At 32.6% G+C, this 69,907-nt stretch overlaps 5 protein-coding genes across 7 annotated transcripts; 4 read left to right on the top strand and 1 right to left on the bottom strand.

The window, feature by feature from the left end:
* The first annotated feature begins 14,004 nt into the window (after positions 1-14,004).
* LOC107861247 (calcium-binding protein PBP1) lies at positions 14,005-14,519 on the top strand. Its single transcript, XM_016706597.2, has one exon. The coding sequence runs from the start codon at positions 14,097-14,099 to the stop codon at positions 14,439-14,441; it is 345 nt and encodes a 114-aa protein (XP_016562083.1). The 5' UTR covers positions 14,005-14,096; the 3' UTR covers positions 14,442-14,519.
* Positions 14,520-17,726: 3,207 nt separating this feature from the next.
* Positions 17,727-20,611, top strand: LOC107859511 (thioredoxin-like fold domain-containing protein MRL7 homolog, chloroplastic). 3 transcript variants are annotated; one of them, XM_047407027.1, is made up of 6 exons: positions 17,727-17,883; positions 18,624-19,439; positions 19,547-19,631; positions 19,715-19,826; positions 19,942-20,054; positions 20,141-20,611. In XM_047407027.1, exons 2-5 carry the CDS (start codon positions 18,694-18,696, stop codon positions 20,043-20,045), a joined length of 1,047 nt encoding a protein of 348 aa, XP_047262983.1. In that variant the 5' UTR covers positions 17,727-17,883; positions 18,624-18,693; the 3' UTR covers positions 20,046-20,054; positions 20,141-20,611. The 3 variants fall into 3 exon arrangements, with proteins under 3 accessions (XP_047262983.1, XP_016560036.1, XP_047262982.1); XM_016704550.2 differs by having other exon boundaries at positions 17,882-17,925; XM_047407026.1 differs by lacking the exon at positions 17,727-17,883 and adding an exon at positions 18,125-18,437.
* Positions 20,612-25,860: 5,249 nt separating this feature from the next.
* LOC107859510 (U-box domain-containing protein 8) lies at positions 25,861-27,345 on the top strand. The gene has a single exon (XM_016704549.2). The coding sequence runs from the start codon at positions 26,012-26,014 to the stop codon at positions 27,122-27,124; it is 1,113 nt and encodes a 370-aa protein (XP_016560035.1). The 5' UTR covers positions 25,861-26,011; the 3' UTR covers positions 27,125-27,345.
* Positions 27,346-52,286: 24,941 nt separating this feature from the next.
* On the top strand, positions 52,287-55,233 carry LOC107859509 (probable NAD(P)H dehydrogenase (quinone) FQR1-like 1). The gene is made up of 4 exons (XM_016704548.2): positions 52,287-52,424; positions 53,847-53,940; positions 54,421-54,683; positions 54,782-55,233. Exons 1-4 carry the CDS (start codon positions 52,402-52,404, stop codon positions 55,011-55,013), a joined length of 612 nt encoding a protein of 203 aa, XP_016560034.1. The 5' UTR covers positions 52,287-52,401; the 3' UTR covers positions 55,014-55,233.
* Positions 55,234-63,915: 8,682 nt separating this feature from the next.
* Positions 63,916-67,597, bottom strand: LOC107859508 (transcription factor bHLH112). The gene is made up of 7 exons (XM_016704547.2): positions 66,966-67,597; positions 65,690-66,314; positions 65,286-65,402; positions 65,092-65,157; positions 64,912-64,977; positions 64,753-64,803; positions 63,916-64,484 (listed from the first exon to the last, which is right to left on the bottom strand). The coding sequence occupies exons 1-7, from the start codon at positions 67,256-67,258 to the stop codon at positions 64,347-64,349; spliced, it is 1,356 nt and encodes a 451-aa protein (XP_016560033.1). The 5' UTR covers positions 67,259-67,597; the 3' UTR covers positions 63,916-64,346.
* Between the last annotated feature and the right edge of the window lie 2,310 nt (positions 67,598-69,907).

The raw sequence follows: 69,907 nt of genomic DNA, 5'->3' as shown, positions 1-69,907 counted from the left end.
TCACCAAATCTGGCTATCACAAATAGTCCATTTTTTACTTCTATGACACCAGCTGTTGCGGGTACTCAACCGACAGTACCAAAGAATATGGGGGAACCAAGTCATGATCTGTTATATCCTCTTAAAATAACTTTTAAATCCCAAAATCCTCATTATCATGCTTATCAACACGATTCTCCAATAATGATTAAGAAGATTATTAAAAATGAGGAACAAGAGGAAATGGCTAGGAAAGTAAGAAGCTTGGACCAGAGTATGAGAAATATGCAAAGATTAGGTGGACCAAAAAGTGTTTCATACAAAGATTTATGTATGTTTTCTGACGTCCATTTGCCGCTAGGGTTCAAAATGCCAAAGTTTGACAAATACGAAGGTCATGGCAATCCTGTTGCTCACTTGAAAAAGTTCTGCAACCAATTAAGGGGAGCAGGAGGAAAAGAAGAATTATTGATGGCTTACTTTGGAGAAAACATGACAGGAATAACTTCTGAATGGTTTATTAACCAAGACATTTCCCGTTGGCACGTGTGGGATGACATGGCTCGAGATTTCATTCAGCAATTTCAATATAACATTGAAATAGTGCCACATCACACTACTCTTGCTAACATGAGAAAAAATATGACTGAAAGTTTTCGAGAATATGCTATCAGATGGAGAGAGCAGGTTTCAAGAGTCAGACTATCGATAAAGGAATCTGAAATGATTGATATCTTTTTGAAAGCTCAAGAACCCAATTATTTCCATCACTTACTTTCTACTATTGGAAACACATTTGCTGAAGTTATTAAAGTTGGAGAGATGGTAGAGAATGGAATAAAGTCAGAAAATATTATCAGCCAGGCCGCTTTGAAAGCAACAACACAGGCAATTCAAAATAGTACAGGAAGTTTCGGGGGGGGAAAAAAAAAAGAGGACATAGCAACTGTCGTGCCAGGTCCACAACAACATTGGAGAGGTGCGCGTCAACCATATGCACAAAATCCATTATATTTCATTCCATCTCCCCAATATCCTATTTACAATGCACAATCATATGCTCGAGATCATTCATACCCGTAATGTCATGCTCCAGCCATCCAAAATCATCCATTGGTCCCGCAAATTCAAAGAGGCCCTCCTAGGTCTAATTTTCGACCTAGAGCAGACTACAAAAAGGATAACATGGGCAAAGATAATTTCACTCCTATTGGAATATCTTACACTAGTTTATTTCTTAGGCTGAGGAAACTGAATGTTTTAAACCCAATTGAGAGAAAAATCCCGAATCCTCCTCCAAAGAACTTGGACTATTCTAGAAGATGTGAATTCTGTTCTTAAGCCTCTGGACACGACACATAGAAATGTTGGTATCTAAAAAGAGCTATTCAAAGGCTGATTGACACCCAACAGATCATGGTACAAAGTCCAGACACTCTAAATGTCAATCAAAATCCGCTGCCAGATCATAATAAAGCAAACATTCTCGAAGTGATACCCAGTGGTAAAGATGCTGTAATATCCTTCAAGCCGATCATTAAGATTAAAACTGATTCAAACAAATCAACAAATATTATAGATTTGACAAACGAAAAACCTGTAGAAGCAGAGGTGGTGATAACAAAACTCAAATCATCGAATGTTCCCTTGGTGATGGAGAAAGAGATTTCAAAAAATGATGGGTCAAGTCAAGTAAAGCCAAAATTCATTGTTGCAGGAAGATCCCCTAAACCTCTCTTAATCATAAAAGGAGCTCCTATAGCTCCCATTGTTATTAAACCAGTGTCACAGTTGCCTATGGTTAATACTAAGACAGTTCCTTGGAACTATAATCGCGTTGTGGTGATTCACAAGGGGAAAAAAGTGATTGAAGATGTGGACGAAGTAGGGAGATTAACTCAATCTGGAAGATGTTATGCCCCAGTAGAGTTAAGAAAGAATAAACAAGGCGATGAAGAATGAATGATTGTCAAGAAGCCTGTTACTGACGAAGAAGCTGAAGAATTCTTAAAGAAAATGACATTGCCAGAATATTTTGTTGTAGAACAGTTGAAGAAGACACTAGCACAGATTTCTTTGTTGTCTTTATTAATACATTCATAAGAACACCACAAGGCTATAAAGAAGATTCTTAATGAAGCATGTGTTCCCAGTGAGATTAAAATGAATCAGATGGAAAAAGTTGTTGGAAGGATCCTTGAAGCAAATAATATTACTTTCTCAGACTATGAATTATCTGTGGAAGGTACTGGACATAATAAGGGTCTCTACATTACTGAGAAATGTGAGCATTTCATCATTACTCTAGTGTTAATTGATGGACGATCAGGTGCTAACATTTTTCTTATGTCAACTTTGCAAAAGTTGAATGTTAATGTATAGGAATCCGACCTAACAATGTATGCGTCAAAGGTTTTGACGGATCAAAAACTGATGCCATTGGTGAAATAGAACTCATATTGACAATCGATCCTGTGGATTTTTCTATGGATTTCCAAGTGCTGAATATTGACGCTTCATATAATATGTTATTGGGAAGGCCATGGATTCATAGGGCTAAAGCAGTCGCATCAACATTGCACCAAATGGTCAATTTCCAACACGACAAGAAAGAAATAGTTGTTCATGATGAAGGAGACTTATCCATGTATAAAGACTACTCCATTTCCTCTATCGAAGAAGATACTGCGGATAGAGTGTTAATTCATCAAGCTTCTGAGGTAGTGGTTGTTGAGCATATCCTCGAGGGGAATCTCATCGCAAGACCACAATTGTCCTCTGCATTTGTTATGGTAGTGAATGAAATGTTGAAGCATGGTTTCAAACTAGGAAAAGGTTTAGGGATGTTTTTGCAAGGCATAGTTCATCAAGTAAACCTCTATGAGAACCTTGGTACTTTTGGTTTGGGATACGAACACACTGCTGAAGATATAAAAAAGGCTAAAAAGCGTAAGAAAGAGTCATGGTCACTTACCAAGTCGATACTGCCGCTTCACAAGTCTTTCATCAAAGTCAATAATGTTGGGTCCTCCAAGTTACCTGTTTCTGAATGATGATGATACAGAGTTGATTGGCCTTTTTAAGAATATGTTCATTGAAGCTGATATGGTTGAAATCGAAAAAGGTACCGGTAATACAGATATGCAGTTTGTCGGCCCTGATGTACAGCTTAACAATTGGGAGGCCACTCCTCTCCCTATTATGAAGGAGTCTTGGTAGTTTGTTTATTTTTCTTACAGTCTTAATAGTTTGTTTGTTTCTTTTTCTGTAATTTGAATCATTCTAGGATTGTAATTCAAATCTTTAAACTTAGTATTTTAGGTTAAAACTCTTTCTATATTTGTTTTTAATAAAGTGTAGTCTCCCTTCATTTTATTTTGAGTCTGATGTTTATTTATTTATTTTTCTATCATACAGTTCTTTCTGTGCCGATTCTAATAATATGACATGCATGAAGAATTGTCAACCAGATTTAAAAAACCAATTTAATTATGAAATAATGAATAAATAAGTTGAATACGATGAAGGAGAAATATTTGAGGATATAAACAAAGATTTCAAACAGTTTGAGAATAAGACAAATCCCAATTTGGAGGAAACTGAGGCGATCATGAAAATATTAGGGAGACTAAGACAAGTCTACATGCCTAACCACAACAAAAGAAAACTATAATTGAAGCTTTGCTTGAGTATAAAGACATCTTTCCGTGGTCTTACGATGATATGCCCGGTTTGAGCACCGATTTGGTAGTTCACAAGTTGCCAATTGATCCTGCAAAAGCTAAAAAAGCTCAAAACTGACATGAGTGTAAAAATCAAAGAGGAAATCATGAAGCAACTTGAGGCTAAAGTCATTCGAGTAGCCCAGTATCCTACTTGGTTGGCAAATATTGTCCCTGTTCCAAAGAAGGACGGTAAAGTTCAGATGTGTGTTAATTATCGTGATCTAAATAAAGCAAGTCCGAAAGATAATTTTCCACTTCCCAATATTCATATTTTGTTGGACAATTATGCCAAACATGATCTTGGTTCTTTTGTGGATTGTTATGCGGGGTAACACCAGATCATTATGTATCCAGAAGATGCAGAAAAGACATTATTTATCACGTCTTGGGGATATATTGTTATCGATTCATGCCGTTCGGACTAAAGAATGCTGGAGAAACTTATATGAGGGTAATGACTATAATATTTCACGACATGATGCACAAGGAGATTGAAGTTTATGTTGATGATGTGATCATTAAATCAAGAGAGCAATCTGACCATGTAAAAGATCTTAGAAAATTCTTTGAAAGGCTTCGAAGGTATGATCTCAAACTTAACCCAGCGAAATGTGTATTTGGAGTCCCGTCAGGAAAGCTTTTGGGGTTTATAGTCAGTCGGCGCGGCATTGAGTTAGATCCTTCAAAAATAAAAGCTATTCAAGATTTACCTCCACCAAAGAATAAAACAGAGGTTATAAGCTTACTTGGAAGGTTGAATTATATCACTAGATTCATTGCTCAGCTTACGAAAACCTGCGAGCTAATATTTAAGTTGTTGAAGAAGAATACTAAAGTTGAATGGACCGAAGAATGTCAAGAGGCATTTGACAGAATTAAGAGATACTTGTCGAATCCATCTATCTTGGTTCCTCCAGAGCCAGGCAGACCCTTGATATTATACATTTTTATGTTAGATAATTTTTTCGGCTGTGTATTGGGTCAACATGATGTTACAGGTAGAAAGAACAGGCCATATACTACCTTAGCAAAAGGTTTACCACTTATAAGGCTAAGTATACTCTTCTTGAGAAGACGTGTTGCGCCTTTACTTGGGTAGCCCAAAAGCTGAAACATTACTTATCATCTTATACTACTTACCTCATCTCTCTATGGATCCTTTAAAGTATATTTTTCAGAAGTCTATCCCCACAGGCAGACTCGCAAAATGGCAGATGATGCTCACAGAGTTTGATATTGTCTATGTGACACGAACTGCAATGAAAGCTCAAGATTTAGCGGATTATTTGGCTGAAAATCCTATTGATGAAAAGTATGAGCCATTGAAGGCTTATTTTCCAAATGAATAGGTATTGTATGTTGATGAGTTTATTTTTGATGATTGCCATTCAGGCTGAAAGTTGTTCTTTGATGGAGCTGCTAATGTAAAAGGAGTGGGGATAAGAGCAGTTCTTATTTTTGAATTAGGACAATATTATCCTATAACAGCCCAACTTCGATTCTACTGTACCAATAATATGGCATAATACGTAGTTTGCATTCTGGGTTTGAGATTAGCTATTGACATGGGGATCCAAGAATTGTTAGTGTTAGGAGAATCAGATTTAATAGTCCATCAAATCCAAGGAGATTGGGAGACTCGTGATTCAAAGCTTCTACCATATCGAGGTTGTTTGCAAGATCTATGTCAACAATTTGTATCAGTAAAGTTCAAACACATTCCTAGAGCTCATAATGAGATTGCTGATGCTTTGGCGACCTTATCTTCGATGCTTCAACATCCCGATAAAACTTATATTAACCCTTTATATATACAGATTCATGATCAACATGCATATTTTAATGTGGTTGAGGAAGAACTGGACGGGGAGCCGTGGTTCTATGATATCAAAGAATATATTCAGACTGAAAAATATCCTATACATGCCGATGGTAACCAAAAGAGAACCATTCGAAGTTTGTCTAGTGGATTTTTCCCAAGTGGAAGAATCTTGTATAAGAGGACTCCTAATTTGGGACTTTTGAGGTGTGTAGATGCTAAAGAAACTTCAAAAATCATGACTGAAATACATTCTAAAATTTGTGGACCACACATGAGTGGGTATGTTTTGGCAAAGAAAATACTCCGAGCAGGTTATTATTGGCTTACCATAGAGCGAGATTCCATCAGTTTCGTTCGTAAATGTCATGAATGTCAAGTGCACGGGTACTTGATACATTCTCCTCCATCGGAGTTACATACAATGACTGCTCCATGGCCTTTTGTGGCTTGGAGAATGGACATAATTGGACCAATTCAACCGAAGGCCTCGAATGGACATAGGTTCATCTTGGTAGCCATTGATTATTTTAGAAAGTGGGTGAAAGCACCGACTTTCAAGTCAGTGACCAAGAAAGCGGTGGTTGATTTTATTTATTCCAACATTATTTGTCGGTTTGGCATTCCAAAGATAATTATCACGGATAATGTTGTAAATATCAACAGTCATTTGATTCAAGAAGTGTGTCAACAATTTAAGATTATGCATCTAAATTCAACTCTTTATCGCCCAAAGGCAAATGGGGATGTAGAAGCTGCCAAGAAGAATTTAAAGAAAATATTCTGCAAGATGGTACAGGGTTCTCGACAATGGCATGAAAAGTTACCTTTTGCTTTGTTAGGTTATTGTACTATAGTTCGGACTTCAATTGGTGCAACTCCTTACTTGTTAGTGTACAGAACTAAAGCAGTTATACCTGTAGAGATTGAGATTCCATCTCTTCGAGTAGTTCTGGAAGCTGAAATTGATGATGACCAATGGGTCAAAACTCGTTTAGAGCAATTAAGCTTGATTAATGAAAAAAGATTGGCTTCAGTATGTCATGGACAACTATATCAGAAGAGAATGAAACGAACATATAATAAAAAGGTGCGTCACAGATATTTTGAAGTTGGTCAATTAGTACTAAGACACATCCTACCCCATCAAATTGAGGCCAAAGAAAAATTTTCTCCTAATTGGCATGGACCATTCATGGTGAAGAAAGTGTTACCTAATAGCGTGTTATATCTGACTGATGTAGAAGGCAACATGGAAGGAATGCCGGTCAATGCTGATGTAGTTAAAATATATTATATATGATATTCATGTACAATTACATTATGTATGTTTTGTACTTGCATTTTAAAAGATTGAAATGATGAAGGCATTTTGTTCTACTATCCGAATAATATATCAACCTTTGCTTACCTCTTTTGAGCTTTTATCTTTCTTCGTACCCCTCTTTGGAATCAAATTAAAGTGAAAAAAAAAATTAATCAAAAATTTAAAATCAAGCAAAAGAATGATTTTTCATGAACTACGTTTGACCTGATTCTTGCTGTGACAAGATACGTAGGCAGCCCTACTCCGGGGTTTGGTCCAATCAAAAGAAAATTCAAATTACCCAGAACGAAAGAAAACTGGAGCAAAAGTTTATTTTCTTAAAAGAATTGATTCCAAAAGTTGAATGTTTTACCCAATGTTGTATAAACTTTGAGCCTCATGCCGACCTTTCTTTCTAACCCTATCTAAGAGCCAAGTTACAACCAAAGAAAGACCTTCAGATCAATCTTTGAGAATGTCAAAGCTAAACATGTTATGAGTGCATGATATTTCATATTTTGGGTGTTTATTTAAAAAAAATAAAAAAAAAAGTCTCATTGGTGAAAATCTTGTGGGGCACCATAAAACGACTATAAGCTGAAAAAGAAGTGAAAATGGGTTAGGCTTGTTGGAAAAAACCCATTGAGGTGCCATTAGGTGAAGGAGAGTTGTTATCCAGAAAGGACAAGTTCAAGATTGACTAAATTTCAAACTCAATAAATGGACAAAAATTGTAATGATTGGTGTGGATAGATCTGGTTGCTTGATTCAAAATGCATGTCATAATCACCATAATCGGTTTCCACGTCCAGATAAGATTTTCTTTTTATTTTAAAAAGAGATGATTATTGTCTTTTTTTTTAATTTTATTTTGATTTTTGATTTTTCGTGTTCTTGTCATCAAACGAAAATTTCTGTTGTCTTTTGTGTGTTTTTGAGTCAAATTCACGTCAGTTGAAGTGAGAAAGGACTCCAAACTTGCTATCAATTTCTTCAATGGTACAGAGCAAGACAAAGGGTCAATGCACAAGGACAACACATCAAAGTATAATAAAGTATTCAAAATGATCGTGATTTGAAAAATTTTAACTTGTTGAAAGATAAAAGGTGTATGGAAAGTTAAATCCTGAGATATTATACAAGAGAAATATATTTTGAGTCGAGAGTATCAGTAGTCAAAATTTTAGGTCAGAAGTATAACAAGTCAATGGATATCAATCAAGGAATGAAAAGGAGTTGAGTATGGAAAGTGCAAGAACAGTCAGTTCAATAGCCAAAAACCACAAACCAACCACCACACATTTTTTAAAACTCACAATTTGTCTTTGTTTTATTTGAAATAGAGATAGAATATTTTCAAATTAAGGATGCAATTTCATACTTCTGTCAATGCAAAAGTCATGATTACAGCATACGATGCTGGATCTCAATTATGGTAAATTTTATTCTTTGAGAGATTAATTTATTAAAGCTATTCCAGGCTTTGATTTATTCTTTTACTATATTTCTCAAAACATTAAGATCTGATGATGCACAAATTTTTTCAGTACAAACTGGGGCAAAAAATTTCATGTGTGTCGTATGAGAATTTATTTTATGCTCGACCCTCCTGAAGAATGGGAATTTACTTTTGAATAGGACCCTCCTGAAGAATAGGAATTTACTTTTGAACAGCCTGAAGAATGGGAATTTACTTTTTGCTCAGGATCCTCCTGAAAAATGAATTTTTTTTTTTGCACAGGACCCTCCTGAAGAATGGAAATTTACTTTTTGCTCAGGACCCTCTTGAAGAATGGAATTGTACTTTGTGTCCAAGACCCTCCTGAAGAATGGGATGTTATTTTTTTGTGTCACCTTTTATTTTGAGTTCGGGAACATATTTGAAAAATCAGAAAAAAAAAAGTCCAGGAACCCGCCTGAAGAACAGGGTGAAGAAATTTGTAAGTCCAGGAGCCCGCCTGAAGAACAGGGTGAAGAAATTGCAAGTCCAGAAGCCCGCCTGAAGAATAGGGTCAAGAAATTTTTAAGTCCAGTAGCCCGCCTGAAGAACATGGTGAAGAAATTTTAAGTCCAGGAGCCTTCCTGAAGAACAGGGTGAAGAAAAAGAAAGTCCAGGAGCTCGCCTGAAGAACAGGGTGAAGAAATTTTAAGTCCAAGAGCCCGCCTGAAGAACAGGGTGAAGAAAATGAAAGTTCAGGAGCCCGCCTAAAGAATAGGGTGAAGAAAAAGAAAGTCCAAGAGCCCGCCTGAAGAATAGGGTGAAGAAAAAAGAAGTCCAGGAGCCCACCTAAAGAACAGGGTAAATAAAAAAGAATTTCAGAAGCCCACCTGAAGAACAGGGTGAAGAAAAAGAAAGTCCAGGAGCCCGCCTGAAGAACAGAGTTAAAAAAAAGGAAGTGCAGGAGCCCTCCTAAAGAACAGGGTGAAGAAAAAGAAAGTCCAGGAGCCCGCCTGTAAAATAGGATGAAGAAATTACAAGCCCAGGAGCCCGCCTGAAGAACTGGGTGAAAAAAAAAAAGAAGTCTAGGAGCCCGCCTAAAGAACAAGGTGAAGAAAAAAAGAAGTCCAGGAGCCCGCTTGAAGAACAGGGTGAAGAAGAAGAAGTTCAGGAGCCCGCCTAAAGAATAGGGTGAATTTTTAAATTCAAGTCGCGAAGATTAGAATCAAGATTCTAAGATTACAATTTTCATTTGTACTTTTTCATTTTTTATTAGTCATTTGAATGTAAAAGGCAGAAGTTGTTAACCGGAAACTTGGCGGAATCTCACTCTACTTTGAATTTTTCTCTCACCAAATTACCTTTGAACTACTCGTGACCTGATTCCCTTATAACCCGGGATAGGTAGGATGTTCAACAAACAGGACTCGATCACATTTTTCCTTTTATTTTTATTTTTATTTTTATTTTTATTCTTATTTTTATTCTTATTCTTACCTTTCAAATAATTGAAGGTTCAAAAATCATATCTCGTCTACTTCTTTGTATGAAAACTCTTCGAGATTTCACACAAAGAGGGGCAAAAATGTAGACACGTGATTTTTGATCCTCCCTAAATTTTAACTTGTCTATCAATATTAAATATTTATTTTTATATTTAATCATATATTATTTTTATTTTTATTCTAATTTTAAAAAAATAATATAAAAATTAAAAATATATGTTTTCTTTTATAAATTTTAATAAATAAATTAATAATTTTAATATTATTTTATTATATTTATATATATATTTGTCTATTTATAAATTATTATTACATTTTGTTAAATATAAAATTAATTAATTATTATTATATTTATTATTGTTATTATTTCATTTATTATTATTATTTTTATTATTTTTTATATAAAATAAAAATAAAAAATAATTTAAAAAATTAAATTTTAAATAACCCTCCCTTATCTGTTATTTAAGGATATTTACACTGTTCAAGCAGAAAAATGATTCTACGTACTTGAAAATCTATATCATCACACTATCAGATAACCAGAGAAAAAAACACAGAAAGAAAAACTTTGAAGAAGAAAACATTAGCCAAAAGAAGGAGAGGAAAAGTGTGAAGTTGAATTCGAGTTTGAGTTTTTCGGTGACGATTATTTCTTGCTTCATTACTTCGTTTGAATCAATAACAGGTTTTTCTTTAAATCTGAACCATTTTATGTTATAAACTTTAGTATGCAAAGCATGAAAGAAATGTTCAAGTAGTCTCAAGCAATACATATAATTAATTGATTATATAAATTTTATATTGTTGCATGTTACATAATTAAGTTACAGAATGCTTAGTGTATTTGTATGTAGATATGCTGGATGATAAAATGTTATGTGTTTAAATTATCAAATTAAGAAGAGAAATTAAAAAAAAGTAGAAAAAATAAAAAATTGAATACACATACATATACCCATACTAATTTTCCAGTGATCATACACTCTTACATTTTCATTTCAGTCACAAAACATAATGCATCCATATAAATTGTCATTCACGCACATAGACTATACACACAGAATATTCATCACAATCACAGTGAATATGTACACACAGAGTAAAAAATAAATGGAGTGTGACAGAAAAATAGGAAAAGAGAGAAATTGAGAGCGAGAGATCTCGAGAGTTGAATGGGATAAGAAAAGGGTATTTTTCAAAATTTTTGGAGAGAAACTCGCCGGAAACTCCCTTTAAAACCGACCAAACCTGCCGGAAACCATCATTAATAACTCCGACCAACCCCGACCCTCATTGTTCCCCAAAAAATGAGGTAAATCCGTCGAAAAAGTCCAGATCCGACAACAACCAACCACAAACGGTGGTGTCCAGCCGACACCGATCTCCCCTTCCCTACGCTGATCTTCTCTTTCCCTCTTTCCCCACGCGCCGGCGCTATCCCCTTCTCCCCTTTCCCCGTTACTGCTCGCCGGAGAAACGACGACGTTGCCGTCCTACTTCTCCTTCTCCCGACGCCGATCGACGAATTGACGAACTCCTCTCGTTCAGTTTCGTCAAAAGCATCCAGTAACAACCCAAAAACTTTTACTTTTTTTATGATATTTTTTCTCTAGTAGGTATATATATTTATATATTGTTTATTTAATTTTTGTTTAAATTATTGAATGCAAATCATTATATTGTTTTCTCCTTCACGGCGAATTAAATTGTAATACATTTGAGTCATGTTATTTGATGTATTATTCTATTACAATTTTATTGAAATAATTAAATATAAAAAAGTTAGATGAAATAAGAATGAAAATTGAATAGGCAGAATTTTCAAGTTTATAAGTGACAAAATCATTGTTTTAACGCTAGAAAAATTTAGTCGCGCTTAAAATGTTCGTCTCATTTAAGAATGCGGCATATGCATCTTTCTGAAATATTTAAAATTCAAGGATGCAATAATACACCTTGACAAATATTTTTCTAAAATTAACTTGACAAATATTTTTAAACTTTCACCGATTTATTTAATACGAAATAATAGATAAGTTTTGGAATAATAAAATGAACGATTTTAGGCCTTAACATAATTTATCAAAGTAGATTAAATCAAGGTAAGTCAATTAAAGCGGCCGTGCTAAAACCACGGGATTCGAGGGGTGCCTCACACCTTCCCCTAGGTCAACAAATTCCTTACCCAATCTTCTGTTTTCGTAGACCATAATAAAGAGTCATTTTCTTTTGATTAGGGATTCAATAAGGTGACTTGAAATACCATAACTCAATTCCAAAGTAGCGACTCTAAAAATAATAAAAATTAATCCTTATTCAATACCATCACTTTAATTTGAAAAACCCTTCGACCTCGATTCCCTCGAGCGAAAAAAGGGTGTGACAATTTGAAATCCAAAAATTAGTATTTGATGAAAAAGGAGAAATATCTCACTATAAAACAATTTATGTACCTGAAATTTGTAAAATATTTTTTTTAAAAAAAGAAAATTATAACTATTTATTCTTTGACATTTCTGTTCAATAGATGCATCAAAATTAAAGGTTTGGTAAAAGTTTAAAATATTTTTTCATCAACTTATATTGTAGTCATTATACTAAAAGAAATAATATCTTAATCATAAAACATATGTAATTGTGTACTAATAAAAATAATAATAATTTAATACGATTACATCTTAATCATAAAACATATGTAATTGTGTACTAATAAAAATAATAATAATTTAATACGATTACGCAAATATTATAATAGATTCGTGATTTTTTTTTAATATTGACCATTTAAACATGTCAGTTGACAAGAAAATATTGGATCTCTAATTTCCATTCGCTGATTATTTCAATGCGATCAATCAATTTAATCAACTGCTTGGTATTGGATTATATCAGTTCTTTGTAATTTTGAAAAGGCCAAATATGTATATCAACTGAACATTGCACCTATTATACACTTCAACATCATTCAAAGTGTGTCTATTAAACACATCTTATCCGCACGCGAAAGACTTTATTTTCTTCTGAGTTACACTCCCTTGTTCCTTCTTCTTATTCCTTGGAAATCAAATTTGCTCCATTTTTCCAACCAATATAAAATACACCAACTTTTGGGATGACCCAACTCAAAGAGACTCTTAACATGATGTGATATTATCTATTTTAAGCAAGCACAATTTTCCCCAAAAGGGTTCAAATTACCCATTGTTTTTCTTTTCTAAATGAAAAAATGACGCCAACTTTAAGTGATTGTATATGCATTTAGCATATTCAAAAAAGATAATTACGAGTATTGAAATTTTACAATGAGAAAAACTTTGGCTGACCAGTGCCGCTACGTCAAGGAGAAAAGAGACTTTACCAAAGTGACGGTCCACCTTGGCAATCAAATTTACAATAAAATAATAAGAATATTAAAATCTATGCTAAAAAATATTGTTAAATAGGTGTTTACTACGACCGAAATTATTTTTCAAGAAAATGTTCTTTTTAATATTTGGTTATCAAAAAGAATTTCTCGTCGAAGGAAAGAATGACTTTCCTGACGAATAAGTTTCTTCTTTTTTTTTTGTTTTGTTTTGTTTATGTTGATACTAACTTTTAACTTTATATTTATACACTTACTTCAAATAACATTTAAATACTCACTTCGTCTCATTTTATGTGTTATCGTTTGATCGAGTACGGAGTTTAAGAAATAACAAAACAGTTGATGACTTTTATTAAATTGTCCTTTATTAAAAAGTGTACTACTACTCTCTTTAATTAAGTGGGAGATCTTTAGGACCAATAAAGGTAAAAATGAAATTGTATGTTTAAATAGTTAACAAATAAGTAAACGTAACATTCTTTTTAGGATGAAGAAAAAAGAAAAGGACGACACATAAAATGAGACGGAGGGAGTATTTTAATAAAACATTCTGTAAATTGTTACAATTATTTATCATTAAAAAACAAAAATCTTCAACAAAACACTAACCGACCATATACAAGAAACAATATGTTGGTAGTATAATATTTTATTTCATGAAAGATGACTTCCTTGGCACCAAACGCACATGATTGGTTTCCTTGAAACTCCATTTTAATTAATTTTGACGGATGAAGGGCCTGACTTGGTCTGAAATAGAATTTCCAACAAGCAATGGAAATTCTAAGAAAATAGTAAACAAGTTCCCTCATCTGACTAGTCTAGAAATTGGACATACATAACTTGGCTTTCCAAGAATCTAAAAATATTCCAGGGAACTTCCTTAATAAGAAACTGCCTTATTGCTATAAATAGCCACACTTAATTTGCCTCATTAAGCTAAAATAAGCAAAGATGGTGCATTTAGAATTTCAAGATTTGCTGCCAATAATGGCGAGAAAGCTAGGCGGAGATGGACTGATCAACGAGCTATGCAAAGGGTATCGGATGTTAATGGATGGTGAAAAGGGAGTGATCACAATTGACAGCCTAAAGAAGAACTCTCTGCTGATGGGGTTGCAAGGTTTCACTGAAGAAGAGTTGAAGAACATGATTAGAGAAGGAGATATGGATGGTGATGGAGCACTTGATCAGATTGAATTTTGCATTTTGATGTTTAGATTGAGTCCTGACTTGTTACATGTAGCTCAAGAAGTGATACACAAAGCTAAACAACAACAAAATACTGTCCACCTTTAAGTGATACTGCACTACTCCTGTATATTTACTCATCTTGAAATTGCTAATTCAAACGTAATGTCACACTTGATTTGTCAATGTTAAGCTTTTCTTCTTATAATTCCATCGTCTGTTCAGGCTGGACTTGCGTGTAATTCGATTAATTAAATTTCACGAGATATTATCTTCTACCGGCACAGATATTGAGTGAACTCTATCTAACAAAGTTCGGACAAATAAAAAGAACTCAATTTTCAACTCTTCTCGTTGATAATAGCCCATGAAGGAATCAATTAGACTCTGAAGTTCCTGTTATGTGAATCAATTCCAAATTACCATAATATAATTTAGTATTCTGTTTTGGCTAAACTTTAAGTTATAAACTAGTTTGTCACTAGTATTTTTTAAATTTATTTACACATTTGGTGAACATAAAAAGTACTTATAAACCAAATATTTATATGCTTAATTCATCAAAGGCATAAGTTAATCACTCAAAACACCAACTTATTGTTTTACAAATTTTAGGAATTTTTTGTCTGATCAAGCCTTTTAAAATTTCATTCATAATGTTTTTTTCTTCTCTTCCTAATATAACTTTTAATTATCCCTCTATTCTACTTTCGTTACTTGTTATTTTTTATTTAAACATATTTTTTGTAGAGAGCGTTAAAAGACACTAGAAAAAAATGTAACACTAAGAGGTCTCGGAATAATTAATTTTGAAATAGTTATCCCACCATGTATATGAGATAATTTATTTTATTATGATATAAATAGTGAAAAAATAATCTTGATATTAACTAATAGATCCAATCAAATACAGAATGGAAAAGACTCAAAAATATCTCTGAACTATCTAAAATAGCTCAAAAATACCCCTCGTTATATTTTTGGCTCAAAAATATCCCTCCGTTAAATATTTAGCTCAAAAATACCCCTCCCTTTAATGAAATTCGGAAAAGAGTCAAAAATATCCCTATACTATCTAAAATGGATCAAAAATACCTCTCGTTGGTTTTTTGGCTGAAAAATACCCCTCTGTTAAATGTTTGGCTGAAACATACCCCTCCCCTTAACGAAATTTCACCAAGCATCCCACCTAGATAAAAAAAACAAACCACGTGGCTATGTCACATTACCATCCACATGTAAAATGTTAGTATTTTTTAATTATATGACATTCCTTTCTTCTTTATTTTTATTTTTATATTTATTTTTTTGTAAAGCATTTTTATTGATCTAAAAAAAAATATGATTAGCAAATTTAAAATTTTTTAAAAATATTTAAATAAAATAAAATAAATCAGTATTTTTACTGAATTTAGTTTAACGCTTTTGAGATTTCTCGACATTGGAAAGGTACTAAATAAATTTTGTTAAAGTATTACAAATTAATCAATTTTTTTCATTATATGATAAACTTTTCACTTAGATTATTAAAGAAAATTATATCCATGTTTTTCTACTGATTAAAATATATTAAATGTCATTTACTTTTCTGAAAGTGAAATTTTCAAAAAATCTAAGAATACTTGATGATTAAACATAAAATTAAAAACTATCAACATTCGTTGAGTCCATAAAAAATAAATCAACATCACTGAATATAATCTTTTTATTTAACTCCTTCATCAAGAAGAAAGGAATGTCATATAATTAAAAAAAAAATACTAATATTTTACATGTGGATGGTAATGTGGCATAATCACGTGTTTTTTTTTTTATCTAGGTGGCATGCTTGGTGGAATTTCGTTAAGAGGAGGAGTATTTTTTAGCCAAATATTTAACAGAGGAGTATTTTTTAGCCAAAAAACTAACGAGAGGTATTTTTGATCCATTTAAGATAGTTCAGGGGTATTTTTGATCCTTTTCCGAATTCCGTTAAGGGGAGGGGCATTTTTTAGCCAAATATTTAACGGAGGGGTATTTTTGAGCCAAAAAACTAATGAGGGATATTTTTGGTCCATTTTAGATAGTTCGGGAATATTTTTGACCTTTTTTCGAATACAGAATAAAGCAATACTACATTTTATCCAAAATTGTAGTACCTCAAAGCTCATGCTAAAACACTAAACGACCCCTAACTGCTTAAAAGTGAGTAAATAAATTGAGAAAATACATCTTTTCCCCCCTGAACTTGTCCTCCAAACTCACTTTAGCACTTAAACTTAATTTTTATTTATTTACCTCCCTTAACATCTTTAAAATGTATTTGTTTCACCCCTCAAAACTGAATACCACTCTTACAATGGAGAATGAGTTACACACGTGCCATGTTAGTGTCAAATCAGTGTCACGCCAGTGCCAAGTCATTTCCTCGTAAGAAATTAGGATTTAAAAAAAAATCCCACACACATACTATTTTTATGTATTTATATATATAATAAAAAACTCAACCCCCCCTCCCCCCGCTCTTCTTCCCTTCCTTCCTTTCACCCCACCCTACCCCCGTTCTTTCTCCCCTTCCAGCACCTCCCCCACCCGCCATTTTTTCTCCCCTTTCAGCCCTACCTCTACCCCACTCTTCCAGCGCCCTCCCCCATTCTTTCTCCCTTCCAACCCCCACCTCCATCCTATTCTTTCTTATTCAAACACAAAAATACTTTCATCAAGTTAAAATTAATTTTTTCAAATTGTCTTATTGACAAAAAAATTCAAAAGTAAAAATTAAAAGAAATCTAATTGATGATAAGTGATTAGAAAATAAAATCATCAATTTAATTTAATTTTTATCTAAATTTTGAGGGAGTTGAATTGAAGGTTGAGATGTTGTTTAATGGAGAAAATTATTTAATAGTATTTTTATGTTTGTTCTTGGGTGGTGTTTAATGGAGGAAAGTGAAAAAAATTAAAGGAAAGTGTTGTTATTGAAGGAAAGTGAAAAAAATTAAAGGAAAATATTGCTCTTGAGTGGTGTTGTTAATGAAGGAAAGTGAAAAAATTAAAGGAAAGTGTTGTTCTTAGATTGTGTTGTTAACGGAGGAAAGTGAAAAAAAATTGAGATTGTTAATAGAGGTTTGAGTGTTGTTGTTGATGATGATTTGAAGAAGAAAGAAAGAAGAAAAAAGTGTCCATTTTTTATTTTAATTTTAATTTTTTAAAACTATTTTTCATTACATTTTAAATATAAGATTACTTAAATTAATTTTTTTAATAAATAAATACGCCCTTTGTTTTTAAAAGATGGCACGTCAACTTTAAGGGTCAAATAAATATATTTTAAAGATATTAAAGGGATAAATAAATAAAAGTTAAGTATAAATGTTAAAAGTGAATTTGAAGGATAAGTTAATGGTAAAAAATGTCTATCTCAAATAAATATTGGGTCTTTTTTTATTTCATTTGTTGTCCCCTCCCATCCGTCAAAACCATACAGTGATATTCAATAAAAACTGACACTTAAGTTATTTGTAATTGGATTAGAACAAATAGCGACTGAACAAAGCTTCTTCATTCCCAGGTACAGTCCTTTGTCTTTCTAGAGTTGTATTTTTCACAAGAGGTAGCTAAGTCGTGCAAATTATTATTACAAACTTTGATTCTACGATTGATTAAGCTTTAGCTTTCTTCTACTGCTTACCGTGAAGTTACGTCGTACTACATAATTAATGTACTGTTTGATTATAGGTGTAAGGACGGTCTGATGACCTATGCACACCACATGTTTGATTATTTGCCCATTAGACTTTCAACCTCTAATTCCTTCTACATTATTTCGTTGTGTCGGTATAATTTCATAAGCGAGGTCTGGGGAAGCGTCATCCCTACCTTCTGCAGGTGGAGAGACTGTTCCCGTTGGACCCTTCAGCTCGGAAAAAAAAATTAACAAAATCAGTACGAAAAGGAAATACAGTAGAAAGAAGTCATGTGGAAAACAATGGACGAAACAACACTAGCAACAAAATATAAAATGTTTTTGTTAAATGGAACTTAATAGGAGCTACTATTGTGCTCAACAATTCAACATCAATGTTATGGCCTCTACATTTGACTTTGTTTAAATTCATTTTGAATGTAATGCTTGTCATTCTCTTATTTTGTTTATCTTTTAGTAATAAATTAGTATATGTGCATAAGACTGGTGTAGATATTTGATGTTTAGTTTTATCTGCTATGAAGTGTAGGTTTTCAGTTTTGTGTTTTATCGACTTGAAGAATTTGATAAAGTTGTTTCTTGATTTTGATTGGTGTTATCAACAGGTTTCTTATATTAGGAGTTATCCCTCATAGAGATTTTAATCCGCCCAGCAAAGTATTTACGCGAGGGAAGATGATCATCCATTCTGCATTAAATTTTAACTTTTGTGCGCTTTCACCACTCTCAGCACTCAAAGCAGGGCAACAGTGTAGTTCTTGCTCTTTCCATAACTTCGCATTGCCACGTCCTTTGAAACGTCTGACTTGCTTTGCCACTTCAATAAAGTCCGAGGAGGAACATTTCTCTGATCCTAAGCAAAACGCTGGTTCAAGGCGTAGGAAAGCTAAAAGGCCCCAGGAAAGTAAAGTTACTCATAATGAAGACAAAGATTCTGCCAAAATCTTCCCAATAACACTCCCTAAAAAACCAAGGCGTGGTCGCAGGGGCGAAGCAGCTGCAGTTGAGGATTTTGTTCGTGATTCACTAGAAAAGACATTTGCCTCTATCCGGGAGCAGAACTCTGAAATAATAAAAGATACCGAGAATATCCTCAAAGATAGGGTTGATGATGACACTGATTCTGATGAAAGTAGTGATGATGAAGATGAAAGCAGTGGGGGTATGAAAGAAAAGAAAATGATCGTTGAGGAGGAGGATCCAGATTGGCCTCTAGATGCAGATGTTGGATGGGGAATTAGAGCATCAGAGTATTTTGACAAGCATCCAATAAAAAATGTAATAGGAGAAGATGGAGTTGAGATTGATTGGGAGGGAGAAATTGATGATTGTTGGGTGAAGGAAATCAATTGTCTTGAGTGGGAGAGCTTTGCTTTTCATCCCAGTCCCCTCATTGTTTTTGTTTTCGAGAGATACAATCGGCAAGTGAATCTTGTTTTGTTTACTAACTGAATTTCATAGATGATATATATTCTATAGGCAATTGTAAATCTCTTATGTTCTCTGAGATAATTTCATCATTGCACAGGGCTAGTGACAACTGGAAAGCTCTTAAGGAGCTAGAGAAAGCAGCCAAGGTGTATTGGAGTGCCAAAGAGCGCTTGCCTCCTCGGGTTTGTGAAACATAATCACTTCTCCTTACATTGTCTGTTAGTAAACCCTCTTATCTTACCTTTCCCCTAATTACTTGGTGTAGACTGTGAAGATTGACATAAATATTGAGAGGGATCTAGCCTACGCGCTTAAAGTTAAAGAATGTCCACAGATATTGTTTTTACGAGGAAACAGGATACTGTACAGGGAAAAAGGTACTTCTTATATATTCCCTCACTACTTTGATGAAGTACTTGTAATCTTTTCAGCTAAATTCACTGTTATGTTGGGATGATTGCTTACTTTGCAACTTTGGATAAATCTGGGCAGACATTCGTATGGCTGATGACTTGGTTCGAATGATAGCATATTTTTACTACAATGCAAAAAAACCTTCATGCATTAATGATGAAGCTTTATCTCCACGGTCTTAGTCAATGGAGGTACTGATACTGACTTGTTTAGGCTTTCATTACAAGCTCATAGATCAACATCATTAAATATATTCAACCTTCTATGCACATCTCAGATTAAGCTTGCAGAAAGATAGTCAAAGGGGCAATGGAGCATGGATCCCCGTGTAACTGGAACCAATTGTGGCTGTTTTATTCACTGGAAATTCTGAGTATACAATTGCACACAGAACCTTAGAAGAATGACTAGTCGAAACAAGATGATGGTACTTTCTGCTTGATGCCTCCTGCTGCTAATGTAATTAGCAAGTCGAAGGTTTGAAGAAAAAGGTTATATTCTATAAAGAGCTTAAGGCAGCTTATGCTTCACACCATACAAAAGAGGATAGTTGGAAAGAGAACTCTCAGTTGCCATGATCTTACTTTAGTTTTATTTGCTTGTTTACATATCATACTAGCCTAAGATGTCTAGAAAATACTTTATACTCTAATTAAAAGGAAAAGTTCAAGCATCTTCTGCTACTTACATGTACTTTTGCTTGACCTTGCTACCTACAACTAAATTGGAGTTAATCTTTTTCATAGGAGATGTTTGTCACGTTAGGTATGGAACCTTTCCATTAATACTAACCAATGGAGATATGAATGGATAATATATTATTGGTACCTTGCTTTATTTCATACCAAGATAGGAAAGTGCAGATCAGATAAACAAGACACAGTATGTGCCTTGGATGGGTTAACTATGTCTGTTTTTAGCTGTTAGGTTATATTTTGAGATACTAAAGTGCTTTTTGTGGATATCACATTATGAGGAATATGCTCTGATTAAAGAAAATGTTAAATCACTCAACATCAAACCTAACTAGGAGCATTTGCAGATAATACAATTTAAGTGTATTTAACAAAACACTCTGAATTCACTCAACAAATAAACTTTCACCTAAATAGCCTCTGAGATCTTTTTTTACTACTTTCTCAGGTGCGAGGCAACCAGAACCCCCGCACCGTATTGGTAAATCTTAGTAGCTGTTGTTAGTTGACTATCTGAATTTTCACCTTATTGATAAGAGTTTGACTTTCCACTTTGTGATTCCCTCACCCATTTCATCTTTCTCTACTTTCAATTTTTTTTTTTTTAAAAGAACACCTGAATCAAAGTAGTGTAAAATATTCACCGCCCACAAGTGAATATGATTTTATAAAGAGTGGACTTGAGTTCCAAAATTGATGTGTTTATTGCATCCGAGGTGTAAATTAAATTATTGAAAATTATGAGAGATGGATGTTTTAAATTTTTATGAGAAATGAAAAAACAGCTAGATAATTTCTTTAATACACCTAACTCTTGGTGAACGGATTCTTTTTTGTGGGATCGAATAACCTGATTGAAGCATAATGTAAATAAATGTATTGTATGTCTCTTAATAAAAAAAAATAAAATCATCTACTCTTTTTCGAAAGTCAATGATTATTCACGGCTATTATCTTGACATCAAAAAGATTTGGTTCAAATTGATTCTTTTTTGAAGTTTTATACTTATAATTCTCTCGACATTAGAGGACGTTCTCATATTCATCTGTACTTTTTCTTTTTTTAACAATCTCTTCTTTTTTAGAGAAATAAAATAAAATCCTCTAGAAAGGCATTGTAACTGAGATGCAAATCTCAAACTTCAAACCAAAAAGAGTGGGGCAATATGGCGAAATTGGTAGACACTATGAACTCAATTGGATTGAGTCCGGTATGAAAACTTAGAACCGATTTGAATGAGCTTATGATTTTTGGTTTATAACTATACATCATATGTTAAATTTTAATTTATTTTTATTATTTTTAACTTAGAACTCAATAATTTTATATTTTCTACATTTTTTTTTTATTTATTATATTCAAATAATTTTTAAAATTATTTACTTTAAAAAGTTTTAAAAATAAAATTCATCACTTAATTCTTAATTTAAGAATATATTGATTATGGAGTAACATTTATTGATTTGGGATATGGAATATACTGCAAAATGGTCCAGATATTTGGTAAGTAGGGAAGGTTGTCACGAAGGCTTTAATTTCGTCATAACAGAAAAATTACAATATGAAAAGGGTCCCATTTTCCAATCATTTTCAAATTTTCTTCCTAATATCTATCCATTTATTCATTCTTGTCCTTTTCCTTTTATGATGATTGATGCCATAGCCATGCGCTACCCTTTTAATATATTTGGAAAATATATGCCTGCAATGTATATAGTGTAATTTTATCAAGTGAAAACTAAAGTAGTGTATAATAGATATATATATATATACTTCATAAAAATAAAGATTTATGTTACTTTCAAAAATTCAAAAATTTAGGTGACAATCATTTTCCCTCTTTTTGTTTTAAAAATTAAACACATTTCGTAAGTTAAAATAATATATATTCTTTCCAAATTTTGTTAGTAATTGGTAATGATCATTTACGGGATGATTGCTCTACGACCATAAAGCTAAGAAAACTCGACTAAATCCATCAAATAACGAATTCTTTAATTTATATTTTATTGACTAAAACTTTCTCAATTCTTTTTTTTACTTGACAAAAGTAGAACTGCGTATTACTTATCTGAGCTTTATAGTTTGAGTTGTTGGAGTCAATTTAAACGTCAACATTTGTTTATTAATTTTACCGAACAAATTATTTTCTGATTAGTAATAGCTTAAATTTTTTTTCCTGAAAAAGCCCATGAATTAATAGCATAATAACGTCCCAAAGTATATCTCCATAAACTCCTTTTTAGTTAAACTAAATTTTCGTCCAAAGAAATTAGCTAAATACAATCAAGTTAATTATTTTGGGAGGTATTAAATGTATATTATTCTCACCGCAGGATCACGAAATTCACGTGGTCAAGAAAAATCAACTCTTTATAGACGTGTTTCTGTTGTATTGGACTTTAGTACTTTTCTTTTTATGTGCATACTTTGCTAGGTTTGACCATGAGAATAAGCTTTAAAAAAAATATTTTAAATATTTATTTAATCATTAAATTTGATTAGATTTTGAGAATATAATCTTTAAGTATTTTTAATTTATTGAACTTTAATACATTTCTTTATTGCATACTTTTCTAGATTTGACTATAAATTTTGAGAATTAATTTTGAAAAGTTAATTTTAAATAGGCCAAATCAATCGACAGCCTCCTAAACTTGACACTATTTTTCACTTTGACATCTCAAGTGAATGTTGTTCATTTTTGACACCTCAATCGGTATACGAGTGTGTCATCCTGACACTTTTTGCATAGGTGGCAGCTTGCGTATTTTTCACCCATTTTAGGCACGTGATTACTGTTTTTTATCTGATATATGACATCCAACTTGGTTATAATAATAATATTTAATTGCTTTCATTTTTTTTATACTTTTTTTTTTAATTTCTTAAACATCAATTTTGCCCATTTATCAACTTCTTCTTTTTTTGTTAGAAATTAAAAAAAATTCAACGTTCTTTTTTACAATCAGCTAAAAGAACCGCCATTTATCAAATTCTTTTTTTGCCCATTTAGACAATTTATCATTTTCTCCATTTAAAATTTATCAACTTTTTTTGCCCATTTAAAATGGTGTCCCCGTAAGAATCGCCATTTATACCATTTCTATTTATTAACTTCTTTTTTTTGCCCATTTAGAAAATTGCTTCTATGTATCAACTTAAAAATTGATAAAATTGAATTAAATTGATGCGAATAAATTTGTTAAATTCAACCGTTATTAATGTGTGTGAGAGAAAAAAATTTGGAGGTGGGAATGGGGTTGTTGGGGTATTTTGGAGAAGATGATCGGAGCTGGGGGGCTGGATGTTCGAAGATGGTGATTCGAGTGGGTGGGAGGGCACTGGGGTGTTTGGAGAAGGTGATTCGGGTGGTGGGCTGGGATGATTTGGATGAGGGGGGGGGGGGGGGTACTGGGGTGATAAGGAAGAAGATGATGATTGGGGGTTGTTTGGAGAAGATGATAAAGGGGGAGGAGGGCGGGGGGAGGTGGAGCATTTATTTATTAAAAAAAAAATTTAAGTTAATTAGTTAAAAATAGATTTTTTTAATTATAATTTATTTAAAATTATTATTTTATACAAAAAGTGCCACATGTTATTTTTTAATTGGTTGTATGTCATGTCAGCAGAGTTAATTTTAGCTGACTGTAAAAAAAGTGTCAAAATAATACAGTTAATAGCTGGTTGAGGTGCCTAAAATGAACATCGTCCACTTGAGGTGTCTAAGTGAAAGATGGTGTCAAGTTTAGGGGGCTATCAATGGATTTGGCCTTTTAAATATTTATTTGATCATAAAATCTTATCAGAATTTTATAATATGTTTTTTAAATATTTTTAATCTAAAAGACTTTAATAAATTTATTTTTATGTGCCTACGCTGTTCGGTTTGACCATAAATTTAAAAAATTATTTTTAACTATTTGTTTGATCATAATATTTGCTCAAATTTTAAAAATATGGTCTTTAAATATTTTAAATTTTAAAAATTTGCTCAAATTTAACACGTTTCTTTTTTATTTGCTAGGTTTAACTATAAATTTTAAAAAATATTTTAAATATTTATTTGACCTTAAAATTTGCTCATATTTTTAAATTATGATTTAAAACTATTTTTAAATCATAATTATCATTTAAGAATTAAAAATATTTAAAAATATCATAAATTTTAAAACTATATGATATTTTAAATATTTTTAATTTTTAAAAATATTTTTAAATCATATTTTAAGAACCTGATCAACTTTACGATATTTTTAAATCATAATTATGATTTAAAACTATTTTTAAATCATATTTTTAGAATAAGCTTAGAAAATTCTTTTTCAAATAATTATTTGATCATAAAGTTGATCAGATTTTAAAAATATAATTTTTAAGTATTTTTAAGTTTTCAAAAATTAGATCATCACAATTTTTGGGATTTTCATCATAAATAAAGTAACATACATATTCAAAATATTTAAATTTCTAAGTATCAGCTATAAAATTTATGAGCAAACAGAGGTTTATGTGAGTTGACTTGTAACAGTAGCAGTAGGGTAAATCAATAAATTTACATAATTTTCACAACGGTTACACTTTCTCGTGACGACAGAGCCATATAATAAATCAGGGGACCGTTGAGGTACTACCTTTACTAAGTTTTACTTCCAAAAATACCCCTTTTTGATCAAACTGTAGGTTTTCGTAATTTGGTAAATTTAAGTTAAGGAAAAGATTTAGGAACTTAAATTAAGGATATGAACTAAGATTCAATTTCCCTTTTTTAGGGAAAAAGTGACCGACAAATCCATTTGAATCATTTTAGCTGAGAAATAGCATACTTGTCATTATCCACCAAATCACTATTTTCACTTTCCTAGTGTTTTCCAATTATTCAACAAGTTATATTAATAATAATAAAAAAAATTGTATAATCCAATAACATTTTTGACTTTTAAAAGTAAACTTAGATTATGATTTTTTAAACGTAAAATTAAATATTTACTTGCATTTTCGTATTTTAATCAAACACTACGTAAATATTTAGAAGCTATATTGACTTAAAATAAGTTAATTTAAATAAATTATAAACATATCCATAACTTCTTTTTACCTTCTTGAGGTAGAAAAAGTTGTTTTTAATAAATGATCGACTTGTACTAAAATGATCTAGAAAAAGACATATTATTATTATTATTATTATTATATCACATGAATTAGAGTATTACTAATGTCATTTTCAAGGAGAATAATGTAATTTCACATGGCAATGCATGTCACAAGGCAAGCTCCTCCACCTCAAATTTGCACCACCTCACATAGTGTACACTATTTCCTTTGACCTAAACCTCATAAACCCTCTCTTACCTCCACACACACATTACTATATATTTATAGGCTAAATAGATACGTATAGAGAGAGAAAGAGAGAGAGAGAGAGAATCTAGTGTAGAGAGATAAAACAGAAATGGCAAGTCCGAGCCAGTTCCCGGATGACTTTCGGTGCCCGATTTCCCTTGAAATTATGTCCGACCCGGTTATTCTCTCGTCGGGTCATACCTTTGACCGTTCATCAATCCAACGGTGGCTTGACTCCGGTCACCGGACTTGCCCGATTACAAAGCTGCCCATATCCGACCCGGTTTCTCTAATCCCTAATCATGCACTTCGTAGTCTCATTTCCAATTATACCCTCGTCTCTTTCCCTAAACCACTATCTTACCCTGAACCGAAGTCCCTTATTCAAACCCTTATTGCTGCTTCTTCGCCGTTGGATTCTAAGCTCAACTCGCTTGACAAACTCAGTAAGCTTTCCAAGCGTGACTCAGCGATCCGACGGAAGCTCACTGAGTCCGGGGCTGTTTCTGCTGTGCTGAATTGTGTTGATTTCGATGATGATTCGGGTGGTTTTCAGGAGAAAGCGCTTCATTTGTTGTTGAATTTGAGCTTGGATGATGACAACAAAGTGGGTTTGGTAGCTGAAGGGGTTGTGGGGAAAGTGGTTGCAACGTTACGGAGAGGTACCGGAGACTCGAGGGCGGTGGCCGCCACGGTTTTGACGAGTTTAGCGGTGGTGGAAGTGAATAAGGCAACAATTGGGGCATACCCAGATGCGATTCTTGGGTTAATTTCACTTCTTTGGGGTGGAAATGGTAGAGAGAGAAAGGAAGCTGCTACTGCTCTCTACACTCTCTCTTCTTTCCCGGACAATCGGGTTCGGGCCGTGGAGAATCGGGCTGTTCCAATACTGATTCAGAATGCTAATTCGGGCCTGGGAAGAGCCGTTGAGGTATTGGGATTGTTAGCAAAATGTAAAGAAGGTCGTCAAGAGATGATCAAATTTGGTGGACTATTGGAAATATTGATAAAATTCTTGAAAAATGGGTCATCCAGAGCTGTGCAATATGCTCTATTGACTATCAGTTTGTTGTGTAATTACAGTGAAAGGATGCGTGTTTTGGTCGTAAGAGAAGGGGTGTTTGAGATTTGTGTTGGCTTATTAGAAGATGATAATGAGAAAGTGAGAAGGAATGCTAATAGCTTGATTCAAGTTTTGCAAGGAAAAAGATTAAGTCTCTGATTGATTAGGAAACTAAAAAAAATGTGAATTTGGAAAGTGTTGATTTTGATGGATTATGAAGAAGGTGAGTTGGGTGTCCTCAAAATAATTTTTGTTTTTCTTGCATTTGTACAAAAACTGTAGAATTGTAGGGGGAAAATGTGCATCTCTATTTCGTTATTTTGGTTTATATTTTTAAAATAAAGATGACAAAAGAAAAAAAAAAACAATGGTTCTCTCAATGTCTTTCTCTTTGTGATTTTTAATATTCTTGTTGCATATGTTGATGTAAAATTAAAAATCCAATCTTTTCCAGTCAGTAGTAAGAATGATCAATGAGAGCCCTTCATAAGTCATGACAGTATACAGATACTATAGTGTCCAATGTTAGTGCAGGTAAAGAGAAAGTAATTAAATGATTGATGTTGAGAAAGGGTGATGAATGAAGAAAAGAAAGATTCGTTCTACTGGCTATTTTTATCCACAACAGTATGTGCACATTGGTACACTTGCTTAAAATTATTTCACTTACTGTACTTTTTGTGGCACATCTCTTGTTTTTCAATTGTTGTATTTCAAACGTCTATTGATCTTGATTTGGAGATTTCCACATCACATATTAAAATCTGCCTCATACCTCCATGAGGTGGAATTTCACTTATGTATGTTACTGTATATTAAAATCTGTCTGACCTCTCCTCCTATACCATTTTTCATGATTGCATTTGGTATCATCTTAGTGGACTGTAGTGGTCTGCTAATCCTCGTACCCTCCAAATTGTTTAGAAGATTTTTTGATGTTCTGTCGTTATAGGATGACTTGTAATTTTGTCAGTTCTAATTGGGTTGCTGTTTCTTGGGGTAAACAAACTAGTAAAATGTTTCTCCAATTTGTTCTCGCAGCTTCCAAGTAGCTTAAAGGAATCCTTTTATGTTTTGTCGTTATAGGTTGGCTTGAAAAGAAATCTTTTTTTTTTTTTTTTTTTTAAAAAAAAAAGAAGAAGAAGAAGAAGGAGGAATATTTGGCTTGTAATTTAGTTATCTAAGCGCTTAGAGGCTGATTCGGAATTTTGAGCGTATAGGTTTTAGATATGAATTTTTAAAAAGATAAGCTTATTGGATTTTGGATAAAGTATAAAATTATTGGGTTAAGATGAACTCATAATCGATACTTGCGACAATTTCGCAATAGACGTGCATTAAGGGCGGACTAAAATTTGCGTGAATTGTCAAATATAGTTAGTTATATTGGAGCAACTATTTCTCACAAGTTTTGTGTGTATACTATTTGGGAACTGGATATTCGACAACGCTAGACGTAATAAAAACTGGGTAACAACTTTTTTCCTTAGATAAGCTTGTATTGTATAAAACAGAAAAGAGAGTTTGAAATGAATAAGTAGTAGTATATAAAACATAGAAGGGTGTGTTGAATGGGACCAAATAGTTTTAATCCATTTGGAATGGATTGGATGAACCTCCCATTCATAGAGATAGCTATCCTTTAACTAGTTATGTTAGGTAAGAATCTTATATCGGGGTATGGATATAAAAATTAAAAAGAGAGTAGGAAAATCTTAGGTGACCATCTCCACACGCTTTGCATTTAGATTCCTCTGCCTGTTGAATTAAATACTACCACTATAATTTCAACCCTCTCTTTTCCTTGACAGTCTTTCACCAGCTTCTTCTGTTCAACCAAACAAGCCACAATTTCATTGGAGAAAATAAACATTTATTCCCCTAGTATTTAGTATTTACACTAGTTTAAATCAATAAATGTCATGTGTATAGTTTATTATTGTTGTTGTCGTCGTCGCCTTTTTAAAAAATTCCAACTTTACATTTAATTGTAAAGCTTTTATTCACCCTTTTCTATATTAAAGTAGAGTTGCATATAGATTCCTTTCTGGTCCTACCGAAGAAAGTGCCAAGCCTATATGATTTCTTACTTCTTTTCTCTCCTCAGTTGTCATCCTCTTAAAAAGAAAATTAAGAAGCACCCAGTATTTAATTGCACAGTTTGTGTTTCAAATGAGATGTTCTTTAATATGCCTAGCTAGATATAAGTTTTTTTTTTTTTTGTTTTGGAAACCCTGCAACCGCTACACCCTCTGCCCTTAAGGTGAGCACTGTGTGCGCACTGGGTAAATCCCTCACAGTGCAATAGCTCGCAAGCCACACAGGAGATGTAAACCTCACTAGGTAAACCCCGTGCGACGAGTTCAATTGAGAAGGCATTAGGGGTGGATCGAATCCGCGACCTCCGTTATGGAAAGTACCCCTCAAACCAACTCAACCACCCCGATGCCAAAATATAAGATTATGCCCCGTGAAATAAGTATTTCCTGAAGGACAAAAATTAAAGACCAACATAAAATAGTGCCAAAAGTGCAAATGACCCGTTTAAAGGGTGGAAATATCTCATGGGCCTGGGTTTTGTATTGTGGGCTTGACAAGTTTGCAGACCTATGAATCAGTCCAACATGATAATCTACATTTATATCTTTGGGGTATGTATGTATGCTTATTCAATGCATAATATGCATTTGTTTTACATATATTACTATCTCTAAATTACAATTAATTAATTAATACATGTTCTCGTATTATTTTATCACCTAATAAACGAAAGATAATTTGGGATAAGTTATCAAGTACAAGTACAATTTTACCTATTTATTCACGTCCCTAACGAAAGCAACTACTTTCTATGTTATGGGAAACAGAAATCATTCTAAGGTTATGAGTGCGATGGTCATCATTGAATTTGTTGCTGGAGAAATGACCAGCAAAATAATGAACATTCTAAGAAAAATACTAAGCTAGCAAAAAGTGACATTTTAATTTTTAAAAAGTGATGAGTCGTGCATTGTGGACCCTACTTTCAGCCTAAAAATTTGACTAAGATGATGAACTTAATCAAATTATAAATAAATAATGTGGATTAATATTTATATTAAAAGTGTGCTTGTATATTAACTAGTAACAAGGTTGTAGTGGTATATTCAAAAGCAGGAGGAAGGTGACATGATGTAACCCTCAAAAGAGCCAACATTCAACTAAAAGGTGGGAATGCCATGATTGTCTTCAACTACTTCATATAAATATATATGTGCTTCTCCATCATATTTAATTTGTATTAAGTACTGATAGTAATTAATTACAGAGACAATATTCTTGTGCTATTCTACTGCTTCGAAGACAAGCAATGGTGTTTCAAACCAAATGATTTGAAGCTCATGCCTCAGGGACACCCTTCAACCACAATACACTGCTCCTCATGCTATGTATGGTTTGATCCCATCACGGGTTTGCGGATTTGATTGAATTCAGTATTTTATGTCGGAATAAAAGTATTCTACAAGTATGATCGGCGGATTTGATAGAATTCAGTATATGTCGGTAAGGTAAAAAGGTGTGATTTGCTGATTTGATAGAATGCAACACATGTCAGCAGAGTAAACGTTACTCTAAATAACTATAGGTATGTAACGTAGAAAGAAATGCAAGGCCATCAAAGGAGTAATTTGAAAGTTGTAACTAGGGGTCCTCATAATTAAACCATGTGTGAATACCCCTAATTCAGTATAATTAAGGCAAACTACTTTTTTGGACAACAATCAATATGCTTGCGAGACACTTGAAGTACAATAAGTAGAAACATAAGTACATGATTGACATATAAGATGTTCAGCTTTTTGGACTACAAGTTATAGTTGCAATTCTAGCAGTGGATTGTTAATCGTAATTGTGACTAAACCCTTGAAATTCAACATTATGTTAAAAGAAATGTGTACATAATGAAGATTTAGGCCCAAGTAGACCAAAAAGAGAGAGAGAGAGACGTGTCCATATATAGGTAAAGGATTAAATCCTGATCGAATATAATGATTAATTAGCAATGATGCCTGTTTATTAATTAGTGCATAATCTATTCTAACATTGTGATGTCTTGAAAAAGCAGAACAAACAGATGATGCAAAACTGAGAGAAAGAGCTAGAATGAACTACATTAAGCAAAGATGATCACGCTTCAAAGTGAAAGTAAATTGTTCTGATTGAAGAGTTAAAGGTATTTAATTGAAACAACATGGTTTTATATAAAGTTGTCTTACTCCGATGAATAGTGATTGAAGTGGCTAATAATGGGAACACCTTATTAAAAGTTGAGTTGCTCAATTGAACATGACATGTTCAATTTGAGTGTCAAAATAAAAATATATACCAATAAATTTTAGAGATTAACTATGTATTTGTTAGAGCCTCACAGCTCAAGATAACCATTAAAATGAAGAAAGAAAACCCTAACAACCATAGAGACAGAGAGGGAAAAAAATATCTTCTTTCATTCATCTGAACTCTCTAGAAGGTCTTTACACGTCACCCCCGCTATATACATACAGATACACATATAAAGTGGACCAAAAATAAAAACATCATGTGTAAAAGTATAATGGGTTCCGGTTATAACCATGGTTGGACCTAAGTAATTGGGCCTTCGTAAACACCCCCCAAGCTGGAGGGTGGTGCACTCTCAGTTTGGAAAGATGATGATGATGAAATGGACCACTCAGTGGTTTGGTTAGGATATCAGCAAACTGATCAGCAGAAGCAACATGATGTCGAGAAATGAGTTGAGCAGCAAGACAATCACGAACATAGTGACAGTCAATCTCAATGTGCTTAGTACGCTCATGAAAAACAGGATTCTTGGCAATGTGCAATGCAGCCTGGCTATCACAAAACACAGGAACAGGAGTAGAAATAGTGAGACCTATGTCAGCAAATAGACAAAGTAACCAAACAATTTCAGCCACTACTTTGCGTAAGGCTCGATACTCAGTCTCAGCAGAAGATAAAGCAATATTGGATTGCTTCTAACTTTTCTAGGAAATAGGACAACCCCCCAAAACCACATAATAACCAGTGACAGACTTCCTTGAAAGGGGTCAGGCAAACCAATCAGAATCAGAAAAAACAGACAACAAGAAAGAAGGGGAAGCAGGTAAAAAATATCCTGATCTGGAGCATTCAGTAGATACCGGAGAACATGGATACCAGCCTTCATATGAGCCACACAAGGAGACTGTAAGAACTGAATCAGATGTTGTACAACAAAAGATATATCAAGCCTGGTATGTTGCAAAAATTGAGTTTACCAACCAAACGTCTGAACATAGAAGGGTTAGGTAAAGGATCACCCATATCAGGAACCAGCTTGACAGAATTTTCCAAATAAGAAGCAACTGGGGTGAAATCTGAACATTGAAACTTATCCAACAAATCAGAAGTATACTTATGTTGATGCATAAGATAACCATAATCATGTGATAAGATTTCCAGCCCCAGAAAATAGTGAACTAGCCCTAAATCCATGATCTTGAATTAGTGATCAAGAAAGGATTTGAGATTGGTTATTTCATCAAGGTTAGGCCCAGCCAATAAAATATCATCCACATAAACCACCAAAACAACAAAAGAATCACCAGAAGACTTAGTGAAGAGAGAATAATCAGTCTTGCTAGCAACATAACATCTAGATAACAAGGATTCAGATAGTTTATAAAACCACTATCTAGATGCCTATTTGAGGCCATATAAGGACTTCCTGAGCTTATAAACCAAAGGAGTTGCACAAGAAGAGGAGGCAAAAACATTAAGGCCAAAGGGAATATTCGTGTAGACATCTTCATGAAGGTCACCATGAAGAAAAAAATTGTTGACATCCAGCTGGAAAATAGTCTAGTGGTGTTTATCCGCAAAGGCTAAGAGATACTTAACAGTGGTGAGCTTGACCGCAGTAGAAAAGGTATCATGATAATCAATTCCCTCTTTTTAAGTGTCACCCTGATAACAAACCTAGCTTTATACCTCTCAACAGTACCATCAGTGATACAAGAGAAATCTATGAAGACGAGAAACGAACACAAACACAAAAGAAATAATGAAATTGACAAATAAAAAGATAAAGGGTAAAAGAATAGATGATAAAAAGATAGGTAGATTGACACAATGAAAGGAATTGAAAGCAAACAAAGGGTATATTAAACCCTTAATCCTCAATCAATAAACCAAGCAAAGCACCTAAATCTCTTACGTTGACCGAAAGGAGATCAGATCTCCCTTACAACCACTGTTTCTAAATAATTGTCAACAAACGCTTTTCCAAGCACTCAACACCATCCCAATGGAGTTTTTATGAATTCATCATCATAATAAAAAAACAAGCTAAGGAAGAAAGACCTAAAGTAATCTATTTATAGGCCAAGACTAAGTTTATTACATTAAGGCCCAAGAGTGACCCAAAATGCAAGAAAAGACCCACTAGGGGATGTTTTGACCCGCTCGTGAAATGCTAGAGCGGATCAAAGGCGGATCCAAAGTGCCTTGGGAGCATGTCCCTTCTAAGGACTTTCGAGCCTCGTTTTACACTCCTTCGACCTCGTTAAATTCCTTTGACCCTCCTTAATGATAATCGGCATTCATGTGGCATCTTTTAATATCACTAAGGATTCATCAAGCACCTCAAGCATCATATGTATCCCATCCAAAGGTTCGGAGGCAATTTGGCTTGTATCATCCTCCTCTTTTTTAAAAGGATTCGACCTCGAATCCAAACCTTGCAAAACCAAAGGTAGGATAAACAAATACGACATCCTCATGACATGAGGGTTAGAGTTAGCACAAATAATCATAGCATCATGTCAAGGTTGCACAAACTTAATATATAACCAAGGATCCTTCATGGTAAACATTAGAACCTTATTGAAAAATGCACAAAGAAGTTGGCTATGACAATCACCAAGAGGTAAGGAAGCCACAAAGATCATAATGGCATCACTAAATCCAAAAGGTAAGGACACTTTCACCTTAGGAGCCTTAAGACACAATTTATTTATTACCTCTTTAAGAAACCGCATCAAGAGTGGTGCCTCAATTGGATTTAAAGTCCATAAGATCCATATAGCATTGTCACTCAAATAAGTGGACCAACCAACAAGTTTCCTACCTCTATATAAAGCAAATCCAAGACTAGCATGGATATCATCATAGACAAAGAGGTAGTATAAGAATAAAGCAAGTTTAAAGGCATCATCTTTACACACGTATTGAAAAAGGGTATCACATAAATGGAATTAATCCAAAGTTGTTTCAAGAGAAGACTCTCTTCCTGACCTACAAGTGGTGGAACTTTGGTCAAGAATGGAAAAACATAATGGTGAACTCTCTTGGAGATTTTCACTACTACCCTTCTTTAAAAAACCCTTATCTTGGTTGGAGTTCTTTCTCTTACATAATGTTGGTCCCTCAAGTGGATTGTGAATCCCCAAGAAAGACTTTCCATCATAGGAAAGGATACCAACACCACCATTCAACCTTTGTTTTTCATGTAGACCAAGCAACAAGTTGGGTTTACCAAGATCACCATTTCCAAATTTGGCACTGGGGTCAAATGGAAAGAGTGGTCATAGACACGGGTCTATACAATACTCTTTTTCCTCATAGGTTTCACCCAAATAGAAAGATATACTCTCTATAATAGCATAAACATTATTAAAATCAAGTAGAGAGTAGAGAAATGCATCACTCAAGTCTACTTCAACAAAGGTGTCACTATGTAGGTACTCAATATTAGATCCAAGATCATCACCATGAGTATTATCAACAATAGGGTCACACAAAGTAGAAGATGAATCTATGTACAAACAATGGATACTTTTTTTTTTCAATGGATGAATCCTCAAGTAAACACATACCACCACCAACATCAAAGGGATTATTACTTAGACCTTCACAAAAAGCAAGAAATTCATTCTTATAAATATCAAACAAGGGTGGGGTGTCATATAAAGGATCATATCCACAATCATTTTCTAAGGAAAATTCACTTAGTGAGTTTCTTAAAGATTCAAGCAAATCAAAGTTATCATCACCCAATTGATTATTCCTTTCCAAGACTTTACATTCCTTTCCTTTAAGAGTACTCTCATCTTCCAAGAAGAGATTTTCATCTTTAGGAGGAATGTTATCACACCATAGTGGGTTGTCATATGGAATATAGCCCTCAAGATGAGCTAAATCAAGAATGACATCCACACCACTAAGTAATTCACTAGGAGTGAGATCAGAATATTCAAACAAGATATTGTTCTTAAAGAGAGAAGGATCTATCCATAGAGAGGATATAGAATATGCAAATCCATTGTCTAAAAGACCATTATCAAGTATCAAAATTTTTTCAAGCACATGATTATCCCTATGAGCCAAGCAAGTATTAAAATGTTCACTAAAGGTCAAGCTCAAAGGGTCACTCCTATTTTATTGATTAATGTTCTCAATTACATCACTTACTTGAGGTTCTTTAATCACGCTACACATTTTCTCAAGTGGTGGACTAGTTTTTGCATACAAGTTGATCAACATAATTTTCACAAGACGATGTACTATCACTCAACATAATGACTTCAACACTAGGTCGACACAAATTGATCTTACAAGAAGATTCAATTCGGTCATCAATAGGATCAACTAGTGTATCCACACTCACAACATGTACATCATCATCAAGAGGCAAAGAATCAATAGACTCATATGTAGGTAAGCTACTACTTACACTTAATGGGCTACTAGCCACACACTTATCGTTCACATGCATAAAAGTGTAAGAGTTAGTTATGTTACCTTGTAGTTCTTGAGCACATTCTTCTTTACCTTGGTGTGAAGTTCCTCCACAAGCTTTGGATTCAATTAAGATTTTCCTCGTCAAGTCTTCAAAGGGAATCTTCTCTTTTAGTACTTGTTCTCTTCCGCTCTCTATCTTGTTACCTACACACATGTCATTAGAAATAGAAGGACAAACAATGCTGGCTCGGTTTGGTGGCAATCCCCTCATTTTGCTCCACACAACATCTCTTTTTCCACTCTTGGATTACCACCTTGCACACACTTAATTCTCTCAATATTTTGTCTCTCATAATCACTCTAATTGGAGTAAGTATTCACTTCTGTTTACGGCTTAAGCAACATGTATGTTACGAGGTGATTTTTCCATCGATCTCTTACAATATTAGGCCAAGTTTGCACATTTGAAACTCTATATTATGCAAACCAATCGGCACCTAAGCATACACGACCATATGTTAATGGAAGAATATCGCACCACACCTCCTCATAGTATTCAAATTAGGAGAAGACCACTTTGACCCTCTTGGTAACCTTAAACCTATCCAAGAAGTATGGAACAAGTAAAGGCTTGCGAAATAACCCCAAGTAGTCAACCATGGATGGAAGGATGTAGTTTCTATAGTATCTATCATTTAACAAAACAAGACAGCCCGGTATCCCACAAATGGTCACCTTTCCAGAGTGTACACTCTTTCTCGGATCAACATTGTAAGGTACACGAGTATCCCTCGATTTTGGAGATGCATACCCTTTATTCTCTTTAGACAACCTCTACTAGAGCTAGTATAACCATTCATACTATATCTACCTTGATAAGAAGTACTACAAGGTAGAGAATATGAATCTTCACACTCCTCACGTATACTCTTATCATAGCTATCATAATTTTTGCGAACAAAAGGGTTATACCTAACACCAAATCTAGGTTCGGAGTGAGAACTGTAATACTCTCCATATACCCCAACTTCATTATAAGATCCATCATGAAGTCCTACATCATCTCCAAGTTCACCATAAGAACTAGGCATTTCATTCTCCTCATTTTCTCCCTCAACACCGTAACCCTCAAATATTCCTAACTTTTGATCATGTCTATTTTCATAGCCTCCGTAATCTCCCTCAACTTCGTAGCCATAAAACCCCCCACTATAATCATAGTCTCCCATGTTGTAGTCATAATAATCACTAGGTCTCGAAGATATATTCACCTTATATCACCTTTGTGCCTAAAAAAAATGAATAAACAAGATTAGTAGTAAAGATCCTCACCAACACTCATAATAAGCTCACCTTTGTGATCTCCATGATTGGAGCAGCGAATGTTGAAAACTGCTTATACTCTTGTAGTTAATAAGGTGTCAATTACTACTTTACGGCCGGAATGGATTCTTGTTTGATCGACTCAAGATACAAGACAAAATCTACTTACGGAGTAGAATCAAAGAAGGAACGTTGAATAAAAACAAGAAAAGCACAAAAAGAAAAGGACGGTGAAAAAAAAGGACTCAAAACTAATCAATCAGCTTAGTAGATGAGATGAGTTTCGAGGCTTGAATTTGTGTTGCAAAGGTGTTGATATTCATTTGGGAATTTGAATTTGGTGTTGCAAAGGGGTTGATATTCATATGGTAACTTGAATTGGACGTTGGGAAGGTTTTAGATGTGTTCAAAATAGGTTGGTGGTATGCTCAAGAGGGTTTCCTTGAAGTGTGGCCGCACCTTGGGCGCAAACGGAGAGCATGTTGGACGCAAGACCAATATGCCTCTGATCTGTGGCCAATTTGCTGAAGCAAATGCACCACAGATCAAACCAGTGTAGTCTGCTCCTGACCTGCATCCAATCTGTTGTTAATCTACTGACGCAGATGCAACACAGGCTAAGGCAGCAAGGCTAGAATTTCAGCCGAGCTTTTCCTATATGTGGGCCTCCTTTGCTTCTTTCTTGGAATATTCTTTAGGGCCTTCAAAAGGTGTTTGTACAAACACTTTTGTACACTTTTCTCTTCAATTTTGAGGATCAAACAACCACCTTTTTTTCAACAATTCCTCTTAAAGATTTGAATTTCTCCAAGAATACTCAACAACACCAAAACTTCAAAAATCTCTATCTCTTAAATCGTTGATTGGAATGCGACAAAAATTTTAACCAAGACTATTTTCAACCTTCTAAACGTATTCCAAGCATCATTTTGCTCAAATTCACAACTAAAAATTCTATATTTTCAATTCACATCAAACTTCTTCAACCAAGCTTCCAACAAGGATAGAACACTTAAATAAGCTAATACTAGAAACACAAGAAAAACACAAAATCAAAAACTCAAAATTAGACCTAAGAACAAAAACATGAATAGTGACATTTGGGGGGGGGGGGGATTTTTTATTTTTGACATTTTTTTTTGTTGATTTTCAAGATAAAAAACCCAAGATTGATTTCGTAGGAACAAAATCAAGCTCGGCTCTTATACCAAATGAAACAAGAAAAATCTACGAAGACGATAAACGAACACAAAAGAAATAATGAAATTGACAAATGAAAATACAAAGGGTAAAAGAATTGATGATAGAAAGATAGGCAGATTGACACAATGAAAGGAATTGAAAGAAAACAAAGGGTATATTAAACCCTTAATCCCCAATCAATAAACCAAGCAAAGCACATAAATCTCTTACATTGACCGAAAAGGGGATAGGATCTCCTTTAAAATCACCGTTTCTAAACAATTGTCAACAATCACTTTTCCAAGCACTCAACACCCTCCCAATGGAGTTTTCATGAATTCATCATCATAATAAAAAACAAGCTAAGGAAGAAAGACCTAAAGTCATCTATTTATAGTCCAAGACTAAGCTTATTATATTAAGTCCGAAGAGTGACCCAAAATGCAAGAAAAAACCCACTAGGGGTTGTTTTGACCCGCTCGTGAAATGCTAGAGCGGATCAAAGGTGGATCCAAAGCACCTTGGTAGCATGTCCCTTACAAGGACTTTCGAGCCACGTTTTGCACTTCTTCAACCTCGTCAAAGTCTTTTGACCCTCCTTAATGATAATCTTTATTCATGTGGCATCTTTTAATAGCACTAAGGATTCATCAAGCATCTCAAGCATCATACGTATCCCATTCAAAGGTCTAGAGGCAATTTGGTTTGTATCAATCAGACCTTTGTTTGACTTTGTACACCTATTTACATGGAATATCCTTCTTATTAGAAGAGAGAGGAATAATATCCCAAGTGTGATTGTCTTCAAGAGCATTAAATTCCTGTAGCATAGCCTCCTGTCAGGTAGGGCTGGAGGCATCCTGTTGGTAAAACAAAGGCTCATGCATATGTATGTCAGTACTAGAAACCTTGGAGTTGACCTGGATAGTAGCAAAAGAAGGAAGAATAGAAGAGCAAACATAATCATGAAGATGAGAAAAGGGGTGGGGGGACCTAGAACTCCTCCTAAGAGGAAGAGGAGAAAAAAAGGAGGTAGGAATAGGAAGAGGGACATGAATAGGTGGAACAGCAAGAATGAAATCAATAAAATCAGGAGGTAGAGGAAAAGGAGAAAAGGAATGAGAAAAAGTAGGATAAGGAAAAACATGTTCATGAAATTGAATATTTCTTGAGTAGAATATGGAAAAGTTTGAAAGATTAAGGAGCTTATAACCTTTCTTACGAAAAGAATAAGCTAGGAATAGATCTAGGTTTAAGTTTATCTCTAAGGAGAGCAGGAGTGGCTGCATAAGCAAGACAACCAAAACTTCTTAAATGGTCATAAGACGGAGGGTAACCATAAAGTTTTTCATAAGGAGAAACATGATTTAAATGAACAGAAGGGAACCAATTAATCAGATAGGTAGCAGTTAATACACACTCACCCCAGTATTTCAAAAGAAGTTTGGATTGAAACAGTAAAGCTCTGAACACTTCCAAATGATGTTTGTGTTCCCTTTCCACAACCCAATTTTGTTGAGGGGTGTGTGGAATGGTGGTCCGGTAAAGGATTCCATGATCAGAAAAAAAATCTGTAAGTCGGTACTATTACCCAATACAAAAGCATTGTCAGATCTAAAAACTTGAACTGGATAATTATATTGAACCCATACCATGGAAACAAAAGCCTTTATGACACATGATGCACTGGATTTGTGAGAAAGTAGATGTGTCCAGGTAAGTCTGGTAAAATCATCTACCAAAGTAAATAAATATTTGTAGCCATTATAGGTTTGAGTATGATAAGGACCTCAAACATCAATATGAACAAGTTGAAAAGGAATAGAGGAATGAGAAGAACTAGGAGTAAAGGGTAGTCTATGTTGTGTAGCTTTAGGACATATATCACAACCAAAAGTCCGTGTAGGAGAAATTTTCCCATTCAAGAATGCAATAGACTTCATCTTGTGATAAGGAATATGACCAAGTCTTTGGTGCCAAAATAAGTCATTCTTATTTATACTATGTGAAGCAAAAGTACAACCAGTAGAATGAGTAAAACTACAAGATACAAAAGGAAATATGTAATCAGATGGAGCAAAATAATACAATTCATGTGCAGCTCAACCAATTCCCAACTGCTTCTTCAGAGAAGGGCTCTATAAAGCGTAGTTAGATTTGTTGAAAATGGCAGTGCACTCAAGTTGAGAAATAAGCTTGTGTATGGAGATGAGATTAAATTGAAAAAAGGGAACTAAGAGTACATTATGCAAAGTCATGTCTGATATGCGAGTTAATGATCCAGTTGACACAACTTTGACTTTATACCCATTGGGAAGACTAATCAAAAGGGGTAGGTCTAAAGGAATGATATTATAAAGAAGATTCTTATAAGGAGTCATGTGATTGGTAGCCCCAAAGTCAAGTATCTAAGGATTTAAACCTAGATTTGACACTACACTAGCATGAAAAGCAGTAAATAGGACAGCAGGGTGATTAAACACACCTACAAAATGAGCAAATTCCTCAGTAAGATGATAAGACCCATGATGTGAAGAGGAGGATTTGTTATCACCAGTATCGCGAAGATGTTGAAGATGTTGATAGTGTTGCTATTGATCCTTGGTCAATCTATAACTATCATCATCAATCTTCACAGAAGAGACAGAAGGTTCAGTTGGAGAGTTGTCAGTTTGTGCAAAAGACACAGACTTTCTGCCTTTTATAAATTTAAAATGAGCAGGATATCCATGGAGTTTGTAGCATTTATCAATGAGATGAACAAATTTTTTAAAGTATTTGCAAAAAGCAGGTGAAGAAGTTGAGGGACCAAAGTTAGGAGAAGAAGATTTTCTGCCATCAGTTTGATTTCTTCTAGCATCATATGGCATACCATCAGTTTGATTTCTTCTAGGATCATATGGTATAGGTGAGGAAGGATTTCTCCTAAACTCAAAATTAAATCTTTGGCTATACCCTCTTCCAACAGAAATGTTCTGAAACACTGAGTTAAAAGCAGATGAATCATTGAAAACCCAGGAATTAGAGGAGATGTCTTATTCTGCTTCTCAACATGTTGTAGCATAGCATAAGAACTACTAAAGGAAGGCAGTGTGGGCATCATCAGGAGATTACTCTTACGAAGAGAGTACTCATCATTTAAACCACTGAGAAATTGGAACAATTTTAATTGTTCTATAAATATCCCTAATGCTTCTCAAATACACAATGGACCAACATAAGAAGTACTTAATTCATCCCAAAGAGCACGTAGTCTAGTAAAATAAGATGAGCTATTAGAAGATCCTTGCACAGTAGAGTTAATCCCTTTTTGGATCTGAATGTATTTAGTACCATTAGACTGACCAAACCGTTCATTTATATCAGACCAAATGTCTTTGGCAAAATTAAAGCAAATAACACTGGTAGCCTGCTCAGTAGACAAAGAATTTGTAATCTATGCTATAACCATGTTGCTGCACCTTTCATAAAAAGGAAAATAGGGAGAATTGGGTGCAGGTTTGGACACGAGACCAGTAACTAACCCCAATTTGTTCTTAGCGGATAGAGTTGTCATCATATTCTTATGCCAAACAATAAATCCAGTACCATCAAATAATAGAGTCACCAAATGTGTACCAGAATTATCATGAGGATGCAGATATAATGGATGAGTCGAAGACACAGAGAATTCATCAAAACCAGAAGAAACAACCACATTTTCTATAGACGTAGGCATCCTAACTAGCTTAAGTCCAAATTATATTTCAGGGGATCTAATCACCACACAATCAAGGTGAAAATGAAAAAAAAAATTACAGCAAATCTATGAGTACACAAGCTAGATCTCAGAAATGTACATCAAGACTAAGGACACACAAACTTGATTGGGAATTCAGTAATTGATAAGCACATAGTTTCAGAAATGTACAACAACTAAGAACACACACACTAGATTTCATCATAAATCCCAAAATAGTACCAAATCAATGACAAATCACAGTATATGGCTAAGAAATACAACAAAAGGAACGATTACCGCCCTTCTTCGTAACCTGAAGAAGCAAAGCCTTCTAGAACTTGTTTTTGACGAGAAACCCCAAATAGGAACCAAAACTCAAACTTTTGTATGAATAGAAACACCCTCGAGGGTACTATCAAAAGATAGAGGAAGACATAAGGATCACAGATCTGTGCTCTGATACCATGTTAAAGCCTCACAGATCAAGATCGTCATTAAAATGAAGAAAGAAAACTCTAACAACCACAGAGACAGAGACAAAAAAAGAAAATATCTTTTTTCATTCATCTGAACTCTCTAGAAGGTCTTTACACGTCACCCCCTCTATATACATACAGATACACATATAAAGTGGACCAAAAATAAAAACATGTGTAAAAGTATAATGAGCTCCGGTTATAACCATGGTTTGGCATAAGTAATTGGGCCTTCGTTAACAGTATTAAGCCATTAATAAATATGGAAAAAGGTTAAATAGTTAAATACAAAATTAACAATGCAGAAGAATGCATGGTGGGAATTCAGTATAGTATAATGACGACTTTCATGTAATGGCCAGTATTTTTAAAAACAGGTTGGGCTCACTTCGGGAGAGGCATAGCCGAAATGTCTCGAGGCGTTATGGGAAGGTGAAAGTATGGAAAGGCAAATGCCTCAAAATTTGAGGCGTTCGTCTAATCATTAATCATTGAGGCGTTTGTAGACATTGAAATTTTGTGGACTCTACAAAAAGAGTTCATTTTTGTTAGAGTTTTGGGGCTACTTTACCCTAAATATAGCTTGGTGGCTACTCTACCTAAACCTTAAATTACGTCTATATAAAGGGGACAAATATCTCTTTAAAAGGCATCTCCAAGATCTTCAAATTCCCCAATAAATTCATGAGCTATTACGCCTATATAAAGGGAGCAAATATCCCTTTAGGAGGCATCTCTAAGATTTTCAAAGTCCCCAATAAATTCATGGGATATTTATAGATCAAAACTCTGTCTTCTTGATAATCAAATACATCAAGAAGAAGACTAACCTGACAAACCCTCCTTCATGGAGATCAAGTCCAAATGTTACTACGTTCGAAAAATACGCCACTAACGGTCGTCGAATTACGGAGAAATTCATATCCAAATCTTCTTCCTACATTTGAGAAATACGTCACTGACGAACCTTGAAATAAGGAAAAAATCAAGAGAAAAAAATGAAGGGAGGAACAGATTTGTACACACATCGTTTATAAATAAAAAATTATTGTTTCTTCAAATATTTATTTGTGGTTGATTATTTTTCATAAATTAAATTATGTTGTAAACAGCGTGATGAGCAAATTAGGCGTAAGCCTAGAAAATTTACAAAGTAAAATAATTTTTTCCTATTAAATCTTTAATATACACTTAATACTAAAATATATGATTGGTAAATCCTTAAAAGGTCAATCAAAAGTAAAAGAAAATTTAAAAGTCACGATTTCAAAAGTATTTATCAGTGGGTGTCGCCGTCGCCACTACTCAAGAATGTACTGGATATATTTTCTTCTTTCTAACTCCTTTCTTTTCTTTTAGTTCTTTTCAAGTCACGTAGTGACGAGCTTTTAAGTTATATCTACTTTTTATTACTCTCTTTTAAAATACAATATATGATATATGAGTGTGTAAATATATCGATCGAGTAACGGATAAGTTAGGATTGATTAATTTATGTACTATTTTTTGTACAAATTTATATTTTTGAGACATATAATATCTTATTATATGAGGGGAAAATAGTCTCAAATATACCTAAACTTTGACAAAATTTATTATAACATACTTGAACTTTGCGGGGGGTCCTATGACCCCCCCTGAACTTTTTATTAGTGTATTTTAGTGACATTTATAAGTTAATAGTAAAAAAAAATGCTTAAAAAGAATTTAGTGCAAATAAATGTCAATAAAATATGCTAATAAATAGTCCAGGGAGTCATAAGACGCCCGCAAAGTTTTGGAGGAGGGGAGGTTGTCATAAAACCCCTGCAAAGTTCAGGTGTGTTACTGCAAATTTCATCAAAGTTTAGATAATTTTTAGAGCATTTTCTCTTATATGAATGTTGACTTTATGTAATAGTTGTATTATGTGGCTTTGTTTTTTTTTTGTTTTTTTTTTCTGCGGAAGCATTTCTAGATACATATGTCACTTTGTTTTTATAATTTTAATGTAGCTTTACTTGTTTTAAGGTGATTTATCTCTTTCAAAAAATATTTATTTCTAATTATATTAATTTAGAGAAAATGGTCAAAAGCCCCCCAACCTTTACCCCAAATCCCAACTACACACTTATTCTTTGTGGGGGTCCTATGACCCCGTGAACATTTTAAAAATGAAATATATACCCGGCTAAAAGCTCATACCCAAATTTTATTTCAAGTAGTGACCTGCACGCGCTGCCACGTCATTGCCACATCATTTTTTCTTTTTTTACTCCAAAAAATTTATTACTTAACACACACAAACATCAAATCCAACCTCCCCACCTTAAAAAATAAGAAACACACACAAACACCAAATTCGCCACAACTCAAAATTCATTCTTGATGCTAAAACAGACAATTTCAACAAATCCCACAACTCAAAAATCCAATCTTGATGTTAAAACAGACAAAATCAAGAAACCCCACAACTCAAAAATCAATCTTGATGCTGAAATAGTGCAAAAAAAGGTTTAAATATGACTATTGATTTTGAGATATATATAATATTGATTTCATGACTCGGAATCGTTTCACTCGATCCGAAATCCTTATGATACATAATTTATTGAACTAATTCCAACTTTTCATTAGCAATTACCCTAAGGATCGCTTTAATCTTTTCAATTTTTTGAGAATTGTGAGATAAATATGTTTGTAATTGTTTATGGGATTGGTGCGTATCACTGGTATATTCATTTTGAAACCGGTGTGGTGGCCAAACAAGCTCCACCGGCGGCTATAAAACCATTCCGACGGAAACACTTAGGATTATTTATCCTTCTTCATAAAAAGAGAAATTATAGTGGGTCTAAAAATGATAATTAAAAAATTAATGGTGAGAAAAGTGTTGGGTTTGCGGCATAAATGAAAATGGAGATAAAAAATGAAGACGGAGATGAGAAAGAGGAAGATGAAAATGGTGATAGCCATTGAAGAATTGTTGAAGTTTTTTATGAGAGACAGTATTTTGGGGATGGTGATGAAGAAGAAAGAAAATAAAATAAAATAAAAATAATATATATATATATATATATATTATATTAAAAAGAAATGTAAAAAATAATTTTTAATATTTTCGGATTACTCACTCTCTCAAAGAGAGTGTCATTCTTTTTGCCACATAAGCCTTTAGGGGTGTAATCATTTCATTTTCTAAATGTTCAGGGGTAATAGGACTCCCACAAAATATAGGTGTGTAGTTGAGATTTGGGGTAAAGGTTGGGGGTCTTTTGGTCATTTTCTCTATTAATTTATAAAAAAATTAGAAATTAAAGTATCTATGTGGCTTTCTCCGCAATGCCTTGAGGCTTACATCTTGGCTCACACCAAGTAAAATGCCTCGTCTTGCGCCTCCGTCCTTAAAAATATTGATAATGACAATCACAAACGGAACAATTCTTTTATATCCATGATCAATACGAATTGAGAAATAAAAATTTCACGTTCAGAATCTCAAATCTTGATTAACATTCTGTTACTTGTGGAGCTCTTAAATTTGCAATTAGAAATTAATAGAGAGAAGTAGTGTAACGTTCGGACATATATATTATTATTTGATCTAGTGTTGCTTATAAGTTGATGATCGATGTGATTCGATTTATTGGTTATTAATTTAACATGCTTTTGAGCCAATGCAGACGCACATTTCTATTAATCTAGTGTGAAGGAATGAAAAAAAAAAAAAGAAAATGTAGCAACCCATTGGGGGTAAAAAGGTAAATTTAATACACCTTATTGGGTTACAAGTTACAACGTTAAAGAAAATCAATGTACTGATCGGAAATCGAATCCATAAGCCAAGACCCAAGAGCATAACATACAAAACTATTTTCAAATCATTAAACAGGTAATTTAATATATTCAGATAAAATAACTGTAGCACTTTTTCGATTCAGCTTATCGGTTAAACTGAAATTCGCATTGGTGCGCCTTATTTATTTTTAGGAAAAAGAATCATATTTATTCCTCTACTTTCATATATAACTTTGTTATACTTTTCCAAGAAAAGCGGTTAGACACTTGTTCAAATATATCCATATCCTAACAGAATCAAGGGTCAACGGTAAAGGAGAACACAAATCCTCAAAGTTTGGAGTTTAATTACTGAAAATTTTGATTTTTTACATTATTATTGAAAATCTCAATTTTGATTCTATCGAGATACATAATTAGCTCACAATATATTCACCGAAGATATACTGAAAATTTTGATATTTTGCATCATTATTGAAAATCTCAAATTTTGAGTTTGTCGAGATACATAATTAGCTCACTATATATCCACCAAAGATATATTTTTTTCTTTGCAAAGATACATAGTTAGCTCCTGATACATTTTTTTTCGATTTTGGATCTGACGAGAAACATAATACATCCAACAAAGATACATTTTTTTCACTTGTAAATATACATAATTAGCTCTGATATAATTTTTTCGATTTTGAGTCCATCGAGATACATAATTAGATTCCGAATACATCCAAAGAAGATACATAATTTGTTGAAATTTTTATGATTATTTTGTAAGGGTGGAGATTTGTATAAATATGGTGAATTAAGGTGCATGTTTATGTTATTTTTTCAAAATTAAATTCGGGCTCTTCCGGAAGTACAAGGATATATTCACTCCCTTAATAGTTCTAAAACTATTTTTAGTACGACTACATTCATGTTTTAAATTCTTAACAATGTACCATAAATTGGACCTTTCTAGTTGTAGTAATTGAAAATGACCCATTCACTGGTACAACTAAATTCAACAGAACAGATTTGCAAAAAAAGTATACGTGGAAATCAACTTATGATGTAGAAGTCATCGTCAAATTAGGCAAGTTTGAGTCTTATTCCATTTGAAATTAGGAGTATGTAGCAGACATGTAATTTTAAGTTGTCTTACAAAAGAACAACAGAGATATTTCAATGTCATGCATGTCGTGTTTTTCAAAATTCTTCTCCAATTCATTACAAGATTTGTGATGATCATTTCTAGATATTATCACACTCCACAAGAAACATCTCATGCATATATTTATGACCTACGTTTAATACGATAGTCGTGTTATACGTAAAATGACAAATGGGAAATTTAGCTAATCCAAAGAATTATATAAGAAATGTCATATACGAATTATATACCAATTAATTGTGCCGCATAAACAGAACAATGTTATATTAATACGAAAAATCAGATGCTCAGCAGTAACCTAAATCGAAACCAATCTAAGATCTTAATATAATGGATTCAACTTTGAAATTTTTAGTATTATAACTTTGAAATTATAAATTTATTGGCATGTAGATGTATTTATCATTTAATAATTTATTTTAAAAATTTTACCTACAAAAAAGTGATCGTATCTTAGCGGTGTTAATTTCTGAGTGGAATCTTATAGTGCATGATGCTTTGAGAATGAAGAATTTAAATTACTGTAATATTCGATACATTAACTTTGAGAATGAAGAATTTAAATTACTGTAATATTCGATGCATTAACTTCGAATAATGAATTGCATAGCTTATCTATAAATTTGCATAATATGCAGATGAAGGACAGACCTAAATGCACTACTACATTTCAATTGGTTTTGTCTTATTATTTCTTTTTTTTTTTTCCTTTAAAAAAAAATAGTTCTTCACTTTTTGGTAATTTAGTTCTCTAATTTTCACGTGATATATTTAACATCACAATATTAAAGAACATTTTAGTACATTCTCCATATCTTTAATACTACAAGATAATACTCAACAAGATTCAAAAAGTATTCGTTATTTTCTTAAATTTTTGTGTCAAGTCAAAAATGAGATAAATAAATTAAAACGGAGAGTAATTATATCTTAAGTAGTCATGCGTCAAAAATATGTCATTTGACAAAAAATGGACATCATGGTGATGCATGAATTTTGTAAGCTGACAAAAATATGTTCTGAAGTCGTCGTCAATCCTTGTAGACTCCTTTTTATAAACTTTGCAATTTGCATGCATTGTTTACGTCTCTCTCTCTTTGTAGAAATTCATTTAAGACTTATCTAGATTTATTCTCTTATTATAAAAATTAAGGAATAAGATATAGTCATCGGGTATATACAAGCAGGGGTGGATCCAGAATTTTTAGTGAAGGAGTTCAGTAGTACATATACGGACTAGTCGAAGAGGGTTCAACCTCTACTATTTATACATAAAAAAATATATATATATTATATAAAAATAGTATAATTTTCCGACGAAGGGGGTTCGTATAAACCCTGGACCCTATGTAGATCCGTCACTTTATACGAGTAATAATTTCGTCACTCATACGTAGATGATTATTTTGGCTTTGAGAAATTTGTTTTAATTTAGAGGATTTATTAAAGATTTGTTTCTTTGCAACATTCAAAAACCGTAGAAATTAACTAGAAGTAGACCCGTACAAGTTACAGCTTCTGAAATTTGATTGGGTCCGTTGATAAAATTAGACCATGAAATTAATCAATTATAATCGACCAAACTCAATCCATTTCAAACTATCAAAATTTAAATTGATATTTAGTTCAAGTTAACCAATGAGAAATCTTATTAAAATGTTTTCAATTTTTTTAAATTTAATATAAGCTATATATAGTCACAATAAAAAGGAATACTAATTTTATTAGGTAGTAAAAATTATAAATAAGCAAAAAGCAATTAATGATTACTAAGAATTAACGCGTTCATTTATTAAGAGTCCATTTGAATGGGATTAAAATAATAGTTTTTTAACTTGATGATTAAAAACTTAAAATAAGTGCTTATAAATTAAGCAGAAAAAAAATTGTTGATGTGTTTAGTAAACAAGTGATGTTAAGCATTTTTTTTGTTGTTAAAACGACTTAAATGTCCTTAAAGTTAACACCATAAATAAAGTGAATTATTTATAATTCTTAATTCTAAAATAAAATTTTTGAATAAACCTATGATGTAATGATGGATTCGAAGAAAACAAAGAAGAAAGAGGAAGAGGAAATTGGAGGGAAGAGATGAAGCGGAGTGACAAAGAAAAAAATATTATATATTTAATGACTGCAAGTTTAGGATATTGTTGGAATTGGACGAAAATATAAGGGATAAAAAGGTAAATATTACCTAAAAGAATTTTAATCTAAAAAGCAAAAAAGCAAGGGTTACCCAATTTTTCACTTTTTAATTTTTTTAATTAGTTTTTAGCTTCTTTTTTTTAAGCACTTTTTAATTTACCAAACACCTTAAAAAGTTTTTTAAAAAAAGATTAAAAGTCGATTTGATCAGATTTTAATCCTATTCAAATGGACTCTAAATGTGGTTGATGAAAATATATTACTTTCTCCGTCCAATAATATTTGTCCACTCAATAAATATATTAATAATCAATAAATAATGGGGTATCCAATTTTAGGCTGGTACAAAATTAGAGATAACACTTGATCATGTTAGTTAAGCAATTGTCTTCGAACTAACACACCTACAGTTGAAGACAAAAAATAATAACAACAATAATAATAATTAAACATCCCAAAGCCGCCTCCAATGTATCCAGTCTGAAATACTACACAGTTGAACATGTTCAATTGCTAAAATAATTTTGTAGGTCAATTCTGATAGCCCTCTATATATTCCAGAAATTGTCAAACCTAATCCAATCTAATATCTTAATTATATTTTTGAGTATAACATAACCTATTTGTTATATAGTATTTGATAGAGATCCAAAAAGTAAATTTAGAGATTATATTATTTGAAGTTATTTTTCAGATTTCTTCTCAAGCTGATTGAGATTTATCACCTTTTGATTTACCATTTATAGAAGATAATCAATCAGAAAGATATCATATCAAATATTCAGAATCTGGATATTACTTAGAATTATTTATTATTCCTTCAATCTCAATTAAAAGTATCAAAAGGGTATTGAATAAAGCATTTTACTCGGAAACGTTAAAACAATTTTTCCCATAATATCATTTTCTCGTCTTTCTCTTTAGGATCCAATATTTATAATTTATTAATTCGAATAATAATAATAGCACTTGAATTCGACTCGACATTTTTAATTAAGGGAGAAAATTAACATTCAAATTAACTCACTTTTAATTTGACGTCGCTCTAGATATTTCCTTTGCCCTCATTTTTGTTTAAATGGTCCATAGAATAATTTTAAAAAGGTCATGACCACTTGGGAATACCGATCCAGATTGATTTACCAGTATATATATGCTGGCATCCATAAAGCTAAATTTAGAAAAATATTAATGTTATTGCATTCAATGAAATCTTTTCAATTTGATGTAACTTCCTTCGTTTTTCAAGAATCTTCTTTTATATGCGCAATGTAACGGTTTATCTTCAATCATAACTCATAAAAGGTGAACTATGTCTCATTTTGAACAAAAATACAAAATACTATGGGTGTATCCGGTATGGAGCAAAATAATTTTCTATTTTTTAATGTTCAGTTGGTTAGTAATTTTAGATAATATATTTTACCTACAAAAACAAGCTCTCTAGAAATAAGAAAATGAGTTACCTAATGAAAATAGGCAACAAAAAAAAACCGAATAATGCCATACTATTAGGCGAATCAAATATGTTCCCTTTATTTATGACTATTTTCAAATAGTCTTTTTAACATTTTAGAAACAATATATATGCATTTTATTTCAGAAATATTATGCAATTTTTGAATTGACATTGACAACTAAAGGTGCCCCTCCTAGTTATCAAAAAATCCTTGGTAAGGAGTGCTATCCTTCGATTGGGACCCTATTCGGCGCGAATCCGAATTAGTCGGTCTCCAATATGAATACCGGACACTGAATAAAAATTGAAAAAAAATAAAGGTGCCACTCATTGTACTCCAGACCATAATAATCTTTTTCGAACCAAAGAGGTATCTTCTTTAAATTTAAATAAATGTGGCAAGTAAGGTCTTACAAGCTAAAAAGTTTAATGAGCACTAAACATGAAAATAGAAAATGAGTAAAAGACCCTCTTATATGCTAGCATCAAAATATTTATTTGATCTAACTTTTTATACGAACAATATGAAAGATTTTTATCAAATGAAACTATCAAAAATTCAAAAGTCAATTCCGTTTAAGGTAACTACCACCAAAGGATGTGGTGCAGCGAATGTGCTGTTTCTTCCTTAATATGAGATTTTGGGTTCGCCCTGGGTATGGAAAAATCCTTGGTAGGAAGCGTTTTCCCGAATGGATCCTACGCGGCGCAAATTTAAATTAGTCGAGCTTCAATACGAGTATCGAATACCGGATGGAAAATAAAAAAGAAAAAACCATACACAAAGTAGTATAGTTAGTAACATAAAATAGATAACAAGTAATTGGCAACATATTATTCTATCTACACTATGACATTTGTGGAGTATTTACTTTATTGGCAGGTAATTCTAACAATTTCAGTAGTAGTATTTCTTTTACACATATCTTTTCTTGTAAAAAATGTAACGTAAATAAAATAGCAAAAGCGTACCAACACCAGCTATGCATAAAGCCTTATTTTCAGTTATCATCCATTTTCTTTTGTTTGTTGTGGTCAAATTTTTCTATGCACTTCTCTTTCTTTTCGACCTCAATACAGAAGAATAAGAAATAGAACTACTACTATAATATTTAAACTAGGAAATACTAATTAAAAAAAAAAGTATAATTATTACGATAATGATGATGAGCGTGACATCAACAACTTCTTAATAAATCAAAAGAAAAAAAAAAAAAAGGAATCAAATGACGTAATTACCCCTGAATTAATCAAGAAAATCCGTCTCTAAATAAACCAAAATTGAAAATAGTCAACTCTTAATTGGGTATTTTGGGTTCCCCCACTATATATAAACACCAATGGCCTCCCCACTCTCTTCCATTCCATTCCACCACCATTTCAACAACAATAACTCATTCAATTCACCTACCACTTCCTCACAACATCCCTTCAATGGCTACCAAAGTCTACATTGTGTAAGCACTCTATTTTTCTCTACATTTGTATCTTCTTGCTTTTGTGCATGCTTTTTTTTTTTCTTTTTTTTAAATGTGTATATATTTTTTGAGTTTTGGGTTCTGTGTTGTGATATTTAGAGTGGAATGAATTGTGGGTGTGGTTTATTTTTGTTAATTTGATCTGGGTTGGTAGATTCTTGGTTCTTGTTTTGGTTCTATCTATGTCTGTGTGCTGGTGAAGAGACTGTCTTTATGTCCTACTCTTATTATATTTATGGTAATGATCTTAAGGTTTTTTCAAGATTTGTTTTTCCAATGATACATGAAGGTCTATCGGAAACAGCCTCTTTACCTCTATGAGGTAACGGTAAGGTCTGCGTACATTTCACCTTCTTCAAACCCCACTCGTGGGATTACACTAGAATGTTGATGTTGTTGTTTTTCCAATGATACATGAAGGTCTATCGGAAACAGCCTCTTTACCTCTATGAGGTAACGGTAAGGTCTGCGTACATTTCACCTTCTTCAAACCCCACTCGTGGGATTACACTAGGATGTTGATGTTGTTGTTTTTCCAATGATCAATTTGATGAATGCCCTTGTTGAAGAGATTGTGTGGGAACACTACGATTTGCTTCCACTGTTTGTTGTCTTGATCTAATGTAGGAAAAATAGTTGTTTATTGAAAATTGTTATGAAAATGTTGTAGCCAATCAATTGTTGCAGGTGTTGGTTAGGTATTCTATTTTTGTCGTTTTAATAAAATGACATTCTTGATATTAAAAAATAATATGACCCCATCCACTTCTACAAGTGTTTGTTTGTTTTGATCCAAGGTAGGAAAACATCTTCTTACTAAAAGGTTCTTATGAAAATGATTTACCAACTAATTCACAGTTATTATGTTACTAGTCTTTATTAGATGACATTCTTGAAATTGAAAAATATCAACTTGAAGCTCCAAGATGGAGTTGTTGATCTTATCTTTGGTAAATTTTTTTGCTGATTAGAATCAACTACCATATAAATTTATGGCCTGAACTCCATTGCCTTTTCATGGTTCCTATTGGTAAGAAGTTCTCGATCCTGCACATTTCCGGAACAGGTCTCACTGGATGATTTGTAATTATTGAGTGCCATCATTCTTTCCTGTTTCATCTCTAGAACACTTCTGCGATGTTGGATTCTAATGCCTGTGTCCTCATTTGGAATGTATTTGGTGTTATTTAACTGGATTTCTTGCAACTCTTCCAATCTGATCTGCGATTCTTGTTCAATTTGAAGTCAACTTTGATGTGTCTCATACGCATATCTGATACTGTGAAGTCTTATAAACCCCTTAAAAATTGTCTGTAAAAGTAGGGATGGTTTGTATAATTCATTTGATTTTTAATCTTTAGGTATTGTAAAATTAATGGTTTAAAATATAAATTTATGCAGTTACTACTCCATGTATGGACATGTTGAGAAGCTAGCACAAGAGATAAAGAAAGGAGCTGCATCAGTTGAAGGCGTAGAAGCCAAACTATGGCAGGTCTGTTACATTTCTTTTTAATGATGTTATTTATGTCAGTGTGGTTTAGAGAATTCTTGATCCCTGAAAATTGAAGAAATTATGTGATTTTGACTTTGCAAATCGAATGTATCCTAAAGTATTTACATTAATCATTGGCAGTGTGGACTCTCTAGAGTCCTAGTCCTTACCTAAAATTTCTGCTGAGAAATCATTCTCTTGACATTTGATGCAGTGATTCCTAGTTTGACTACTAAATTGTTTGAAATGACAATGAGTCAAATGCAATTAGACAAAGAAAACCATTCAATGATAATTTATATAGTTGAATTGTCTTTTCTCAAGTCACTGTGACTCCAACTTTTCCTTGATTTCTTGATTCCTATGATTGATTCCAAATTCTGAACAGTGTCCCTTTAGAAGGCTTTGGAGATGTGAGAACAACTAATGTATGTATATCGCTGTGTGTTCAATTTTTTGTTGATTTGTGATTGGCAACAGGTACCAGAAACTCTTTCAGAAGAGATTCTTGCGAAGATGGGAGGTCCAGCGAAAGGCGATGCACCAATTATCACACCAAATGACCTTTCTGAAGCTGACGGCTTTATTTTCGGGTTCCCAACAAGATTTGGGATGATGGCTGCTCAATTCAAGGCTTTTCTTGATGCCACTGGAGGTCTCTGGAGAACTCAGCAGCTTGCTGGCAAGCCAGCAGGTCTTTTCTACAGCACTGGCTCTCAAGGAGGTGGCCAGGAGACTACCGCGTTAGTTCCTTCTCCTCAGTGACTCTCACATTTTGAGCTTGAATTGTGATTTGAAGATTTTAAGCGAAATCTTTTACCTAAACTGAATATATCTGCAGGCTGACTGCAATTACCCAGCTGGTTCACCACGGAATGATCTTTGTTCCGATTGGTTACACATTTGGTGCTGGCATGTTCGAGATGGAGAAGATTAAAGGTGGAAGTCCTTATGGTGCAGGAACTTATGCTGGGGATGGCTCTAGACAACCAACAGAGCTTGAACTGGAGCAAGCTTTCCACCAGGGAAAATACATTGCCACCATCACAAAGAAGCTCAAAGGCTCTGCTTGATTGTTTCACTGCTACTCATGTGCTATTATTGCATTCTGCTGTCCATTTTTTTCCTATGTCTAGTATACTCTTGTTTTAGTTTTAAGTTGCATTCCTACTGATCTAAACAATAAGTGATTATTTCCTATTATATAGGGTCATTGGTCAGTGTCTCTCACAGTTTACAGAGATTGGTTTACATGTTTTATGAATCATACTTAATATTTTTCGTATTTCATAATCAATGGCTACAGCAACAATCTTTTCATACACCCCCCCCCCCCCTCCCCGGACCAAAGTACAGACACTTATTAAAGATTCAGGACAAAAAGAAAAAAGGTGTAGAGGAGTAAAAGAATTCTTGGAGGTAATGCTACTCTATGTATTGGATGTCCAAAGGCCATTTGATAGGAAGATTTTAGTGGTTCAATTCCTATAAGTTGACCCAAACTACAGGTGCATATTGAATGCCCTAGGCCGCTGAGCAAACCTTTTCGCACGTTGTTCGGGCGATTCAAAATTATATATGTACATTAATACGGAAACCTACCATATACAATATATATAGTGTAATTTTTTTGCAGAAGGGATCGAGCGAACACCCTTCCTGCCGCTGGTTATGAAACCGATGTTTACTTTAGAAGCAACAGTTAGCATTATATATTGAATAGTAAACAGTAAAACCATTTTCATAGCATAACTAGAGTAATAAATCAGCTTTAAATTGAGTGCCAATCCAGAGAATATATCCAAGATAGAAGTGGTCCTTGTGATCTCTGCCAAAAGTGAAAAAAAAAAAAAAAAAATCCCCAGTGAGATGCTTACAATTTCTATCTCCTCTTTCACTTTTTCATCTCTATCTTGTTGATTTCCCTTTGTCTCTGTTGGACACATTGTTTTCAGCATGACTTGTACTAGCAATTTTTGTAAAACAACTAATTGGAGGGGACAACTTCTACATGTATTTAAATGTTAAAGCATTGTGCTTATAAGTTATTCTCTATTTTTGGCAGCAATCTGATGTTAAAAATTTTAGTTGCAGTTTTTATTTGGACAACACTATATATTTTGGCCAAGAGTCTTCCCTAAACAGTCTTTCTTCCCTAAAATTACACTGCATATATTGTTGCAATACTATTTATTTTGTATCTCTCACGTAAGGAGGATTTGGAGGATTTAAGTTTCATCAAATTTGAAGTCTAAACTTGAAGAATTTAAGTTTCCGAAAATTGTTATACTCCTATTTTAAATTGTTCTTATTTTGAGTGATTAATTGAAATATCTATAATGTTATACTCAAAGAATGACTCTTTTTTTTTAGCGCGTTTAGAAGAAAATGACCCTTTTCTTAGAAGTTTTTTTAATTTTTTACATTTAATATAAAGTTAAAATAAGTTTTTTTTTAAAAAAAAAAAAAAAAAAAACGGAGGCAGTATAGTGTAAAATTCTGTAACAAGTAGTAAGTAACAAGCATGCTGGAATATGATTTGGGCTAAATTGCTGGCGTTGGCCTGCTAATGAACAAATAGTTGAGCTTCCACAAAAGTGAAAGAAGAGGTCCAAGCCCCGAGGAGGGGGAAAAGTTATAATAAAATTACACATATACACAACTTATATTTTCAATATTACAAAGTATCCAACTCTTTAAATATATTATAAAAATTTCACATATACATAGAATGCTATTTGTGGGCTATATTATGTATATTAATAGGGGAAGAAAATAAAGTAATTAAAAAAGTGGAAAAGAGTGTAATTACGTTTTTTTTTTTAAGGAAAAGTTATTGGTCTTATTCATTGCAGTTTGAGGATTGAAATCATAGCACACTTGACTGGACTAAACCCAATTGAAAAATAAAAAAAATAGGATAACTTACATAAATTCTTAAATATTTAAGTGTTATAGTAATATTTTATTTTAATAATTTATTAAATTATATCATATTTTGAATATTTAAATTTGCGATACATATATTATAACGTGATACATATAATTAGTGATACATTTAAAATAGAAAAGATTTTAATTTTAGGAAATAACAAATTTAATTATTGTGGAGAGTAAAATTAGGCACAAGTCGTAGAAATGATGAATCTGATTCCAAATGTATCATAATGATTTATATATGTCAAACATATGTTAAATGTATCAAATATTTATAAATAAACATATGTTAAAGTTGTATCATCTGATGATAATTTGGGAGAGACTTTAGGGGATGAAATATTCGGAAAAAAAAAAATTCAAAGATAAATAGATTGCATGCATTAATTATGGAGTAAAAGTCAGGTGAATTTTTATTCATATGTATCAAGAGTACATACAAAATTCGGAATTTTAACTAATTATTAAGAGGCAGATGATTTTGGATAATAAGATCTCTTAGGTTTGTGGTTTTGTGTAATTTATCCAAAAAAGTACTCCTCCTCTTTTTAAATTTGTTTGTGTTAATTTTTTTCTTACTCTGTTTTAAAAACAAATGAGATTTCTAATTATTATACAAATACAAACTTTTATAAATTTGTATATGAGTTTGAAATTTGCTTTATATATAAATATATTTGAGCTTCAAATTAGAGAGTCTCCGAAATTAAAGATTTATAGATGAACTTCGAGATTTCTAATTTTAAAAAGCTTCTGAATTCGCTTTGTATACAAATATAAACCTTTAGAGATTTGTATATGAGTTTTGAAATTTGCTTTGTATACAAATACAAAGATATATGAGTCTCAAATTAAAAACTTGTATATGAACCCCGAGTTTTTAATTTTAAAAGTCCCAAAAATCGCATTGTATACAAATACAAACTATTAGAGATTCGTATATGAGTGTTGAAATTTGCTTTGTATATAAATACAAATGTATATGCGCCCCCCAAATTAGAGAGCCTCGAAATTAGAAATTTGTATATGAACCTCAAAATGTATAAATATAAAATATAAAATAAGTAAATATTTAGCTATTTAGTCTAAACCTTAGCTTCAAATAGTAATTATTTTAAGTATTATCTACGCTTGATAATTATGAATTGATTATTTTACTCCATATCATCTGCGCTTCTTTACGCCCAACATCCTATACTACATATTTAAGATTATAAAATTCAAATGTCATTATGTCATTTTGATACATTACACACTGAGTATAAAATGATAAGATTTCAAAATTTCCAAAAATTTAAACTTCTGCCGAATCAAACTAAGATGACCAAATTAAAAAAGAGGGAGTACTTAATCGAAATGGAAGTTATCTTGCCAATTAAGTTACACTGAGTAAATTCAGGGGTGACTCGAGGGTGAGGCTAGTAAAACCTTTGCTTTAGGTCCCTAAAATCTTAAGGTCTTAATAAAATTTAATTATTAATTTTATAAATTTATTTTCTTTTTGACAATATTGAATATAGTAAAAAAAAAAAAACTATCATGTTCCATAGAAATATTTAAAAATTTTGAATTAGACTACTCAAATCTTTATAATAATAAATAATATATTTATAATGACATCCAAGATAATGTATTGAAAATACATGGCAAACGTAATATTAACTTGAATCATTTCTTACTGTTATAAATAATTATATTATTACGTGAAATATAATACTACACTAAAAAAATAATTAAGAAAAAGCAACATTGACTTTTTATATATTATGTAAATGCATATTTTTAAGGCCTCACATTTTAATTTGACTTTGGGCCACGTGTATCTTTACCACTGCAATGAAAACTTTTCTTATATCAAGGAAATTCAGAAGTATAAATGCATCTAAAAAAAATAGTATGCCTAATTAATTTGCACAGTGTGATTTCCAAACCTTATTGATTAGCTATTATTTAACATGTTAGAACAGGAGTATATATATATATATATATGTAGCGCACAATTATATTGTTGATGTCTATATATTCCAATTCTTAGTGGGAAAGTACTTGAAGATGAGATTCAAAGTTGAACAAAGCAAATGAACTTTTTAGTAAGAAAAACTTATGCTTGAAGAGAGTCTAAGAACTTGCAATGATTAGCCAAAACAAGAAAAAAAAGGCTAACACCTTTGCCTACTAAAGTCAGAATACTCATAGATCTATATATAACTTTATTAACATCAAATGATGCTGTGATGCTTTCTTTTCTTTTTCTTTTCCTGTATACTATGCATTCTTTTCTTTTTTTTTTTTCAAATTATTCTTCCAAGTTATAGGAGTAATAATATCTCGGAGATACATTGTAGGGCATGTCATATTGTGATATGTAATCCACAAGCCCAGCTGTTCACAAGCCCATCTCACTTTTTCTTTTCCTGTATACTATGCATTCTTTTCTTTTTTTTTTCCCAAATTATTCTTCCAAGTTATAGGAGTAATAATAGCTCAAAGATTAGTATACATTCTTTTCTTTTTTTTTCCCAAATTATTCTTCCAAGTTATAGGAGTAATAATATCTCAGAGATACATAGTAGGGGATCTCATATTGTGATATGTAATCCACAAGCCCTGCTCTTCACAAGCCCACTTCACCTTTACCAAAAGGGGTTGGGTTAAATCAATTAAAAAAATTAATTTTATCATAGTTCATTTTGAAGTAAGCGTATATGATTTTTTCTAAAATATCTCGTATTTAAGAGTATATCTTATATTTTATATGTATATTCTTTTTCTTTAATTATTAATGTAGAGCTTTATTCGCATGTAGAGCATTCCACCTCAACTAAGTTTACATGCCCATCACCAAAATTCATGGATTAATTAATCTGGGATTCACTGAAAGACCACCAAAGCCCACAGACTTCTTTTATTAACAGAGGTGGATCCAGGATTCGGAGTCTCCGGATGCTAAATAAATTCATTGAATCGGAAACTCCAAATTCTAGATCCGCGCCTGCTGAGCATAATTAACAGCCCTCTGCCACCTGAACTATAGACCACCTTGGTTTTTTGGGTGGCAAGTCTTATATATATATATATATAGAGAGAGAGTTCATACATAAAGTTTCGGTCGAAGTTTGCGGATGGCGTGGCACCTCCAGAATCCTTAATAGATCCGCCCCAGCTTTTATATATGCGTCTCCAAGCTACTGATTTGTGTCATTCACGTCATTCGAATATTTATGACCAGCAAAGTCTAAGGTCTTCTTTTTGTGTATTTGTCTCCAAGTTAGGGCTTAGAGGAAGTAAATTGACCTATAGATCAGCGACGACAGTAAGTCAAGCCCCATGTCATTACTTCACCATCTACATATTCTTATCACCGAACCATTACCTATATTTATGATGTGAAATTGCCCGCTTTGATCAAGCCAACACGTTTTTCTTAAAAAGCATCTCACCATTAAGAATGCTATAATTACACCTTATGTGTAGTTTCTTTTCATTTCATATGATTTTCAATAAAATAAAATTGAAATAGTTAGAAACAAGATTAAAGCTACAACTACGGATAACTTTTATAACAAAAATAGTTACAGTAGGATAAATATGAAAAAAGTTGTGGTAATGAGGGTAGAATCATAATTATCATAATAAATAAATGACCCCAATTATCTCCAAGAAAGTATATAAGATATTTTAGTTCGTCGATGGATAAGTTAGGAACAAAGGTACAGATCCTGCTACTCTAAAATTTGGTATAACAGCCATCAACCGATCAATTCGATTGTCATAAATATCTTTTTTTAAATAGATCGACCACAAAGCTGATTGCGAAAGAGACTATAGTACTAATCATCTAAAGTTTTGTTGTTTTTGTTTTTTGATAAGTCGCTTGTCATAGGGATTCTTCAAGTTTAAGCTTCTCAATTAAAGATATGCATGCATATATAGGTGTAAAATCAATATCATTCCAACTCTTTAAAATTATTGTTGCGCTCATCTCTCAAACTTTGTAAATTGAATTTATTTTCTTAGTAGTCCATATGATTCTGTTGATATTTTTTAAGAATAAAATAGGGTAAAATACAGCTTTCTCTGTCTCACATTTTTTGCTTTTCGAGATTCAATATTTTCAATTTTGATTGTATATTTGAATGTAGAACCTTTTGTTTTAATTAAAAGTTTCATTTTTGAAATTTATATAAAAATTTAAAAAAATTATCAATTATAATAATTAATAATACAGAAAATCTAAAAAAGTATATGAAAATAATTGCGGTCACAAAATAAATCATTTGACTGTTGAAATTCAAAGCTGTCATAAAAATTGGAACGAAGGAAATATAATTATTTTAGTTCCTTTTATCTTCTAGAAAACGTTTGATCCTCACTTTCAAGAAGTCTTCATTTTAACTCGGTCCACTTAACTAGATTACAATTATTCTTGACTCGTCTACAATTCCACTGATTGATTAATTAGTTAGCTCGGTTGATAAATCGATTTTTTAAAAACAATTACTATTAACTATCCTATCTGTACTATTTGAGATGTAAAAGCTAAATAGAGTAACTAAATTATTTCAACACGTTAGTCACTTTGCTTAATATGCATTATGCCTAAATCCTAATTATAATATATCTATATACGTTCAAATAATAGAAAATCTTTCAGTAGGACCAATTAAATCGTTCCTGATCAGTACCTTAAGAATGATTATATACACAATTTAACATTTAATTGCCTTATGTAAACTAAGGTAAGCCACTCTAATCTTTTCCCTACCAAATTGAAAACCACACACACACACCAAAAAATCAAATAAAATTAAGAACCAAAAATGGTTGCTTTTCAATCGTCTACCTCAAATCTCCATCCCATATTTTTAGGAAGATAATTCTTCAATTATATGGTCGACTAAATTAGAAGAAAATGAATTAATATGGCGAGTAGATTTGCACTTGTTTTAATCTATTATTAATCGATAGGTTAGAGATTCGAGTTAGGCAAAATAAATACTAATAATTAGAAGAAGTTAAATCCTTCTGGAACGGGAAAACGATTTCGAGTACTTCTTCTAAATTATTTGAAGATATGTGTTTAGGATATGACAAAGAAAACTTTAAAGCTAAACCTAATCAAGCTAAAGAAAGGATATAATTAATACACCAAACAATTATAGTACTCCCTCCGTCTCAAATTACCCGTCCCAAATTGAGATGACACATTGATTAAAAAAAATAATTAATAATATGACTAGTTTACCATAATAACTCTACTTAATGATATTTACATTTTAATTTGAAGAAAAAATAATGAATGCAAAGGATAAAACATGTAAAAAAAATTTGTCTCTTCTTAATTAATGAAAAAATACAAGAAAAATGAGAAATCAAATTAAAAAATTTAAAATAAATAATTTGGAACGGAGAGAGTAATAAATATAAGATTAAATTAATAAAACTTTCCATACTCTACGGTAGTTCAAGTAGGGTTTTTAGTTTGATCGTAGGCCACGGATTTTGTGGCCGCCAAGACAATTTGAATCACATACAAATAGTTTAAAATTATTACTCCCTCCGTTTTTAAAAAAATAATGAGCAAATTAATTAAGGGTGACAAAAAAGTTTTTAAACTAAACAAAGAGTGACACAAGTTTTAAATATTGAGTAAGGTGACAATTTTAAGATTAATGTTAATAATACTGATTTTAAAATCCTCAAGTTTTATTATTTACACAAAAATTCTTACTCCATATTTACACAAAGATCCCTACATCATCATCACCACTCCTCCTTCACACCCTTTTTGTTGCCGCCCACCGCCGTCACCTCCTCTTCGGTGTCACCACCAGCACCACGATCTCCATTTTTATCATAAAAATTACTTTTTTGTGGGCTCTTCCAATCAGATCTTTTTTCAGATCGTAGTTGTTGAAGCAGCTCTCATAGTTGCTGAAACGACTCTCGTAGTTGTTGAATTTGCTAAATTTGTTATATTATTTCTTCATTCATTTTTAAAAGAAATCAAAAAATTTCTTTTTCAAACTTTTCATTTTTTTTTTAAGTAGTCCATGAAAATTAAAAAAGAAAGAACGAAATGAAAATTAAGAAAAAAAAGAAGAGAAAATCGAAGAAGGGGAAAATCCAGAGAGTGAAAAAAATAAGAAGAAGAAGAAGATGATGAGAAAGAAAAAAAAGAAGAAAGATTGAAAGATAAGAAAAGGACAAAACTCTAAAATTTGAAATTTGGAGTTGGAGGACTTTTTAAAAAATTACACTTTACATCCCAATTAACTTAATCACAATTTAAATAAAGTTTTGACCTTAGCTTGTCAAAGTTGTACCATTTTAAATTTAAAGAATTTTTTGTCACCTCTCACTTAATTTTTTTAAGAATAACCTAGTTTGACTTGATACGAAATTTAAGAAAATAAAGAATATTTTTAAATTTTGTAATTATAAATTAAATATATGATAGATATACTAATATACTCTTCAATCTTATGATCTTGAGTTTGCAAAGAGAATTTTTAATTTTTTTTCTAAACGGAGGGAGTATTAAAATATCCACTAGCGGGAAAACAAGAATTCTCATATATATATATATATATATATATATAATATGATCAGTGGGACTCCCTTCTGACTTCCACTACACACATTCCAAACATTAAACAAATCAAGCATTATTTTCTTTAAAATCCCTAAACATTCGTCATACCTCATCATTTCTATTTGTCTTAATCTCTTTTTATAATCCGAATGAATTTAAACGCACCTTAATTAGTTCAATGAAACATCTTCTATCTCCTACTAGCGGGATATCCTCTACCTGTTTTCTTGCAGCGATTATTAGATAACTTAGTTTGTTATAACAAAAACAGATGAAAAAAGATATTTCGTGTTTTTTTTCATCACTCATATTTAAACTTAAGAACTTATAATTCTCCTCTTGCTTTATTGAATCACTAATTAAGTCATGCCCTTATATCTGTTATTCTTAATTCACATATGAAACGAATGAAGAACAGTAATTAAAAAGAAAAAAGAAAGAAGTCATGATAACTTATACGAACATTAATATAAATATAGGAACAGGAACAAAAAGTTCCTTATAATGTGCTAAATTCAGCCCAACCAACACGAACAGCAACAGCGTACAGAAAACATAAACACAAATGTTAAATAAAGTAATCTAAAAGTAGTATCTCAGCTAAATTTAGCACCTGTTCCTGTTCCTAATCCCTGCAGATTATTAATTAATTAATTAATTGATGTTATTACAGCTCTACATTTAACTATCCCATCCTCTCTATATTAATCATGTACTTAGCCTACCCAACACATCATTCTGCCTGTAGATATGGCCCAGAATTGGCTGTCTTCCTTTGAATTCTCACTTTCCCCTTTTCTCTTTTCTTTTCATTACCAAATGTGCTAAAATTAAATCACTTCTTCTCCAGCTTCTGCTTACTGATTTCAAGTTTCTACCTGAATGTAGTACCACCAAAATTTGGAGTCCAAAAATCTGAAGTAGTTTCAGTTGCTACTGGGAAAGTACTCGATATCGGTACGAGGCATAATCCTCGGCTCCTCAAATCTTGTTCCTTAACCTTATCAACAATCTGCAGACAATAATATATTTATGATCGTCATTTTTGCGGTCACAAGTCACTTAAAAGATAACTATAGGTTACAATTTATAAAACATGACATTACTAATCTTGCTACAATAAGTTAAATTGCGCTTGTAGTATAAAAAAATTATTTATATTGTTATATTATACAAGTATAATTCTTTATCATCGCTCGTTAAGTGAAAAAAGAAAAACAGATGGTGCGTGGGTCATTTAATAAGTAGGAGCTAGCACGTCTAGTTTATAGATGTTTTACCTGTTGTTGTTGAGAGGTTGATCCATTTTTCAAATAAGGAGTACTAAGAACCTGAAATCAAATACAAATAAAAACATCTAAGTTTGAGTTTCTTGATTCATTATTAATATAGTGTGTTAGTTAATTTCAGTAATATATGAAGGTAACTAATTAACGTACATTGACTTGATCGTGGAGAAATTTGATGTACTCAATAGCTTCATGGAGAACTGAAGCTGTATCAGTCTGTAAACAACAAATTAAAGGAATTCCAAATTAAAATTTAAAAGAATTATCAATTAAAAATGTTAGTAAATCGATGATAATTAGCAGTATCTTGGAAAAAATCCAAAAATTTACCTTTCCAAAAGGTGAAACCAATTGCTGGAGAGCAGTAATCCGGTCCCCCAACTTCTCTTTTCTGACCTGATGATAACAAAAAAAAAGCTGGAAAATTCTCATCCATTTCTTTGGACAAAGCAATCATTTTCCTTGCTAAAAGAAAAAGCTTCCAACTTTAGTCTAAAGTTGGATTACATAGATATGTCCTTTACCTTAAAACTTGGCAATGGTGATGGTGTCTCTATTCTTGCTCTCTTCAATGTTGGCTCATTATTCCCACTTTTCTTAGCCACCCTCGAGCTCGACTCTCTTAATTCTTCAACATTAGACTGAAAATATTGTAAAATCAAATGCTTAATTAATCATTTAATCAAAACAAAGAAAAGAAAAACCCTAGCAGCATGTCCAACTATCATGTAGTACTAAGTTATAATAGGTACAATTTGTCTGTGGTGGCGTACCCTTCTAAGTAATCTGATTGAATAAATACTTTTTAGACAGTCGATGAATAAAACATACACAAACTTCAAGTAAAGTGGTATAACATATGTACTATCACAAGTTAAACTGTTTGATAGTGCAAAAAATTATTTAACTTAAATTTTCATGTATATACCTTAGAATTACGGTTAGGAACACTTGATTTCTCGTTAAATGTTGGTGACTGCAACAGTTGTTGATGCATCGAAGGCAAAAGATTGCCGCGCATATTGTTCAACGATGTGGCTGATGAAGTATTGTAGAGAGGGGCTGTAGCATTAATAGAGTAATTTGGAAAATCAGAAGGCGTTTGTTTTGGTAAAGCTAATGAAGGCCTCATCAAGGAATTAGGGAATTTAGGCAAAGAAGGTGAAAAATCATTCAAATCTGGCCTATAGTTTAAGGATGATGTTGGGAAGCTCACTGGCTGGTTGTTATTAGTAGCAAACATAGATTGTTGTAATTGTGGTTGTTGTTGTTGAGGAGGATTAGGAGGATCATTTTCAAATAGAGTTTGAAGTAAAGATGAAGTATAATTAGAGAAGGAAGAATCCATTGGGAAGGTTGAAGAAATCATAGTAGTGGATTGATCATCAGTATTAGTTGAGCTAGTGATGGGATGATTCATGCCTAAGGTGAAATCTTGTTTAAATGAGTTGCTTGAACAATCAACTCCACTTTCTTGCTGGTAGTTCATGCTTGAATTTAGGTCTTGTAGTAGTATTGAAGGGTAGCTGCTTTCACTTTTATCATTTCCATGGCTGCATAATTTCAAGAAAAGAAAAACAAACTTTTATCAATAAAACAACAAATTAAGTTGACTTGTTTGAACCTTTATAGAGAAACCCTTTATTTAATTCCCAATAGAAATGAAAGAATATCATACATGATAGAAAGTATATATCTCCTTTATTCCTTGTTGTTCTTCATCTCACAACAACTATTATGCCTTCACCCTCAAACAATCTAGGGTCGGCTGTATGAATTCTCACTCACTCGCTTCATATAGACTTTTTTTTTAAAGAGAAACCCTCTTTACCAAAGAAATGAAAGAATCACACTCATGAGAAGAAGCATCTCCTTTATGTCCTTTTTTTCTCAACCTCACAACACAACTATTACGCTTTCAGCCTCAAATAATCTGGGGTCGGCTGTATAAATTCTCGCTGACTCACTTCATATAGTCTCATCATCAACAACAACAACAAACCCAGTGTATTCCCACCAAGTGGGGTCTGGGGAAGGTAAGATGTACGCAGTTCATACCTCTAGCTCCGAAGAAGTAGAGAGGTTGTTTCTGATAGACCCCCGGCTCACTTCATATAGGCTCATCTTAGACTAATGTTATACAAATAATAAGACTAAGAACAATACAAGGAGGGGCAAAATGAAAAGTGAAAAAAATTGCTTACATCAAGGTATGATTCCAGTTATCTGATGTTGATGAAGAATTAAGGCCAATACCCAAGATTTGTAGAGTGGAATCATGCTTGGGTAATTCTTGAAGAACTACAGATTCATCAGAATTACCAGATTCATCATTAGACCTACAGGAGGATTTCATATCCAACAAATGATCATTTGGCCATGCAAAGTTGGAGTTCCCTAAAGGAACTGAAGATGCACATAATGATGAACCAAATATACTTCTACTTGAATTCCACCAGTTTCCTCCACAAACTCCAGCTTGATACTCATCAGCCATGACCAATTTGTTTTTGTCCACTAGCTAGTAAAATTAAAACTATACTTGTTTGCTCTCTTGTACTTCTCCTTGAGTATAGTGCTTGTTTTTGGTATTACATGAAACTGAATTTAATGAACTGAGAGTTGTATTTATATACACACATATATATTATTGTGGGGGTGGGTAGGGGTGCGGGGTATATGGGGGAGAAACTACCGGAATCTGGTTGACATTGTAAAAAGAGAGAAGATGATTAGACAAAACAAAGGAGAGTGGCATATTAAAATATGACAATAAAAGATAAAAGGAATTTTGGATCGAATTGTCTTACTATTATTTTATTTTGCTACTTTACATATTACTAGCTCCTACTTTACATTAAATTAGTATATAGTACTATATTTTCTAAAAAGAAAAGTTTTCTGGGGTCATTTTATAATAATTGTTAATGAAAGAATGGTTATATTATTTCCATGGAGTATGGTTGCTTATTAATAAAGGGTGAGATAAACAGGAAATGATGGTGAAGTTTGATTGGCTGACACGTCACAATTAAGGACGAATAATGTACCTTTTAGTCTCGTTATATTAAAATTCTACGGCTCAAATTATTTATACTTTGCGAATTTCGGACCATCTCATGCTTCACTTTCAAGGTTCACTATGATTGTGAAGTCTTTCTTTTCTCTTTTCTAAATTTTTTGTTTTCCTAAGAGAATTTCTAGAATAATTGTTAAAGTTATTATCATGTGATGAAAAGATCACGGGTTCAAACTTTGAAAATAATCTATAGCAGAAATACAAGGTAAGGTGTGTGCAATAGACCCTTGTGATCGAGTCACAGAAGTTTTAGTGCACCGAGCCACGCTTTTTAAACTTTTTGTTTTCTCTTTCTCATTTTTTCTTTTGTGGGGGAGGAGTTGTTACTTAGTATGTGTTTGTCTTCTATCTTGTTAAATCAATTTAGCTTGGAAAACTAATAGTGTAAAAATATTTTATATTATCAATATACTTTACATAATGTATCGTCAATACGCGGAAGTTAAACTTAGCTTTCAATGACAAGATTTGTGATGAATAATTAAACAACAAAAGATAAAATGTGAGAAAATTATAAATTTAGCAAGTAGTCAAAGTTATTTTTAAAATTATAATTTTTATATCTCAAAAATATTTTTTTATCAATATACTTTGAATGCACTGATATATTGTAAAAAATATTTACCCCAATAATATTATTTAAAGTCTAAAAGGTTATTATTACTTCACCTAACATAAGTCCAATTTGTTTTCCAGATTAAAAGTTTGCATCATTACTTTTACTTATAGTGTTGGATATTTAACCATATATATTATATACGAGGTTTCATTTTTTTCCTCTTCCAACTACTTGAAGATACGTTGCAAGAAGTGAAATCATAGTTCTAGTAAATGGGGAAATTTGTGCACAAAAATTTGTTACTCCCCGGACCATATTAATTGATCACTTTTATTTTTACACGTTTATTAAAAAAAATCATAAATAAGAAAAATAGTCAGACTAATTTACCCCTCAAGATACTTTCTTGAAAATTTACAACTTATTTTGACACTTCCAAAGAGAATTAATAATAGGAGTAAAATGAGAAAATTTTAATTAATTTCATTTGGATTTAGTAAGTGAACAAGTATTCAAAACATGTACTTTTAGTATGATGATTAACTAATATGGGACGTGGGGAGTACCCATTAGGCAATGCCTTAATATAAAGAGTTGCAGGTGTGATTTAATTTTTGAGTAATCAAATTTTAGAAAAAGGAATCAAAATATGTCACATACAAAATGCATGATTGATACTCCATTATGTTATTTTCAGTTTTATTAATATCTTAATTGACTGTTTGACAATATAAATTCATGTTGCAATTGCAGATTATGATGGAATCATCAAATCCTATATATTGTGATGCTAATGATAGGAACCGGAGTATCATTTTAAAAGACCGTATAATACTTATATTTGACAAAGTAAGGACATCTATATATGGATGGGGAAGAGGGAGGGTGTGTGTGGGTCTTTATTTTTTCTATTTTTGATAGAAAACCATCATAAGACTTAAGAGAAGTGACGAAAAAAAAGGCCACCATCAAATTAACTATGTGATGCATGCAAATTGCAATTGATGGGATTATTGTTTTTTTCTTAATTGGAGGTCTCAATTTTAAGTTTCGAATATGAAAAAATCTTTAGTATAGAAAACGATCCTACCCGGCGTAAATCTGTAGTAATTTGGTTCAATGCGGACAACGGATGGGAAAAAATTGCACGGTGTCAATGAAAATGTAACATTAATTAGATAATCAATAGTAATATGTTCGTTGCAAAATATATATGGGATTCTAACCTAGAGACAATTATGTTACGTAATGCTGAATTCTTCTGGCTTACAGTTTGGAGTAAACTTTTCCTAATTATAATTTCTCTAAGTAGTGAATTACGAAATTTCACGCAAATACTAAGTATGTTCCAATCATTTTTTTTCTGATGTAGCTAGTTATGGTGCCATCATATTCCCCGGCAACTAACTAATTAAATACATTAATATTCTACAGTACTCTATTTTTGTGTGAGTAGATATTTTTACCTTTTTTGTTTTCTTAAATCCATGAAATTTCTTTCTTTTTTG

This window comes from Capsicum annuum, chromosome 2 (assembly GCF_002878395.1).
Source record: "Capsicum annuum cultivar UCD-10X-F1 chromosome 2, UCD10Xv1.1, whole genome shotgun sequence".
Lineage (NCBI taxonomy): Eukaryota > Viridiplantae > Streptophyta > Magnoliopsida > Solanales > Solanaceae > Capsicum > Capsicum annuum.
The sequence above is the reverse complement of the archived record's forward strand: the minus strand, read 5'-3'. Positions and strand labels throughout refer to the sequence as shown.

Coding starts and splice junctions, on each gene's coding strand:
- LOC107859510 (XM_016704549.2), top strand. CDS start 26,012: ATGGCAAGTCCGAGCCAGTTCCCGGATGACTTTCGGTGCCCGATTTCC.
- LOC107861247 (XM_016706597.2), top strand. CDS start 14,097: ATGGTGCATTTAGAATTTCAAGATTTGCTGCCAATAATGGCGAGAAAG.
- LOC107859511 (XM_047407026.1), top strand. Junction 19,440..19,546: donor GTTTTCGAGAGATACAATCG/GCAAGTGAATCT, acceptor ATCATTGCACAG/GGCTAGTGACAACTGGAAAG. Junction 19,632..19,714: donor AAGAGCGCTTGCCTCCTCGG/GTTTGTGAAACA, acceptor TACTTGGTGTAG/ACTGTGAAGATTGACATAAA.
- LOC107859508 (XM_016704547.2), bottom strand. CDS start 67,258: ATGGCTGATGAGTATCAAGCTGGAGTTTGTGGAGGAAACTGGTGGAAT. Junction 65,158..65,285: donor CACCATTGCCAAGTTTTAAG/GTAAAGGACATA, acceptor TGTTATCATCAG/GTCAGAAAAGAGAAGTTGGG. Junction 64,978..65,091: donor TGGTTTCACCTTTTGGAAAG/GTAAATTTTTGG, acceptor TGTTGTTTACAG/ACTGATACAGCTTCAGTTCT.
- LOC107859509 (XM_016704548.2), top strand. CDS start 52,402: ATGGCTACCAAAGTCTACATTGT. Junction 52,425..53,846: donor GCTACCAAAGTCTACATTGT/GTAAGCACTCTA, acceptor AAATTTATGCAG/TTACTACTCCATGTATGGAC. Junction 54,684..54,781: donor GGTGGCCAGGAGACTACCGC/GTTAGTTCCTTC, acceptor ATATATCTGCAG/GCTGACTGCAATTACCCAGC.